Source organism: Pelobates fuscus, chromosome 12, assembly GCF_036172605.1.
Source record: "Pelobates fuscus isolate aPelFus1 chromosome 12, aPelFus1.pri, whole genome shotgun sequence".
NCBI classification, from domain to species: domain Eukaryota; kingdom Metazoa; phylum Chordata; class Amphibia; order Anura; family Pelobatidae; genus Pelobates; species Pelobates fuscus.
The window spans coordinates 8978130-9048863 of NC_086328.1; the positions used below are offsets into that span (position 1 = coordinate 8978130).

Genomic DNA, 70734 nt, shown 5'->3' on the forward strand with positions numbered 1-70734 from the left:
ATGTTTTTTTTGCTGTTGATCCAAAAGAAGGCAAAAAAAAAAAAAACAGTTTGAAGCACAATTTTGCAACAAGCTAGGAAAACAATTCCTTCTTGACCCCAGAATGGCAGTCAGATTGATCCTTGCCATTCTGGGGTCAAGAATAATTTTTTTTCCTAGCTTGTTATAGTTGCCACATATATTTAACAATCATTAGCTCCTGTATTTAGAGTTATTAATTTGCAGTAAGGTGACACAGAATGATCAGACCTATTCGAGGCAATAACTGTCTCGATTCAAAAGGCAATTTACTTAGAAACATAAAATCTGGAGAAATTCCTATAGAAATTAATGTTATTGTTGCTATTCCGGTACAGATGGTGTTCTATTTTGTAATTAAGAGGGGGGCACAATAATTTGAATAGTTAATTAAAAGACTTTACTTTGTAATATTTGACACAGCCCTTACACAACGGAGTATGTTTTAATATTAATATTAAGTTGAATAACAGATATTTCAGCACAGATCATAAACATAACACTTTCAATGACCTCTTTGAGGGCCCGGAATATAGCTCATTAGTAATAGTGAGCAGACTAGGAAAATCACAGTTGAATTATTTTGGGTAAGAATTAACCAACTTTAGACAGTAGAGAGTAGAAGTTTGCGTGGAGACAGAACAGCCAGACGTAGACTTTGGTAACAGACCCAGTAATATACGATGTAGAGAAAATATAGACCTGGAGCTTGGAATAATATGAGTCTTTGTGCTTTGAGGAGATAGAACCGACGTAATAAATGAGTGAGAGAAGTTACCGTAATAGCTGTTCCGAGGATATTTGGAGCGGAAATTGTAACATCTGAAATCGTAGTCAGGACTGGAGAATTGAGTCGAAAGTCAAGGATAAAGTAGGTTCAAAGGGTGATCGGTAAATATAGTCCAACAATAAGTGTCGAGGTCCGTTGTCACAATGATGAATTGGGATGAAGGGTCAATCGGTAGGTCAGGAAAACGAGAGCCGGGGTCAGAAGCCAATGATGGAGCACAAAGTTGAAAGGTTGATCTTAAAGTGTAGTCGGATAGCAAAAGCCAAGGTCAGAAGCCAATGATAAGGGAGAGTAACTGGTAACCTTGGGCCCAAATACACAGACGCTGCAAAAGAAGGATGCTACAGGAGGATGCAAGCACATAAGCGTCAAAGGTGGAAGTCTTATTTTATTGGTTTTTTTTTTTTTTTTTTTTTACATAGTTTTCTTGTTTGTTTTTTGTTGTTGCATAATTTAATGTATCATCTATATTATAAAGAAAAATAAAATACATAAGGTTAACTCCAGTCTGTTGTATCTCTTTAATCATGGCCCATAGTCACATACCTCTGACAGACATCCACACTTCCTAAGGGAATCACATGGATTTCACCTGGCAGTAACGTGTATACAAATAAAGAGAAAAAATCTTGTATTTGTAGACAAACTACTGTATCCTTTCTTGCTAGAAAATCTGCCTGCCATGGACAACGGCTCCTACGAGAGGTGTAGTCCTGAAAGGGCTCCGTTTCTTGTCCCTTAATGTTAAATTTGCTTGCAGTGCGTATATTTTTCTCAATACCACCCTCCATAAAACCTGAATATATTACTATTATACAACAAGAGAAATATGGCCAGCTTGTGTCAGCGATTACGTATTAATACTGTTGACTGAGAACGTTCGGCAGCAGAGGACATGGTGCGTCTCATGCTCTGTATATTTCAATATACCATTAATTTGTGGTTGCTGCTGATAAGTAATTATCGTGCACAAGGAAACTGCTGACAAATTGGGTTTTCTAACACATGTGTGTTTTGCATGGCGTAGGCAGACCTATTAATTAAAGGTGTAATATCACTTACTTTGGAGCCAATTATCCTGTGTATCATTAAGATTAGTCCCTAAGGAACATGCAGATACACTTTCTTTCTGTCTCAAAGTAAAGGGATGAATCTAGACCTCTAGCACCCATTCTATATATTTTTGGAACGTTGGATACGTGTTCTTACTCTCAGGTTTATTCGCTAGATGGTGAAATAAAATACAGTTAGTAAAAGTGTGGATCAAACGAGAATATTTGGATTATCAAGCTCGGCTATTTCTCCAGCTTGGATATTTTTCCTAAACGTTACAATACTGATTTTGACTTAAAGGGACAGTATAGGCAAGAAAGAAAGAAACTAACCTTTTCCAAGCCAGTCTTGTGAATGGGGAGTCACTGATTGGCTGAGAGCGTACTCTGCCCAGCAGCACTCCGCGCTTCCTGAACCTAAAAATTCAGAAGCCGGATGCCATGTGGGAGGAGTTGAGATCGGCATTGGAGGCAACTTTGGGGTTAAACCTTTTGAGGTTGGTTTAACCCCTGAAGGTAAGAGTGCCCAGGGAGCCTCCTGGTACCATAACAACTTCATTTAGATGAAGCTGTTTTGGGGCCTGGAGTTTCCCTTTTTTTTTTTTTTTATTGAATTTATTATTTTTCAATCACAAAAGAGAAAAGGGTGGGGGTACAGAAGAAAAAAAGGGTAGGGTAAGGAGTTCAGGGTTACAATACAGAGGATCTGATACATCACAATGACATTCACATTTCATGGTAATCACCACCTATCTATGTGCGCAGTTGTTTCGGCGTAAAGTAGTCGCTGCTCACCATGTCAAAACGGGTATTACCTATACCCCGCTTTGCAACCTCCAAGTGTATCTCGTCGTTAAGGCAGTGTAACTATCAGCCTCTTACGTGCATGCAGGGGCGATGCTCTGGCTATCTCACGTCTATTTGTTATGTGATTCGCTTATATGTTGCATACACTAACCTTGTTAGGCGTTCGGGGGGGTTCAAGGAGGCTCAAGGTTTGGTCACCTTGTTTTTAGAATCATACAGTCTATCTACTGGACGAGGCTCCCTGCATACACTGTTAATGCCTCCTATGTATCCCCATAAGTGTGGTACCCTGTGAAGTATTGCGCAAGTGTCAAGGCGTTGCTCAGCCTTAACATCCCTGAACAAAAAAGGAAAACAGAAAAAGAAAATAGAATACATTTAAAAACAATCGAGCATGAGGGAAAACAAAATCCGTTTGCTGTCCAGCATCTATCCGGGCTCCTATGGCTGTCGTCTGTTACAGGAATAAGGAATAAGGAGCTCCCTGCACTAAAATCTTTTTATTTTATTTTTTATTATTTATTGTAGTATTATTATTAACAGGTGCGTGTATGATCCGGGTCTTAGGCCGGTTGATGGTTTTATGGAGGCTGGAATTGGTAGTGCCGACACCAAGGTTCCCAGTTTTTAGATATTTTATGTTTTTGGTTGGCAGTTATCGCAGAAGAGATGTCATACACATAATTTAGTCGGATTTTGTCCATGAGGTTCTTTTCAGACGGGCAATTGGTTGATTTCCAATTGAGCGCTATAAGAGCTCTAGCTGCTAGTATCACCTGTGCGGCCAGTGCCTTCTCCTGCTTCGTACAGCTGGCATAGGCAGGGCCCAAACTCCAGCGGGAGAATGATATCTACTTTGCTAAGCAACCTAGTAACCTCCAACCACAATGGCTGAATAAGGTCGCATCCCCACCATATGTGGAGCATCATGCCTCTTTGGGCCCGACACCTCCAGCATCGGTCAGAAGTGTTTGGGTATATTTTGCTAAGTTTGTCCGGTGTCAGATACCATCGGTACATTAGCTTTCTGTGAGCTTCCATATGTGAGTAACACGCAGTATGACCAGTCAGTGCATTGACCAGTGCTAGCCATTTGTGGGGAAGAAGAGTTGTCCCACTTTCTTTTTCCCATTGGGACATAAATGATAGGCACGGGGACAGTGGGAAGTTCGATATTGCTTTGTAACACCTTGAGAGCAATTTAGGCCTAAGGGGGTGTTTCCAACATGTCATAAGGAGATCACATTGTTGATTAGGTTCCCCAGCCTTGCCCTCTGTGGTCCTATCTACATGCTCCAATAATGCACTTTTAATTAGGAGGTAAGGGAATACATATCTAGAGGCTTGGAGTTTCCCTTTTATAAGTATTGATTGTAAATACCCTCCTACTTTCTGTGGCTAAACGGGCATATTTACTTTTACTCTTGTTTATATGTAAATACTACCTCCTATTTCTGTAAATCAAACGTTTTATGTGGAATGTATTTGTGCACCTTGTGAACCCATTGATTAACGCTGCTTAAAATGGAACTTAATAATATTGGTGAATACCAGATTCTCACAGTTATGGTGAGAAGGCTAATGTGCTGATTCTCAAGTTCTCTCAGGTGCAAATGTAGATTCAAAAGGTATCTGGGTGATTGAGCAGATTCCCAAGGTGTATATAATTTATGTTTTTATTACTGGCATTTATAAAACGTTGTACATTTGCGGGGAAAAACCGCATAATATACACAGACCAATACAAAAAGGTAAAGAGGGCTCGGTCCGTGAGATCTAGCCATTGAAGCTCTTTTTATACAAAGTGTCTTGTTCGATAGTCCGTATATGGATGAATGTGCAGATTGCCAAGGTCTGTGGGTAATGAGCAGACTCCATATTGTGCAGTCTGTGGCTGATTTCTTAATATGTCACACATATTTCATTATACTTGAGCCAATTACAATGTTTCTTTCTTAGTAGAATGTCTTACATCAAACAATTCTTAAACTGAGTATTTTTAAACCCTGACGAAATAGTTATTCTAGGAGATCTGCTGTTAGAATCCTTATTTATACCACTATAGGTGAGAATCTCGCAATGTTCTTTTATGGAGTTTATACTTTTTCAATTCCCAGTAATCATGTTTAGAAAGTCTACTGTATAGAGAAAGTGCAGTAAGAACAGCTGGTAATTTTATTTATTTATTGCAACTTCCCTTACAGATCTTGAGATTAGGGATCGACCGATTATCGGTCTGGCCGATATTATCGGCCAATATTCAGTATTTTCAGCAATGTCGGTATCTGCCAATAAAGATATCGATATTGTCGATAATGCACACCAGGGCCGTCGTCCCAGCAGCTCCCTTCAGCTCCCCTGTTCAACTCTCACAAGTCCCGCGGCAGTCAGAGTCACACACTCTCATAATATACACATTACACAAACACACACACACTGTATTCACTATACAAACACTACACAAACACACACACTGCATCCACTACACAAACACACACACACTCTGCATTTCCTAATCAAATACTCTCACCGCATCCACTACACACACATATATTCTTGAAAACAAAAAATTCTGACTGGCATGCATATTTTGTGCATTTACCTTAATAAAAAAAATGTGCAAAAAATAAATAAATAAATAATAAACATGTTCAGTTAACAGTAGATTTGTGTAGAAATAGTTTATTTTTTCAAAATGGTAAATGTACAGAATGTTGGTATCAGTAAGTTATCGGCATAGGCGTGCGCAGCCTATTGCATTAGGGTGTGCACCCTCAAGCACAAGCACACGCGGCGTGTATATATATATATATATATATATTTGTATATGTATGTATATATATACACATATATACACACACACACACAAAGCTGTGAGGGTGCTGTGTGAGGGTGCTGTTAGTGTGATGTGTGTGTGCTGGTAGTGTACTATGTGGGTGAGGGTGTTTGTGTGTGCGTGCTTGTGAGGGTGCTGTGAATGTACTGTGTGTGTGTCATGGTGCTGTTTGTGTGTGTGTGTGTGTGTGTGTGCACTTGTGAGGGTGCTGTAAATGTACTGTGTGTCAGGGTGCTGTTTGTGTGTGAGGGTACTGGTAGTGTTTTGTGTGTGTGTGTTTGTTAGGGCCCTGTTTGTGTTTGTGAGGGTGCTGTGTGTGTGGGTGCTGTATGTGTGTGTGGGTGCTGTATGTGTGTGGGTGCTGTATGTGTGTGGGTGCTGTGTGTCCTGGATGTGTGTAGGTGCTGTATGTCTGTGGGTGCTGTATGTGTGTGGGTGCTGTGTATGTCTGTGGGTGCTGTGTATGTCTGTGGGTGCTGTGTATGTCTGTGGGTGCTGTGTATGTCTGTGGGTGTGCTGTGTATGTCTGTGGGTGTGCTGTGTATGTCTGTGGGTGCTGTGTATGTCTGTGGGTGTGCTGTGTATGTCTGTGGGTGTGCTGTGTATGTGTGTGGGTGCTGTGTATGTGTGTGGGTGCTGTGTATGTGTGTGGGTGCTGTGTATGTGTGTGGGTGCTGTGTATGTGTGTGGGTGCTGTGTATGTGTGTGTGTGTGTGGGTGATTGTGGGGGGTGGAGGTGGGGGTACATTACTTAATATCCCCCCTCCCTTCTTACTTTATGTGGGGAGGGGGGATTCTTGTTCCTTGTCCCTGGTGGTCCAGTGGAGGTGGGGGCAGATCAGTTATCCCCCCTCCTTTCTTACCTTATGCCTGGGAGGGGGGATCCTGCTGCCGCCATCCATCCCTGGTGGTCCAGAGGAGAGTGAACTCTAGCCCCGCAGGGCTAGAGTTCACTCACGCGAGATCTGAGCATTGCCGCGGCAACGCTCAGATCTCGCGAGAGGAACCCGGCGGAGCTGCTGGCAATAGCTCCGCTGGTCCTCTCCTGCCTCCCTCACTGCCTGTGAGCCGGTGAGGGGAGGCTGAGAGCAGAGCCGGCGCTCGGATAGCGCCGGCTCTGCATGAGCTGGCAGGGGAGATCCTGAGATCTCCCCTGCCGGTCTCAATGCATAGGCGTGCCGCGGGGATTAGGGCACACCCCGGCACACCCCGTGCGCACGCCTATGGCTATCGGCCTGAAAATTCACAGATTATTGGTATCGGCTCTAAAAAATCAATATCAGTCGATCCCAACTTGAGATGTGGATTTTGAACTTCTAATACCAGTTTTTAAAGGAGCACTATAATGCCAGGAAAACAAGCTTGTTTTCCTGGCACTATGTAGTCCTCAAATCCCCCCACCCTCTGGGCCCCCCTCCCGCTGGGCTGAAGGTGGTTAAAACCCTGTCAGCCACTTACCTTTCTCCAGCGCCGGGCTCCATCTGCGCTGGGGAACTCTCCTCCTCCTGCCGACGTCAGCGCTGCATGCGCGGCAAGAGCCGCGCGCGCATTCAAACCGCCCATAGGAAAGCATTACTCAATGATTTCCTATGGATGTCAGCGTCTTCTGACTGTGATTTTCACAGTGAGAATCGCGGAAGCGCCTCTAGCGGCTGTCAGTGAGACAGCCACTAGAGGCTGGATTAACCCTCAGTGAAACTGCTATGTTTACAGCTGCAGGGTTAAAACTAGAGGGACCTGGCACCCAGACCACTTCATTGAGCTGAAGTGGTCTGGGTGCCTATAGTGGTCATTTAATGTAGCAAAACAAGAACAAACTGTAAAGGACAGCTAGATGTTTGTAATGCCTTGTAAAAATAAGAATAAAGTGTTACTGCAACCAAAAACAGTGTTTTACTTGAACACCCATTTTGGTTGGAGTAACTCTTCCTTACCTGGTATCCCCCCAAACTTTATAAAAATAAAACAAAAATTTTCCTCCATAGCCATGCCGAGGTCAAGTTCTTCCAGCAGCTCAATACTCCCCCACTGACATCACTCCTCTTTGATACATGGGAAGAAGGGATGTGCATGGGCAAATAATTTGTCTGCTTCGGCAATTCGGACCAATGGCATTCAGTTTGGTACTACCGAACTTCGGACACTCGGAAGCATCTGAATGTCCGAATTGCATGAAATGAATTGCACATGTCTAGTAAGTGGTTGTGGTTGCAGTCCAGGCACTGGGAGCCTTACAGATGTGTAAGTGGTTGTGGTGGCAGTCCTGGCAATGGCAGCCCTATAGATGTGTAAGTGGCCGGGGGCTCCCAGTGCCAGCAATGCCACCACAACCACTTACACGTCTATTCATGTCCAGATAAACGACATGAATTCCCATCTTGACATCATATAACTTTCCAGAATATCACCCTCTTTTGTACTGTCACTGAGCCTTTTGCCTTTTACCGTCCCATCATGATCTCAGGACCTGAATATTGTCAGGATTCCGAGATCCTCCATGATCTTCAGGAAGTTTTGTTAGCAATGAAACCTGAACATAGAACTCCTCAACATGAGACATTGTGGTTCATTTATGGTGTCCTTGATCCATAGTGTTACAAATGTAACATTTAGCGAGGACCAGGGGAGGGCTGGCAGCCTTAGGCCTGGGGGGCAAAACCAGTCAAGTGGCCCATTGCGCCACCAAATCAGTTCACCATCCATGCCCACCTTTTTCTGGTTTTATAACGGATATTGATGTAATGCTAATCAGTAGCTCTTTGCCATACCCGCTCCTTCACGGCTCTGACTTTCAATGTTGTCAGAGCACAGGCTGAGAATCTCTGAGCCTGTGCTCTGACTCAGTAACTGAGCGCCGGAACCACGAGGGAGAGGATATGATCTGACTGCACCTACTGCTGGTGCGCACCAGTGGACCACCAGCGAATCGTTTAAATTAAATATGCTGGTGTACCCAACTTGTGAGCTGTGTTGGCCGCCGGGCGCCTCTGTGGTCATGGCACCCTGCGTGACCGCACAGCTTGCCCACCCCAACGGCTGGCCCTGCTGACACACACTGATGTTACTACTTAGACATCCCTCAATATTAATACAGAGATGAGAGTAAACACAAATAAACTGTGGAAACTAGAGCTGATCCCCCCCAAATTTATAAAGGTTTGCTTAGAGGATTTATTCAAGATTAAATCATGCCTCCTCCTCTCTCCCCCATGCGCTGCTCTGTAGGCTGGGAGGAAATGAAGAGTAATCACAGTCTCCCAGCAGAACGCCACCTGTGGCTGCATGGGGAACAGCTGTTTAATGTAATGCTTGCAGGACGGCCAGCTGCCGCAGAACCTCTTTGTTTCCGTCTCTGCAAAGGGCTCCAGGCACTGCTTGTTGTGAGTGTGAGCCACTGTAAATTAGGGGCAGAGGGCACTTGCACTGCGGTCAAGACGGGTCTGGGCAGGAGGAGAGTGCAGTGCAATCAGTGCACTCCCCTCCTGTGGGTCACCTGAAGACTGGTGCACCTGCCCAGGATCAGAGCCGGTGCAAGGATTTTTGCCGCCCTAGACAAAATATAAATTTGCCGCCCCCCCCCCATGTGACATCACAATGCCCCACCCGTATGATCTGCCATATGAACTAACGCCAGTGCTGCACACAGTGTGTGTTTACATTAAAAAGCCTGCAGGGACCAGCTATAGACACCAGAACCACTTCATTAAGCTATAGTGTCCCTTTAATGTGAGGTAAATTATAGATTAGTGTCACTAATAATATACTAGATTGCCTACTTACAATTAGATGAGGATGATGATGGGCTGCAGTTTGGCTCCACTGGTCTGGTGTAGAACAGGACCTCTGGAGGCTGTTTGCAACTGTGGTCACAAAATTCAACGTTCTGGGAGAATTGGAAGCAGCTCCATTTTTGGGGGGCCTCTTACACAGCTCAAGGTCTGGGCTCCAGTGCCTGACGGTGAGTATGCCCATAAGGCCCACTCATAAGTCCACTTGTATGTTCCACCCACCCATGAGCTCGCTCACAGGGAGTGGAGTGTGTAGGGGATGTGTTATGTGTTATCTAATATGTGTGCTTATGGTATGTAGTGTATAGGGATACCAGTTTGTGCAGGTGATGCAGTGTGTTTGTGTGTAGTGGAAGCAGTGTGTATTTGTGTATAAGGGATGTATTATGTGTTTCTGGTTGTGTGTGAGGGATGCATTGTGTGAATCTGTGTTTGTATGCATAAGGGATGCAAGGTGTGTGTCTGTATGTGTGTGCATTGAGTGTAAGAGATGCATTGTGTTTCTGTGTGTATGTAAGAAAAACAGTGTGTGTGTTTGCATGTGTGTGTAAGGGTTTGCATTGTATGTTTCTGTGTATGTGTGCAAATGATGCATTGTCTTTGTGTGTAAGGGTTGCATTGTGTGTGTGTGTAATGGATGCATTGTGTGTTTCTCTGTGTGTAAGGGAAGCATGTTCTGTTTCTGTGTATGTATAGGGATGCATTGTGTGTTTCTGTGTATGTATAGGGATGCATTGTGTTTCTGTGTATGTATAGGGATGCATTGTGTGTGTGTGTGTGTGTGTGTGTGTGCGCGTAGTGTTAAAGAGCTCCCTGTCTTGCCCCCTGTCCTATAGAGCTGTCCCTTCTGTCCCTTAGAGCTCTCCTCTGCCCCTTAGTGGTCTCTCCTCTCCCCCACCCTCCCCTAGCGGTCTCTTCTCACACTCACCCACCCTCCCTGTGCTCTTCTCATCCCCCCTCCACCCTCCCTGTGTTCTTCTCACTCCTCCCTCTGTGTGTTCTCACCCCCCCGTGTTCTTCTTACCCCCCCTCCTCCCTGTGTTCTTCTTACTCCCCCCCTTGTTCTTCTTACCCCCTTCTTCTTATTACTCCCCCTTCTTCTTACCCTCCTCCTTCTTCTTACCCCTTCCTTCTTCTTCTTACCCCCCTTCTTCTTCTTACCCCCTTCTTCTTCTTACCCCCTTCTTCTTCTTACCCCCTTCTTCTTCTTACCCCCTTCTTCTTTTTACCCCCCTCTTCTTCTTACTCCCCCCTCTTCTTCTTACTCCCCCCTTGTTCTTCTTACCCCCCCTTGTTCTTCTTACCCCCCCTTGTTCTTCTTACCCCTTCTTCTTATTACTCCCCCTTCTTCTTACCCTCTTTCTTCTTCTTACCCCTTCCTTCTTCTTCTTACCCCTTCCTTCTTCTTCTTACCCCCCCTTCTTCTTCTTACCCCCTTCTTCTTCTTACCCCCTTCTTCTTCTTACTCCCCCCTCTTCTTCTTACTCCCCCCTCTTCTTCTTACTCCCCCCTCTTCTTCTTACTCCCCCTTCTTCTTCTTCTTACCCCCCTCTTCTTCTTACTCCCCTTCTTCTTCTTACCCCCCTCTTCTTCTTACCCCCTTCTTCTAATTACTCCCCACTCTTGTTCTTACTCCCCCTTCTTCTTCTTACCCCCCTCTTTTTCTTATCTCCCCTCCCCTCTTCTTACTCCCTCTCTTCCCTCTTCTTACTCCCCCCTCTTCTTACTCCCCCCTCCCCTCTTCTTACTCCCCCTTCTTCTTACTCTCCCCCCTCCCCTTTTCTTACTCTCCCCCCCTCCCCTTTTCTTACTCTCCCCCCTCCCCTCTTTTTACTCTTCCCCCTCCCCTCTTTTTACTCTCCCCCTCCCCTCTTTTTACTCTCCTCCCCTCTTTTTACTCTTCCCCCCCTCCCCTCTTCTTACTCTCCCCCCTCCCCTCTTCTTACTCTCCCCCCTCCCCTTTTCTTACTCTCCCCCCTCCCCTCTTTTTACTCTCCCCCCATCCCCTCTTTTTACTCTCCCCCTCCTCCCCTCTTTTTACTCTCCCCCCTTCCCTCTTTTTACTCTCCCCCCTCCCCTCTTTTTACTCTCCCCCCTCCCCTCTTTATACTCTCCCCCCTCCCCTCTTTTTACTCTCCCCCCTCCCCTCTTTTTACACTTCCCCCCTCCCCTCTTCTTACTCTCCCCCCCTTCTTTTTACCCCCCTTCTTCTTACCCCCTCCCCTTCTTCTTACCACCCCCTCCCCTGTAGGTGGCCGAGCTGCACTCCGGTCCGCGGTCCCGGCCGGAGTGACAGGAAGGTGCTCAGTGTGCACCTTCCTGTCAGTCCGGCCGGGTACAGGAAACAGAAACTCCTGTTCCGCGCGGAACAAGGGTTTCTGTTTCCTGTACCCGGCCGGACTGACAGGAAGTGCACACTCAGTGCACTTTCCTATCACTCCGGCCGGGACCGCGGACCGGAGACCAGGTCGGCCACCTACAGGGGAGGGGAGGGAGGGGAGAATCTGTTCTGCAGCCGCCTGAGCGCTCTTTACAGAGCGCTCGGCGGCTGCAGCATTTAAAGGGCCGGCCCGCCGCGGCCGGTCCTAAAAGAATTTCGGGCGGCCTGGGGGGCAATTGCCTCCCTGCCCCCCGGCCCAGCCCGCCCCTGGCGAGGACATACTGTCTGGGGTCTCGCAGCAGCAAATACCTGAAACCCAACTGTCCTTGTGTCTGGATCTAACCTCTCACTTATTCCTTCTTTTTCCAGTATTTTTTTTTTTTTTTTTTTTTTTTAAGGTTTTCTGATTGCAATTGTAATATTGCTATTTCTATGAAACAATGTCAGTGTAAATACAAGCATCCTTTCATCTTCCCTGCAATGCTGGGATCTGTATTTTTATTTTTTTGCTGGTACTGTGAAAATCTGCAGTGCCCTCCTAATGTAACTTCAAAAACCATCTTCCCTTTAATATTTAACCTTGATGCAGCATTTTCTCATTATTTAATTATCCAGGGACTCATCTGTTTTTTAAGAGACATTATTAGTTTGAAAGTATGAGTTTGCTTTCATGTCGTTAAATTGTCTGATATCAGCACACTACCTTTAGTCTGGCTTGCTGCAGGCTCTGGATAAAAGACATTGAGGTGTGCGTCTGCAAATGCCTGTCTAGCATTGCTCTGGATTTTAAACAGGTGCTGCTATGCCCTTTTTGAGTTCAAGTTGACTTCCGTAATGAAATGGTTGTGACGCAACTCATTGTTTTGTCCCATTATTGTCAATGGGACACAGTGAAGGTTGAGTAGCAAGAATTCCATAAGAGAAGCTGTCCCTATGTCCCGAATTATGCCGAATCAGAGATTCTACAAGAGTACACAGGAGATATGGATATAAGACACAGAGAGGCAGGGATGTCACTTAGTGGTATAGACTACAGTTTAGGTCTCATAAACTTAAATCAGGCCATAGTCAGCATCTGTTGGGGTGGCCACCAAAATTACTCACCCTAGCAGATCTGACGTTGTGCAAAAGCTGTAACAATCACTTCACTCTTCCTTAACACTAACTTTTATCAAAAAAAGTGCAACAGTGTCTTAATAAATCAAATCAATAGTGTGTTGTGACAAAATATACATAAAAAAGAAAAAGGCTTTCATTATATATACATAAAAAGAAAAGGGCTATTCGCCAAGCAAAACAGGGGATAAAATAAAGAAAAATCCATACTGTCTAACACCAAATAGCCACTCACACTCAGGTATCCAATATAGAGCTTTTCATAAATCCTCCAACAGATAGATATATTGTAGGGCAGGATATGAGATGCACATTCCATCCAGTAAACAGACAATATTTTTCAATATAGCTAAAGAAACGACCCTCTGTGAATACACTAATTAAAGTATAAAATGACAAAATATTTATTCATCTCAGTATAAAAAGCAGCATATACAATTAAAAACATGTCCCCGTAAGCTGTCCAACGCGTTTTGTCAATTGACTTCGTAATATCCTGACCTATATTATTTCCGTCTGTTGGAGGATTATTGAAAAGCTCTGTATTGGATATCTAAGTGTGAGTGGTCATTTGGGAGTCCCTAGTGTTACACGGATGTGTTTATGTGTACTACTGTCTAGTAAATAAACTCCATAGTGAAATATAATGCATTCACAAAACAAAACAAAATTAGCTTTCTTCTAATTCTAGCTTTGCATTTCGGGTTCACTAGAATTCAGTGTTTTCTTAGCAACAGTTTCCTGAGGTTTGTCGAGCTGTTCTTTAAAAAGCTTATATTAAGATCGGGTACAGAAAACCAGAGATGTTTAGTACTCGCCAAGGACAATATACAGTGTAGCATTCTCCTCCGTACCTTACCCGATGACAGACATTGCACAGAATGAGGAAGGATTCATGTAATTATGATCTTATAGAAAATAATCAATCTTAAAAGCCTTTGATTGACTGAGAAGACGTTAATCTTTTGTTATAACCTCACTTTGTGTGGAAGCAATACACCTCTTCTTGGAATTTTTAAAGAACCCCTCAATCGGAACTCAATTGTATCAAACTAATTGAATTCTTTTAATGGATGTCATCAGTCTCATGTTCCTCCATTGATTGCGATACTACAAAACTAAAATATATTTCTGAGAAGGGAAAACTTTTGAAGTGGAAATTTAGACACTTCTAAAACTCTCAAATCCTGCGAAGAATCAACTTTAATTTTTGTTTAAAACCAACCAGTTCACCAATCACATGTTTTAAAGAAACCGTAAATGCTGCAAAACGGAGAGCTACAAAATTTAACTGACGTAGAGCGGAGTGAAATGGTTGACGAGCTTTGAAGTGTTTTTATTTTTTTGGTTCTCAGGTTTGTCGAATGCGATTTAGTTGTATTGTCTCTTGTCTTCTTCTTTAATTATATTAACCTCAGAGGTGCTATGCGCTGGTGCGGGATAAGTGATTGGCAGAGACTCTTCGAAGGTTGTGTGTTTCCTGGGGTTGCACAGGGAGGTCCTGTCTACAATGATTGGCCACCCAGCATCATCTGAAATAAAACATCTGGATATCGCTGGATACTGCGGTGAAATGACAGATTCTGCTGGGATCCATCAAGCTACGGTTGATCATCGACTTTCAGCAGGTAGCCCCGCTTCGTGGGAAGGCTACTGTCAATGTTACCGGTTCTGACTTATAAGGGCATCCATTTCACTCCAAACACATGGATCGAGAGGGTTTTGTTTCATTAATACATTCTTCAGTCATTAGAATTTAGGAGAAGTCAAACAACATTTTCACTAGAGACACACATAGACCTCAATGTAATATTGCTGGATAAGCTTTATAAAATGTATTATTTATAACTGGCATATGTAAAGTGCCAACATATTCTGCAGCCATGTACAAATGGGGAGGGGAAACAGTACAATATACACAGACCAATACTAAAGGTAAAGAGGGCCATGCCTGTGAACTGAGATCGAGCCATTGAAGCCAAATTATTAAAAATAGTTTTGATAAACTTTTTAAAAAAATCTTTCAAATTATAAATCATACTTTAAAAAAAAAAAATACAACATATGTTCCAGAATTTTAAGAGTTTATGAAAAATATATTTGTAAAGCTCATCCATAAATGTTAATTCCAGGCCCCAGTTAGCCATACTCACACACGTCTGCTATCTGAATTAGATATTCAACCTTTACTTGGGGAATAAAACATCTGCCAATCAACTATAAAGAGGGGCTGCCTCTGACAGCGAGCATCATTGAAGAGGAGTGCAATAAAGGTACGTGTAGCACTATGTCTGTGTCGTCGGATGTCATGTCATGCACACACATGTGAGCTCCGGAATTCTGTGCAATGTGCTACAGGCACACATGTGGCCACTCAGAGCAGGTAGGTGCACATGGGAACACACTCTCAATACACTCCTCTGGCACCTTGCTTCTGTAATGAAATCACTGCCCATTTAATCATACAACGAAGCCGGCAGCACATGTTCAGCCAAAAGCAGCACTCCATCTGCTTAACTACAAACCCCCATTATCCATATTCAGCATTGTGCGGACATGTTTGGAGTTGTTTTGCAATATCAGTCTAGATGGTTTTTCCTACAGCTCCCAGTAGGTAAGTTAAGTAAAATTCACTGTTCTTTTAAAAAGTCTATTTCAGTATAACAAACTCACCAACAGTCCTGGATATGTCAAGACAGTCATAATTTGATACCTCTGTCCTTGTGGACTTTAATGTTGTTGTCACTCTTTGGGGCACACAACTTAAAAATTACCCCAAAAAGCATATCGCAATCCCTTTATTGTTATTATTTATAAAACGCCAACAAGTTCAGTAGCGCTGTACAATGGATGGACTAGCAGACACGTATTTGTGACCAGACGAGTTGGACACACAGGAACAGAGGGAGTGGGGTATAGTGACACAAAAGGTAAGGGTAGGATAGAGAAGTAGGTGGCTAGGATAGTATTCATTGAAGGCTTAGTATTTTGTTTTGATGACAGTTTCAGGAGTGGAATCAGGGTGCGGGAGGGAAAGCTGCTCACAGTTTAATTGATATCCTTTCCTAAAGAAGTGAGTTTTCAAAGATTTTTTGAAGGAGTAGAGATTGGGTGAAAGTCTAACAGAGAGGGGAAGGGCATTCCATAGGAACGGTGCAGCCCTAGAGAAGTCTTTAAGGTGAGTATCAGAGGTAGGAGTACAAACAGAGGTTAGACGTAGGTCTCCGGCAGACCGTAGGGGCCAAGATGGACTATGAGCAAGGGTCTGAAGGACTCGCACAAAAGTGCATTTGCTGCTTCCAGCCCCCCGTAAGTTTACTTGTTCAATGTTCTTACCTGTTGAATTCATGAACTCCAGTGTCCCGAAAGAAAACATTGTTTAGGTGTTTATTATACCTTGTATGTGTCGTCAGTGTCTAGTCTACAAACAAACTTTACTATTTGCTGAATATGATTTAACCCAAGCTGGAACAGGCTGCATAAGGATGTATATACTCAGGATAAAGAAAAGAAAAAAAGATTCGATTTAAAATGATGATTTACGACTAACCACAAAAATTTCATCCGGATAAGTACAGGTTTTGCTATATTGTTTATTAATTAGAGGTCCCAGGCTAACCCCCTCAGTGATACACACTGTATCTCTTCACAGTTAGAGTGACATCCGTATTTGACCACCAGGCCATCCCTGGGAATTAGAGCATTGTACGGCACAATACCGACAGCAGGGATTCTTCAGCCTTGAAGGTTGAAGATTGCATTGATCTCCAAGATAAAGAAAGAGAAACAAATCCAAGTTCTAACATGTGTCACACGTGGCATATCTGTATTTGTGTCATCAAACACTTGGAAAATACAATCTTTGGGACGAATGCCACCAGTTGATAAAAATAACACCGTAGGAGACACAATAGTCGCTATCAGTCTTTCAATTTGGAGTCTTCTTTGAAGATGAGGATCATGTCCTTCAAGGCACGTGCTCTATGGCATTTTCTAAGATGTATTGTCAGCATTGTACGGCCAATAAAACCACCAGATATTCAACTGGAAAAGAACGGCAGTCACCCCAGACGAGGGAAGCAAGTTGAATAGCAGGGTTCTTGTCTCTGAAAATGTTTGCTGGCATGAAGATAATGTGGACACAATGACACCTTCACAATTATGGGCTGTAATAGTAAAAAAAAAAAAAAAAAATCTATCATTCTTCTACATTGTGGAAAAGAAGGAGGAAAACTGAGCTGTTCCTGTCTTCCTGTACAAAAAGCATAGCTGCAAAGCTAAGGCCCAATCACAGTGTGTTCTATCAATATGTACAACAAACCATCAAAGAATGATGGCATTCCATTTGAGATGTTACAGATGATTCTCAAAGGATGGAACTTCACTGTTGTGAACTCAAGTCTCTTCTGAAATACAGCAGCCGGGAAGCCTCAGCAAGGGGCTGAGTGTGCCAGCAAGACGCCAGAGTCCTACAGCGCTGTAATCTAGGTAACTGGCAGCTTCCATACCCTGTGCAAGCAGGCAAGGGGGAGACCGGGTTCCAGGAAGAGGAGAAAATCTGATGAAACGCATGGCTTCCCACAAAAGGTGCAAAGAAATCAGGCTAAATGGATAATTTAGTTGGACACATGGTAATATTAATAAAGAAATTACTGCTTTTAGATTTATAAAAGAAAAATTCACTGTGTAGCAAGTCAAAGGGAAAATAGCATTTGTTGCCAGGTCCAAAAAGGCAGCACACCTAATTGGGAACTAAAGCTTAATAGCTGCCTGGTAAAAGAATGGATTCAATACTCCATTGCACTATTTTTGGAGTGAAGACCGCAGATGCCCATATTTTGCCCATCATGGTTAATCAGTAGATATAGTATATTTTCCGTACCATTTACAGCCCTTTTCAGGTGCAATCTTGTGGTTTGTGTTTGAAGCAGCGTGACGCTGCATATGACGTTGACCTCAGTGATAGTGCTGTCAGAAGGCAGAATCTTACCATCGCTAAAACTCTCCCTTTTGGCCTCCATGTCTGGAAGATGGAACCTTAGTGATCACTAATATTCTACTGAGCTATTGGTCAATGAAGAATGTTAAACCATGACTGGGAAGCATTACCTTTCTGTAATATGACCATTAATAGGGTTTTCATGTTGTGTGCCTTGATTGCACTTTGCCAGACGGTAAACATGATATTCAGCTTTGTAACACATATTGTAATGATGCCAGTTTGCCAGAAATCCAACTGCATGTCAGTAGTGAATTAATCATGTCTCCCATGGAGGCAGCGGTAAAGGGGACAAGCTGGTTCCAAATCCTAGTGAAAATGATAGGATGCATTCTATGGAGAATGTTAAACACGCAGCTCTCCAGCCTTTTCAATCTTCATACCTCACCACTGTCTCAGCTTTCTTTTAAACATGGGAGGGCTAATAGCCAAGACATTGTAAAAATTGATGTGAGCTTGCTTTAGGGCACTAGACCTAAACCCCAGCTTACATCACCTCTATGTAGGAGTGACAGGGGAGGCAAGCTGGTAATGCCGAAATAGGGAGTGTGTGCATAATACTCCTGGGGGGGGGGGGGGGGGTGTATAAATAATGGACTGTTTGTTTCAATATATAAAAAGATAGATCTATGGCAATATATCTCTTCCCTATGTCCCATCCTTGAAACAGCCCCATAGTGGTTCCATTTTCTCTATTGTATATATGTCTATATAGTAAACTTTAAATTTCCACACGAAACCTGCAGTTGTTTTCGGACCTCCTGTATCCTGCGTTTTGTTAGTCTTGGCCTTATGACTGCATATCCTTGGATATTTCTATTCAGATTATGTTTTAACTAAGCCCCAATACTTGCTGTCAATCGTGGTGTCATTCCAGCTTCATGGGCCCCGGGGTCCCAGCTCCTCCAATTCGTAATGCGTGTGCCTGTGTTTGATGGATGTTTCCTCTCCAGACTCTTAACAAGAACAGAATGGCCCTTAATGTGTCGATGTCAGAGTGGAGTATTTACTAAACAGTGAAAAGTGGTGACTTAACAAATGCACAATTCAGGCCACACAGGAGTCCCTGCCTTCCCTCTCTCTGATCGGACTCGCTCTTGCACATGCAGCAGGATCAGTAAAGTTGATTTAGGAATGTGTTTAGAACATTGCTAGGCAAATCCTCAAATAACCCCGCGGCGAAGGGATGGATATCCCTGTTCAGCAATTTTACTGTGTCTATTGTGTCAATGCTAAAAGACTACCATTAATCAAATCCAGTTTCTTTCTATATATTTTTTTTCCCCCCGCTTTGACTGCAGGCACCTGTGTGATAGAAAAAAAGAAGTATTACATCTCAACACTGCAGATTAACCAGTTCCAGCGACTAGATGGATAATCTGGAATCACAGCTGCACGGCTGTACTCTGCATATTAATAGGATAAATAGAGAGAGATAATTAAACTAAATTAGTGCATAGATACATCTGATTACAAGACAGGGACAGGGGACCTCCTTACACCATAACCTTATAGCTGCAGTTATAATACACTGTGTGCTGGGAGACAGGGGACCTCCTTGTAGCGGTACATACCCTTTCCAGGGGCCGCCCAGGGTCCTCTGTTCAAGCCAAACGCGGCCCCGATGTGACAGGGACCAATCAAAATAGATGTTAAGATATATATACTCACCTCTTTCCCTTAGTTCCTTGCCCTATCGTGGTTTCTGTTTCAGTTCCCTTTAGCGCTTGTTGTGTTCTGTTGTGTTCCTTCGTACTTGACCTTGGCTTTGTTTTCTGACTACGTTATCTCTTTATCCTTATCTGTTCTGTTTGCCGGCTGTTTACTGTGTACCAGACCCCGGCTAGTCCTAGTTTACGCTGCCTCTTTGTGCCCTTGACCTCGGATCGCTCCTGACTCTGTACTTCTCCTATATACGTCGAGTCCGGCCACTCTAAGGTCCGGTAGACGTATCTCCCCTCTGTGTTGTCTTCTGTTTAGTTGAATCCTGCGTGTTGGTGTATATTTTTGTTACACTCCTTACACCATAACCTTATAGCTAGGAGATTGGGACAGTAGGGAAAGGTTACCTTCCTATACCAAAACCTGTACATTAATCAAAGTATAACAATCTCTATCCCACAACATGATTTAAAGCTGAGAAAAGCTCTGTTTAAGCTACACGATAGGACATTTCATTATGTGTAAAACAGCTGATGCAAGCTTTAATATCCACTTTCTATCCCAATCCCTATCCAAAAAGAGAACTGAACGCTTTAAATCTGAACAGTTAATTTATTTGATTTATAAACAAAACCATGTACATTTGATAAGCGAAGAGTATTCCGTACATTGTGTACATAAAACCCCCACACATGGCAGGGACTCTGTACTATAAATCACATGCCAGGGTTTTTTTTTTTACACATACCCCGGATGTACGTCGTTACAAAGAAACAAAACGATAAGAACACAGCGAAAGATGGCTGAAAACAGAGATAAATGAAAACATATCTACAAGTTTGAAATCTCTAAAACTATTAGAAACATTAAATGCACAAATATAACTGCTGGCACTCTCTGACCCCGACAAACTTGCTCTGTATGACAAAAAAAAAAAAAAACACATTCTCTTGATACAAGTAACTTTGTACATACAGGGTGAATCTTGCAGTATCAACAATTCCATAGTGAAGACAAAAGGGAATACATCAAACTTCTGTAGAACAACACAAACGTTTTAGCCGGTCTTTGATTGTAATGCAGGAGGCAGAAACAATAATTTATCGGCTTCCTTTCATCCTGGAGAAGTTTATCTACTGATTGGTGTTTGTGGATATATCACAAAGAACTGATGTACGTTTGATCATATGCTCAGAAGGCGCCATATTGATTCTGCTGTAATACAAAGCAGAGTATATCAGTCTCTTTATGTTTAGAGCTGACTGACTAGCAAGCGTGCTTTCACGATCAACTCTTCATATTCCGATCATTTGAACTTCAAATATACACAGTGTCGGCAATAAAAAAATAAAAAAAAAGGATAAAATGTCTACTGGCTTTTTCTCCAAACTAAATTAAAAAGTGAGAAGTAAATTTTAAAAAAAACAACAAAAAAAGAAATTTCGCACAAACCCCACACGAGTAGCTGATCTGAACGAGTTGATGTGAACTACCATACGATATTTATTGTGGCAGGTTTCAAAGTGATGGTTTACACACATCTGACGAGAGAACGTTTAATTTCAGGCTTCAAAGGTGTGTTGGCACTTAGACGGTTTCCTGAAATGCAACCCCAGGCTGTGTGGTTATTTGAAATTGTGTGTTTGTTTATAGTGACTAACGCAAGCCAAAACATGACAATATTGAACTGAAAATTCTGTGCTTAAAGGAAGTAGTGATTAAATACAAAGTGTGTTTCATACACCTTGCTGTATTACAATGAAGTTTAACGCAGATTTTAAAGTGTATTGAGATTATATTATATACACACACATTCAGATGAAATTAGTGAAATGCTTTAGACTTGAGAAGGGAGGTTCTCCAGAGATGGACGGATGGATATAGGTAAATTCTCATTGGACTGTAGCCCAGCAAGATAACCTTTAAAATGTAAACTATACAAAAATAAAATAGTGCTATTTACATACTTTGTGTGTGGCCAGTTCCGTAGACTATGGCAGGCAGAGGTAGTGATTAAAATGTGTTTAAAGAGATCACAACAAATAGTAGTTTATGTTCATTAGTCTGACAGTAAAGCAATGGAGATGGGGGCCGGTGTTAGTTACACATTTTAGAAGAGACAGACATTAAAGCAAAGCTGTCAGAGTTACAGAATTCTAAAAAAGTAAACGAAGAATCTATAGTTAGACATAATGAAGGCACAAGGCAGAATCAAGTGACACTATTATAAATTTTATTCCACTGAGGTATTGGTAGAATATGTGGTGTATGCAATGTGCCAAAGGGAAGTCATCTGATTCGTGGCCCAAGCTTCCTTCTGCTGTCTAACACCGAGTCCCACAGGGCCACAGACACCCCTGGATTGTTACAATATGGACAATACATGTTACAAACAAAGCAAACCCTCTGATGGTGCTACAGATCTGAGCACAGAGCACCTTTTCTTCATTACCTGCATTATCATTCCGTAGCATGGCATCCTTCCAGAGGAGGATTTGTCATACCTCAAATCTTCTCATTTATAGTCATCAAGTACAATCACAACAGCAGAGATATTTAGTGTCACTCTGTTAAGACAGGCGGCTCAGTCAGTGCCAGAAATTCTAAATGCATGCACCCAAAGAATACTTTGCACACATACCACTATACAGACAACATATATAAAAGTCTTTTGATTTCTCTCATTTGTACAGTGAGCTAGGCCTAGTTACAATTTGCTGTTCCTTTTGAACTGAGATACCAAATTCAGTACTTGATCAGAAGCCTCAATGTGTTTTGTTCTTAAGTACCGAACACTATTGGCACTTGTGTTTTCCAGGAAATAACGATAATTGACCATCATGCCGCAGGAGGTGGTTCCTCCACGTGGACTTGTGTCTGCCGCCCAGTTCAGACGCCACATTACAGCGCCGTTCTGCAGATGAAAGTTCGCTACTGGGTTTAAGGCGAAACCACGGTGCTTTTCTCCATACAGGTACCAAGAACATAGTCTCATTAATGGCGCCTCCAGGGCGTTGACCAATCTTTCCGATCTCATCCACTCACTGCTAGTGAAGAGGCGTTTTAGGGACTCTGACAGCGGCCCTCCGAGAATGGCCGAAATCTCTTTGCTTTCTGACTCCAAAAAAAGCTCATTCTTACCAGATTCCTTACTCTGGGAGCTCAGAACTCCCACCAACCATTTGGTAAAACCAGGAATTGGTGACAAGCTTGAAAACTCTGTGATTTGAGGAAATTCTGCCTGGAAAATGTAAAGAGAAAAAACAAAAAACAATCATTACTTTTCTTTTATCTCACTCAAAAGAAGATGTTCAGAAAGTACGATTTTGTAAAGTTATTTCTCCTTTCTTATTTCTACCTCACTTTTTTCTTCTACTCCCTCCTCCTGGTTTGTTATGCTCCGTACTCTGCGCCTCCCGTACCCCCAGTCATTATTTCTACCCCTGAACTATCACTTCTCTCCCTTTCATTAGGAGATCACCGTAGCTGTTTGTTTCTCGATTAGCGGTTTCTGTTTGTTACGGCCCCTGCTTTGTCTCAATGTTCTCTCCTAGTAAAATATCAATTATGAAAACTCCCCAAAAAAGTCACAAACACTCCATACCAAAGCTTATATCAATCACTTGGCACCTGGATGAGTCAACCACAATGAATGACTTCATCATAAGGACATGAAGGAGTAAAACAATAACTTTTTGAAGTTATTGTTAAAGCCAAAATGGATGCAGATCAGCCAATAGATTTAATAGAATATGTAGATAGCTATACAGCGTCTACGTATAATTTCTCTCCAAGACTATCTTCTTACATGGAATTTTATTTGCCGATATGACAGCCCAGCCATCGGTGGGAGAAGGTCTAAGGTCTACTACACCTACAGTAATAATGTGCAGTGCATTGTGGGTATGTGGGTATTTATCTATCTCTATATCATTGTCATCGTCTGCATGTGCTGATACAAAGCTGCAACATAAAGATGTAGGAAAAAGCAACAAATGTAAAACAAATAAAAACCTTGTTGATAAAAGCAACCAGTTTGTGCCGAAACGTTGGGCGGATTTGGTGACTTGTGTTTCTGCCTTGGGGATTGTAAGATTATTTGGTATAGTACTATTGGATTATTGTTTGCCTCTATTTTTGTGACTTTGTCTATTTGGGTTTTTGTTTGATATTGAGATTTTTTTTTCTACTTAATAAAGTCGTATTGCCAGAACAATCTCCCAGAACAAAAGATTGTTTAAAAGCCTTTGTATGAATATTTTCATGTAACTGTAAGAAGCCATACAAAGCACTCTTGTACTCCTGATAACTCATTGTTAAGTCCAAGCTTAAAGATTCTGCTTACATTCTCTGTTAAACTAACATGACATACTGATATAATAAATAGACAGGCGGACACAGAGATAATGGCGGTGTTCAAATGATTACATTGTTGATTTTGTGTGACACAAGCTTTGGTCCCCCTTAAAGGGACAGTACAACTACAGCTTATTGAATTTGTTCTGGTGTGTAGAATCATTACCTTCAGGCTTTTTGCTGTATACACTGTCTTTTCAGAGAAAATGCATTGTTTATATTATATCCTAGTGATAACTTCACTGGCCACTCCTCAGATGGCTGTTAAGAGATCCTTCCTGGGTCATGGCTGCCTAAAATGTATCAAAACATTCAGTATCTCCTCCCTCTGCATGCAGACACTGAACTTTCCTCATAGAGATTCACTGATTCAATTCATCTCTATGAGGAGATGCTGATTGGCCAGGGCTGTGTTTGAATCATGCTGGCTCTGCCCCTGATTGCCTCCTTGTCAGTCTCAGCCAATCCTATGGGGAAGCATTGTTATTGGATCAGGCTACCACTTCTGATGAGGTCAGCAGACTGCTGTTTTTGTTTAGGCAAACAGCATGCAGATCTACAGCTTCTGGCTTAAATACAGTAAGATTTTGCTATATTTATGGAGGCATGAGGGGCCGGGGGGCTAGATGGTGGTTTTAACACTATAGGGTCAGGAATACAAGTTTGTGTTCCTGACCCTATAATGATCCTTTAATGCTGTTTGACTGTATCTCCCATCAACCATAAAACCACGAACAGTGAGCTGTTGAGATTATTAAAAGTCATGATTAACTGTCACAAGTAAGCTGTCTAACATACAGTATATCCGAGACATTATGCTGTAATTCCAACCATTGTTTGTATTTGTTCATGCCATGTTACATGTACAATAAACATTTCTGCAAATCTTGCACCTCTGTTGACCCACATACCTTGCACACGTTGTTTGCTGCTGCGAGGTCAGGGTGTGTGAGTAAACAGACTTTTGGATAGTGCTTCTAAACAAGCAGTCTTCAGCCTGTATCCAAACAACAACTCTTAAGATTCCTAGCCAGCCAGTACGGGCTGATTGTGGTATAAACACAGCTGTAGAGCAACGTGTTAGATGTAAGTAGAAGCTGCCTCTTGGTTAATTGTTTTCCAAATAGACGATCTGCAGGCCTGTATGTTTCATCGACACACAAATCTCATGCAGAAGAACAGCAATTTACAAAACTGCTCAGGAAAATTATACCAGCTAGATAGAAAGATTAAAAGGTATAATAAATTAGTCTGTGTAATATCCTGGTTTCATCTGTGTCTTTTTCCGGTTGATTGGAATAAATTATTTCATGTTTATGTCTTGGGTTAAAGGCTCCCAACATTAACATACGTCTATATTACTGAAAAGTACTAATACACAATGTGACTTATGGTTTCTTCAGGTTTATTCTTAGTTACTGATACATAAAAGAATAACAAAGGATGTTACAGGATAATGGACGTTCAACAGCAGATGGTAATTGCTGGACTCCTGAAGGGATAGTTACATAGCTGTACAGGAAATAAAGCCAAGATAGAGAGAGGCCTCGTGTCCGTTTGTTCAGTTACTATATAGATATGACCATAGTGACCAGGGGCGTATTAGCCGCGAGGCAAACAAGGCATTTGCCTTGGGCGGCATTTTCCAGGGGGCGGCAAAAAGAGCTGCCCCCAAATGCCCAAGGCAAATGTCTTGTTAGCCTTGCGGCTAACAGACATGCCGGCGGGCTGCTGGGCGATCGGGCGGCACTGCCTGGCTGGCGGGCGGCCGGCGAGGGAGCACTTCCCCTGAGCTGTCTGCTCAGCTCCCTCGCCAGCCGCAGAGTGAGGCGCGCGAGGGAGCTGAGCAGACAGCTCAGGGGAAGTGCTCCCTCGCCGGCCGCCCGCCAGGCAGTGCCGCCCGATCGCCCAGCAGCCACTGGACCACCAGGGAGGAAGAGACACCCCCCTCCCCAGCATTCCCAAAGGTAAGGAGGCTGGGGGGGGGGGGGGTGTTAAATTAAAAAAAAAATGTGTTAAAAATAAATGTAAAAAAAATGTGTTACAAATAAATTTAAAAAAATTTTTAAAAAAATGTGTTAAAAATAAATTTTAAAAAGTGTTAAAAATTTTTTTAAAAAGTGTTACAAATAAATGTTAAAAAAATGTGTTAATGTGGGTGGGTGAGTGTGTCTGTGTCTGTTAGTGTGTGTCAGTGTGTGTGTCTGTTAATGTGTGTGTCTGTCTATTAGTGTGTGTGTGTCAGTGTGTGTGTCTGTTAGTGTCTGTGTGTGTCAGTGTCTGTGTCTGTTAGTGTCTGTGTGTGTCAGTGTCTGTGTCTGTGAGTGTGTGTGTCTGTGTCTGTTAGTGTGTGTGTGTCTGTTAGTGTGTGACTGTGTGTGTCTGTTAGTGTGTGTTTGCCTGTGAGTGTGTGTGTATGTCAGTGAGTGTGTGTGTCTGCTAGTTTGTGTCTGCTAGTGAGTGAGTGTGTGTCTGTTAGTGAGTGTGTTTGTTTGTCTGTTAGTGAGTGTGAGTGTGTCTGTTAGTGTTTGTGTGTTTCTGTTAGCGAGTGTGTGTGTGTGTGTATTTAGAATGCGGGGCGGGGGGAAAGGTTTGGTGGGGGTGGCGCGGGGGGACGGGGGGGCGCCTGAGTTTTGTCCTGCCTAGGGCAGCACAAAACCAGGATACACCACTGATAGTGACGTCAGAATATAAACCTAGCCGTATAAGGACAAGACCACCAATCCACATTCCAGAGTTCTCAGACAAAGAAAGCCTTGTGACTTATTGATACCATCTGTTACTTATGTCAATCCAGACACCCATACATAATCAATAGACACATAGACTATCAATATTCTACATTCTGCTTCCTGGTCTGCGTGAGATATATATAACAAAATACACAATCCAGCACACTCGCTTATTCACATACAAGTCTGCCACAAAGTCAGTGTACCCCATTCTTGGCAGGTCCTACTCAAGCAGCCTGATGCCTATAATGGCAGGCTTATGCAATATATGATCAAATAATGTAACTAAACCCCCATTATTTTTTGCCTAGGTGAGGTGTTTTTAAATAAAACGATTACAATTTGTGAGATTTGAAATCGTTGTTTAGTGAATAAGCAAGTGAGCTGGATTATGTATATTGTAATGTTATATAGATTGGCCCCAGCAGCTCCTTATCATGTATGCATGTTCAGCCGATTTCAGCCCTCCTGCTTTCATATAGATTCTCACCGACAATGCTCTGTTATACAAATGCCATTCTAACCATATGGTGTATATAATGATAAATTAAATAATGTAAAATATAACTACAAAAAAACAACATAAAAAGCACCAATAACCAAGAAGACACATGAATTACATAAACGATCACTTTACGGTGCAGGTGGGAGAGGGGAAGATATATTTAAACATGACAATACAGACAAATCTCTATGTGAAGACGAAACACAAATGATAATTTGTACAGTCAGCAAGGTTTGACTCACACAACTTTAACTAAACACTACGTCCCGAAATAGACAACGATTATATCAATTACATGTTTGGCAGCTGCAGAAACAGCAGTTTTAAATGAGTTTTTCATTAAAAATATATCTTAACGGTTTGGAAAAAAAAAGTTAATGCTTCCTCCTTTAGAAGTGATAATTGAATTTCCATTTTTATGAAGAAAATAAAAAAAAAGTTTCAAAATGTTTTGCACCTTCTGTTTCCTTGGTACAAAGCAAAAGAGGGAGGCTGCCAACACACAGTCTACCACGCACACAACACCGGCTTGGAACACGCATAGGAGAATAGACCGTTCCAGAGACAATGTATGGACCAACGATAGAACACGTCCTGAACGTGCACATTTGTTTTCAGAAACCATTAGAGAAAAATGGGGATTGAACAATAGCTTATCACACTCTTCATAAAAAAAAAAACATACAACAAATATCTACAGATTAATAAAAGGATTTTAAATGTCAACTCTACATCCACTGTGTATCAGAGAACATCTAGACGCAGAAATGTTTATATAAATGAATTCTAGAATCAGCATCATGGAAGGAGATATCCAACAGTGACTTCATTTTGAATTGATCTGACTCATTTATTTAGAAGTACATAAAGCATAGAATTGGTTAGCAGAAATGCAGCTCTTATTCTGAGAAAGTTTAAACAGTTAACCCCCCCCCCCTCCCCCCAATAGGGAAGAATTCACCCTCTCTGTTCCAACATAAAATCAGATAAATAATTGACGTGCCTAAGGACATAGGAAATTAATTTGCTATACCATTTTCTTCTTTATAAATCCAAACACTAAACTCGGTGTACATCCAACTCAGAGCTCCACTGATTCTTTCCTCGACAAGCCAAATGTTTCCTTAAATCAACACACAGCTCCATATACGGAAAAGAGAATCGTTTTCATGTCTCCAGTAAATCTTTGGACAACCCTTAGCCCGCAGGCTGCCATACCCAAACAGGCAGGGGAGATCATTGGAAATTCCCACAGCTGGTCCAACATGAGTCCAAGTGAAACCAAATGACTGCCTTTTGCTCTAGATTCCACAAATTTGCATTAATTTTCTGCTAGTGCTAACTCAGTGGCAGTAATACAGATTATTGCAGCACGCAGTGAGGGATAGAGCTGGGAGGAAGTGATGTTAGAGCAAAGGGGATCCGCGCAGCCCGCACAAGTACCACTGTGTCTAGCCAACCTGGTTCCCAGGAAAGCCACCCTCCTGCTGTGTAGTAGTGTGTGTATAGCAGTATATGTCTTTAGAAGTGTGTTTTGTGTGTAGCGTTGTGAGTGGCAGTGTCTGTACACCTGGCACTATGCATTGGTGTCTGTGTGTGTGTGAGAGACATTTATGCACACAGTTCCACATAAAGCCTCTCCAACACACAGATATACTACAACCTTCCCCCTCCCCTGACCCCAACACACACACACAACAAAAACAAACTGCATAAAGTAAACTACAATGTTAACTGGGACAGATTTCCCAATCAGCTGTAACAGACCCTGGCTGAGTTCAAAGCGGGGTTCAGCTGAAACAATCTATGCTCACTGAAGTAAATGGGAACTCTAATCAGACTCTAGAAATGATTCCTCCTGCCTATCACTGATTTGGGGAATTTGTAAGCCCCCACAAACAGGAGTGTTAATTAGAAATACATTGAAAGTGGAACATATACTAAGCAGAATAGAACTCAGTGCTAGTTACACCCACCGCTCTCTATGACTATATTTGTAGACAATGATGACGACTCCCTTTCCAAAATAAAAGCGAGCACTTTTTATTATTAGAGACTCTCCAGTCGTATTTTTCTAACAATGCAACCTCGGCTCTGCAGCAATTAGTGATCTCGAAGGATTATCTATGCAGTCACCTTTCTCCCTATCTTGATGGAGGATGCAAATTAATTAGGCTGATACAAACTAGGGAGAGGATGTAATTACACAAATTAACAGCCGAACAGAGTGCACAAAGTTTAGCTGAGTGATGACACGTCTCATTACAGAGTGGAGTAAAGATACCGTTTAGGATTTTAAAGAGACTCCACACACCTTGTCACAGAAGACATGGATCAAAACACATTGTGCTCAGACTTTACTGGGGGAAAAAAAAAACATTACACCTTTACGAAATGGGATTTAAAAACAGCCAAATACTGCCGTTTTTCCCTCAGTCAGATTTAAATAAATGTGAGGATAATCCATACTAATTTCATAGGGTTTGTAATCTTTTCATTACATAAGGGTCCTGCTTGCCTTCCCCTTGTATTTACATTTTGTACACAGATTACCAGGCCTGGCCAGAAGGTAGATTTTCCAGCTGTTTTAGATCAACAACTTACCTGGATCCTGAAGCATCATGGGTATTGGAGTTATACTAAAACAGACCCAGTTACTACCTACCATATAAACCCCCGCTGCAGATGAAACTGGTAACTGTATTGGTGATGGTTGCTTTATATAGCAAGCAGTGACTATTTACCAAGTTCTGTTAAATTTCATTTAAAAAAAAAACATTAAACAGAAAGAATCCAACATATAAAACGTAAGAACATACAAACCGGAAAGGATTATTGGATGCTAGAGTACAGATCTCACCACCATGCAATCTGCTTACAAGAGATTCTATTAAAAGAGGTGTTGATGGAAACACAGAGTAGAAAGATTCTCCTGGAGGGATTGAAAGTACATTGTAAGAATTGTTGACAGCTAGCCGAAAAGGTGAGATAGTTGTCAGTCAGCCAAGCATTAATGATTAGCCATGAAATGTATATTATTGTACGGCAGACAGACTTTCCTCTTTTTGCCAGGAAAAAAACTTGGCAAGTAACGAAGAAGCGTCATCTTTGGAAGCTCTGAAGGAGTCTAAACACAGAGACCAACAAAGTGTTTTTTATACACTGTTTGCAATGGACTGTTTGAACAGTATATACTTTGAATGCATACCAATGTTGCAAGTCACACATTATAACAAGACAGAATTGGCTGGATTTGAAACACCTTTATGGCCAATAACAGTCTATGCTTTATGCCAGTCAGAAAAATCTGTTTCAAAATGGCATGATCAATCCAATTAAAGGACCACTATAGGCACCCAGACCACTTCAGCTCAATTAAGTGGTCTGGGTACCCGGTCCATCTAGGGTTAACCCTGCCTGCTGTAAACATAGCAGTTTCAGAGAAACTGCTATGTTTACATATGGGTTAATCCAGCCTCTAGTGGCTGTCTCAATGACAGCCGCTAGAGGCGCTTCTCACTGTGATTTTCACAGTGAGACAACACCAGCATCCATAGGAAAGCATTGAGAAAATGACTGACTCTTGCCGGGCATGCGCATTCAGCCGATGAGGTCGGAAGGAGGAGGAGAGTCCCTAGCGCCGAGGAAGCCCGGCGCCGGAGAAAGGTAATTATTTAACCCCTTCCTACTCCTAGAGCCCAGCGGGAGTGGGACCCTGAGGGTGGGGGGGACCTATTAACACTATAGTGGTCCATTAATGAATAAGACGATGTATAGAGATAACAGTGTGGACAGGTCTTCTAAAACTTCTGATCGACGGTAGGAAAAATTAATTTAACACTCTATATGAGTCACTAAGAATGAAACTTGTTCTATATTTTCAATATATTCTAGATGTGGATTTTCTGGTTGATTTCATAGAAAAGGTAAATTTCATTGTTAAGGTCTACGGTGGCCATAACATTATCTCTTTGGAAGATGTGAGTGAAATACACCTGTTGACCTCTTTTAGACTGGACAAAAAGTTTGGACAAAAAAAAACATTTGGTTCATCTGTAACGAACAGACGAGAGGTAGTCTATTTAAGATGTGAGACTGGATCTTCTACAGGCTGATACTTGAAAAACACTCTTGCATCTGCTGTATTATCCATAGGATCCTGAGGCTAGTGTTTTTTTTCAATGGGCATCGTCATTTTCCTGTCAGCTCAGCAATAGAGACATACACATTGGTGAAATGTTCCAAAGTCAAACTCCTCTCCTGTAGATAAAACAAGACTTTGAAATGTGCGTAAGAAATGCATGTTCTCACGCTCTCTTCATCAGATTACGTAGAGTGTACTGTAAACCCCTCTTTTATTTTTGTATCTTCGATCTTCCATCAGCTTTACTACATCTTTCATGGATTTGGGGCTAACTTACTTCTTCTGGGAAGTCTCTGGATTCATGTCCTGAACATCTTCCAGTGGATGATGACCCCAAGAAAGTATAAGAACACTCTCCTGAGGATACAATAAATTCTAATGAACATTTTTTTCACTTAACTATAAGGGAAGCTGACTGAGTAGGAGCTATAGATTGAATCATTTTTGCTGTAACGTCTCAGAACATCTACTGCAAGTTACTCTGAAACGTTTTTTGTCTCCTGCTGGTTTGTTTTCTCTAGAGCTTGCTTGGAACACAGGTTACAGTATTTAATTCTACAGCCTTCTCCTGGGTGGATATCACATTCAGAGCAACCAAATGCTTAGTATTCATCATGTCTTTTGGAGTGAAGGATGATGTCTGTAGCATCTCAACTTTCGCCATATATTTTTTAGGCAATGCAGGACTGGACACTAGAAATAATACTGTCAGATTATGAACCATAATTTTAAAAACTTACAAAAAAGGTATTTTCTAGCAAAAATAAGCTTTATCTCACCTTAGTAGGCCTCTGTCTGCGTGGCTCAAACACTTCCATTTGAAAGCAGAATTTATATTAATGATTAGGATTTGAAATGTATCCCGAAACAAATGATCTGACAGTAGTTGTAGTGCTGTAGGATCAGTGTGGAATGCATTCACAACCGGCTTATGGAACCTAGCACTATGGTGCAAACAGTTTTAATTGATTCAACTAAAAAAAATTACAATTCCTGGTAACTGATCAAATATGATACCAATAATATTAATATATATATATTAATATATATTTTTTATGTGCATTGTATAGTCAAAATAACATCTTGTACATTGCTAATTCAATAGTAAGAGGTAATAGCTAGTAAACAAACATAGTGAAACCGAGTAGAAACCACTGGATTCCTGCATGGAATGCTGCAAAGCCTTTGGGCTCAGCTCCAGGAGACTGGTGGCGATGGCGTGCAGGTAAGTCCACTGGATCCTCTGGGCTCAGCCTATTCCCTCCTCCTGCTTGGGTACGTTAACATCAGAGTCCCGGCATGAAGGTGAGTATGTTGGGTGCCACTCCGCCAGCCTCAGGCACAACATGAGCCTTCAACCTGTGTTCTCTGTTCCAGCACCATTTGGGGCCAACAACGGGGGTCCTGGATATGGTGTTCCGCCAAGGCTTAGGGCAGTGGTTCGAGGGATAACCTCTGGGGGCTCAAAGCCCAGGAAGGCAGGCGTGGGGACCATTCTCAATCACCTGGTACAAAGGCTCGGCTTGCGAGACAGAAGTCCGGTAATAGGAGCTGTAGCCAGCAGACCCCATAGCTCAAAAATGCATCCGTGAACAGGCAGCGTGGCTTTGCCCATTGTAGGCCATATAGTCGCCATTTTGTTGGTCTGTTGCGGGTGTCCGACTGCTAGGTGGGCTTGCAGGTAATATGTACTGGTGTTGGCACCCTCCAGGGGGGAATGAGGTAACCCCCACCAGTCCATGCGGGGAGGGAAGGAATCGGGGCCTGTGAGGTGTGTCAAAGAGCTATTGAATGGCAGCCAGGCTAATGAGCAGGGCATCGGCCGTCTGCCCTGCTCCTCTCCAGGGTAGGCTGCAGGCTCCAAAAATTCAGAACACCCATTAGGGCTTCAAAACTCCAGGTCTCAGAGTCCACAGTAGCACCAACAACTACTCTAACACTTAGAGAGAGTTCACACAGCATAGATGGTAGCGGTAATACCTGAATTTCTGCATAAAAATTGGAGATTCTGCAGGAGTCTCTCAAGCATGCAACCGATCAGCATGGCAGACAGGCAGGCATCTCACCACGGAGACAACACTTAAAGGAGTACATAGGGGCCAACAAAACAATTACAACGTTTAGACAACATAAAGCTGGGGAGTGGGGTGGGCATAAAAACGAGTTTTACTTAATTTTTCCCCTTACTATTGAGTGCTCTTTAATGCACTGTTTAGTAAATAAAGCCCGCAATTTCTGCTCTCTAATCACATACACCGACACCGTGTGATAAACTAATGTCACGTTTGATACTATCTCTTTTTAAAAAATATTTTTTTCATGTCTCTGTATCTTAATTAAGACAACAAAATAATGAGGTAATAAATATTTATATAAAATCCTACCTACATATGTACAGTGTATACAGATATAGAATTTGCACTAAATACCTGCAGCACATTCAGTCAGAATTTCAAGTTCGTTCAAACAGATCAGCCATGCGATGTGTCTGTATAATTTTAAAGGGTTTTAGGCGTAATATGAGATTTGTTTGCCTTTACTAGAACACAGTGTTCATTGTCGAATTCAGCACCACGGACAGCAACAGAAAGGATTTACTGCCTAACCTATATGTATAAACACACCATATGCAAAACGCTGATAAACTAATTTAGAATTCAAAAGGAACAAGCGTAATAGTTTTTTTGCCCTATAAGCTTGCACTCACTCTACTGTATATAACGCTGTGACCTGGGTTTCTGGGATTTGTGGTTCACAATGCATGAGGGAAACAATACATAAAACAATGCATGGGGAAAAAAAATCCCAGCAGTGGAAATAAACTAGGCATCAACCACTTCCTGGTTTAGAGGAAGCTCATGATAGCACATCCTGTGAAGCCTGGCATTTTCCTAGAAAGGCAGGGCTTTCAAATGAAAAAAATATATATTTTTTTATAATTTGTCATTTTTTTCTGCTTTTACATATATTTTCTCAACATATCTATACAATGATAATAAAGAATAATAAAGAATATAATAAATAATAATTAGTCCAACCCAGCTTGCGTTCCCACTTTAATAAACCTACAAACTAATAACCTAAAAATGAACATCTACGTAGAAAAGCAGAGAGCTTTGTGCTTTACAGACGTGGATCACAGTTTGTGGTTATGAAAAGAGGGGTTTATGAGATCAGGTTTAGGTCACAAACACAGCAGGAAGAAAAATTACATTTGACAACTTTCCTATTCATTGTAGAGGTACAGGATAGACAGGTTGAAGGGGGCTTGACGCCAATATGAAGGAAACATTTAAAGTGTTAGCTCAGCACTGCAAAAACTAGATTCAAAAGGGAAAAAAATCATTTGTTACTGCAAAGAATCAAAATCTATTTCTATAGCTTCTAGACAGAAATTATCTCTCCTGTTCCCAACAGATAAGCATTGGGTAGATAGATTGTCTCGCACAGTGAAAGAATCTTATCAACACTTACATTCATTTGGGAAGAAATCATCCATCCGATAACACTGGCCAACGTACATCAAATCTTTTACTGTATATGAATGCTAGAGAGGCAAATCCTCAAATCAAAAGATTCCTGCTTAAAATGAAACTCTTCTGAAGCACTGACCCTGTCCCCCCATTTTCCTACCCCTGGTTGGAGAAGGCACAGTGGACATTTGCTGAATTTCTTACTCGTCAAAGATTTAAAGTCAGGGCTAAAGAATCTAGAACATAATGCTGTACCATCTATCCATATAACCAACAGAGAAATACTCCAATAATAAACAGCTGTATGGTAATATCAGCTAAGGACACAGTGACAGCGGAGTCTTGATTGGGGCTGTATCACCCTGTAGGCAGTGGTAATGTGCAGGGAAAATGGAGTTTGGAAATCCTTATGGCCACCAGGGGATCACTGATTGTAATGAGAGAAAATAACCAATTGGATCATTATCTCAAGACTAGATTTACGGATAGTCTGGAGAAGAGAGAGATTACTGTTTTATCTTTAAGTGCACTATGTTGGACTGAGATTATACCAGCAAAGAGGAAGTAAAGAACTAAAATTGTGTCTTACATGAATTACCTTCCAGGTAGTGAGAGTCTACGAGTTGTGATATATGGGAATAGGCTCCCCTAAATAGGAGGCGGTAGAAATACCCATAATGCATCCCTTCAGAATGCTCCTCCTTCTGAAGATATCCCTCTAGAATCTTTGATTCTAGGTATAGCCAAGCAGAAGTACAAGCCGAAGCACAAGCACACATGGGTGCTCGTCACCCCCCAAACGTTGTTTTCCTTGGGTGATGAGACATACGTTATTTTAAAACACAGGCAGTACAGGGCATACAGGCCACCTCAAAACATAGTGCGGATAGAGGCGATGACTGAATGTAACCTCGCTGCCAAGAACGGCATCAATGGATACAAACATTTTAAAAAATATATATAAAAGGACAGTCTAGTGGCTGCCCTATAGAATTTTTATTTACAGAAGCTATAAAGTGAAATGGCTCATAAGGTAGCCATCGCCCGAGTGCAATAAGCAGTGATCCTGTCCGTGGGAGACATGGAAGAAGACTTAAGCCAGTTGGTGGGAGTGACAGCAGATGAGGTCCAAACAAAATATACAAAACAGGAAAGATTTTATTCCTAAAGGGTCTAGTAGCCTTAAGGACAAAGGTGGAAGGAGGGGTGACAGCCTCCTGATTAACATTAGTGAAGGAGTATTACACAGTCCCAGGAAAGACACAAAGCCAACATTCTGTCTGGCAAAATACAAGCAAGCCCACAAAGGGAAACTGCCAACCCAATGCACTCCTTGACCCTCAATAGCAAACACATCCTCAACTTCAGACTTGTAGAAAATAAAAGAAAATTGTCCAAGACTGGACCAATTGTGTTTCGCTCTAAATTTAAATAGATGCTTCTACAGTGGAGATGATAGTCAAGTGCAGTGTATACGGCAACGCACTCCACACAGCACAGCATTATTAGCGAGAGGAAGTGCTCTCCACAGGCAGATTCCAGGAAACGTCTAGATAAACAAACCTTAAACAAAATGAATTCGGATTGATTTCCTTTAAATTACAATTCCCTTAATTACTTCCAGGAATATGTATGTAATTAATCTATGCGGCAGAGTGCAGGCCGCTTGGTGTGAAGTTCTATGGATTGTCTGTCGCTCGAGTGAAGTTATTTGCTACATTGACTGAGGTTCCAAATAAGAGCTGTCCGGTTCCCTGGGAACCATATGACGGACAGGGTTTTAGAATGTTTCCAATGAAATTAACGGTTTTACACCGATCATTAAATAGACACTCCACACTGATGTGGACTCATAGTTTTTTGTTAATGCATTATGAAGATAACGCATGAAATAGTAAATGAAAAAAATATTAGTTAGAAAGACATTCACTGTTAAGTTTAAACAGTTAGTTCTCATCAAACCAAGAAATGCCTCAGCCAATCTGCTCGCTCTGTTGAATTTCTGAATTACTATTGGGCTTACTGCATTGGCGTGGCTTTATAGGCACAGCAAGGGATTCTGGGAGTTATAGAAAGCTAAACTACGCAATGAAATGTAACTTTGTGAACCCTTTGAAAAGTATCTAGATTTCTTCTGTAACTTGATATAAAAATGGAACCGATCTTTGTTGAAGTCATATTACTAAAGAGAATGAGATGAAACTAATATCAAAATAATGTACTTTTCATGACATTGTTGGGGGATTTTTTTTTTTTTTATTATTATTTTTTTTATAACTGGGTATTTTCTTTTTTTGTTGTTTTGTTTCGATTTTTTATATCTGTTATAGAACTACCTACATATTTATTTTTTATTTTTTTTAAGCACTCAAATGTATGTACCGGTATATCGGATTCAGCTTCCTGTGTATGTCTGCTGGTACTTTTGTGAATATTCAACATAGTACAACCTGTAATAATAAGAAAACGTTAAACAAAGCTAAAAAAAAAAAAATAATAATTCACAACAATTAGTCTGTTTGAGCTTATTAAAAGCCAGCAGGTGAACGGTTGTCTTTAAAGAAGAAATCTAGCGAAGGAGGTAGAATAGAATAGGATTGTGAGAATAGCAGAGAATGAACAATGAATATGCCATAGTCAACAAAACTCTCAAAAGCACTTAACAATTCAGATAAGCTCCATAGAAAATCTACATTGAAGTGGAGGACATAGAAGGAGAGGGAGCAGTAATTATGTCACAATTAAAGGACTTCCTGAGACTGAACGACCTTAGGACATCACACAAGCTCTTACTGGGATTTTTAATGATCACGGCAAAAGAAGAGTGTGGCCACAATTGAATTTGAAAATTCTGATTTTCTTTATCACCAAGAGACACTGCATGCTGCTTACATGAATTTCAGGTAAAATATGAAATAATGAGAAGTCCCCGGCAGAACATCAGCTATCAGGATCAGCAAGAGCGGCTCATTTTCTACCCTGCATGTTGGTATATAAAGCAGGATCGCAAACGGCCCTCTCCCCTTTTACAGTAATCTTGTCGAAAGAGAAGTATTTCTAGTTAGTAGCTTTAAAAATAAAAAAATAAAAGTGTGCTCCACATTTCTGAGCGGTATACAAAGCAGAGTGCCTCGATGCTATTTACATCCCAATTATTTCAGATTCAGGGCAGAAATTAATGGTTCAAACTTACTGCCGCAGAGGGACTAGCACAGAAATGTATCACATATTATTTGTTGCTAGCTAGTGCTGATTACACTATTTTTGGAGGACGCACCATCTACAGCAATCACACTTATTACCCACTCCATTATTTAGAAGTCTATTATCCTTTAGGCTGCTGTGGTTTTGACGGTTTAGTATTCTGTTAATCGGTTGTGTGTTTCATTACTTGGACACACTCTTCGTTTTTACCTACGGTATATTTGGTTTGTTTTTAGCAGCCTGCCGCCTTTTGGTTTTTGGGGTCCGTCATTTCACTGCGAGATGTTATCAGCTGGAAGAACTTGCAGTAGAATATAGAACAACACTGACAGTTCAGACAACACAACCATAATGCTCTGACGCACAGGGCTTAGGGCAAATTATCACAAGAAATTAACTTTTCATATGTTCTAGCATATATTAAAATATCTACTAAGCAGCAGAAGTCTAATCCCCCCTCCAGGCTCTCTACTGTCAGTGAGCGATTACATTGATTTAAAAAAATAACCGGTGTTACTAAAAACTGAAAACCCTTTTGTTATATTAAATATAAAACTGTTAATATTTACTTCTTCAATTTAGTCATGATACATTAATCAGATAAATTCAAAAACGAGATAACTGAATTACTTTTTTGTTCCAGAGAGTTCTTAATAATTATATCGGTCATCAGCATATACAATAACGTTAGTCCGATACGTGGGTGACCGTAAATTAATACCAAGCACGGTTACAACGGAATATTTAATAATTCGAAGAAACATTGTGAACTACCAGAATATGTAGACATTACGAAGGGGGGAAAAAAGCAAACATTTTATAAATCAATACATACAGTGTTAAAAAATATCTACACTAAAGAAACACTGTCGTATCTGAAATATTTATGTGGCAAGTTTGGATATTTTAGAAAATTCTCAAATACCTTTTTTCTAACTTAACAGCACACTGAACACTTTCCCCTGGGACTGCTGCAGGTCCTGCAGGACTGTGAGCCACCCTTCTCCTTGGTACACAATCAGAACCCTTTAGCCCAAATCCTACCCACATTCACCAGCAGGGGATCTCTAAGCAAGAACATTAACTATTTTTTGCATATATGAAAAAAAACAAAAAAACAAAATAAAACTAATTATTGTCCATTGTGATTTTGACTTTAAAATCCATTACATCCCGATGTATGTGGGATGAATTGAGTATTTCATGAAAAAAGCCTTTTAAAAAGATTTTTCATTTTTTCTGACATTGCTTGGTGAAATGACAGCACAAACACTTATTTCGAATGTTTCTGACAAATAGCAACTTCTCTTTTTATTTCAGCATGTCTCAGTTCTCGGATACAAAGAGCCGGAGCTGAAAAACACATGGCTTGCCTTGCCGCAGCTCACTAAGTGTAACGCTGAATTGTAAGAGCCACTAATGCACAGAGTCTAACTTAATACATTAAAGACTTGGACTAAACAATAATGTGGAAAATTGGCTTTTCATTGTTTTTTTTTTTTTTTGTAAACAGAAAACTACAAATGTAATAAAAAAAATATGTTCTGCAGACACAACAATGGTGCTTTGTTAAATAATGGGGTAAAAAAAAAATGTTACAAATGCATTTATCAAATGATGTAATAGGCTAAATTGAGCATGGGAAGGATTGCTATTATTTCTTGCGAATTCCTGTGGCCATGTTAAGAGCCCATACGGCAGTTCTATTCAGCAGTAAGCACACAGCATCGTGAATATAAAGCATTAGGAGTTCAAAGCAAATACAAAACGTTAACATGTCAGGATGGCTGAATAATTATTGTGCATCGCCAGGAGAGCTTTCATAAACATACTGAAATATCGCACCCTGCCTGTTTAGTCGAATTACATGAAAGTGGGCTTACTGTACCCCAAAATATTCTGTGCACATAAAACACAGAGAAATAGTCACACTGTATAGAAATGCCTATGAAAAATGATTTTTTTGTTACCAAAACATAAGTCTACCAGCAAAAGACAGTGTGCGTTAGCAACCTAAGGATCATAGGTTCTGCATATACTGGGCGCGAGAGCCAAGGTTCTACGCACACCAGACTAGAGTGTCAAGGTTCCACTCCCTCCCCCGGGCGAGAGAGTCAAGGTCAGTACCTACCAGGCTCAAACCCCATAGTTGCGTGCATACCACCCACAAACGCCAACGTTAATTGCATACCACCCGCGAGCGCCGAGCTTCCGCGGATACCGTCTGCGAGCGCCAAGGTGCCGCGGATACCGTCTGCGAGCGCCAAGGTGCCGCGGATACCGTCTGCGAGCGCCAAGGTGCCGCGGATACCGTCTGCGAGCGCCAAGGTGCCGCGGATACCGTCTGCGAGCGCCAAGGTGCCGCGGATACCGTCTGCGAGCGCCAAGGTGCCGCGGATACCGTCTGCGAGCGCCAAGGTGCCGCGGATACCGTCTGCGAGCGCCAAGGTTTTGTGCATACCGGTTGAAAGCACCTAGGTTCCCCGCATACCGCCTATGAGCGCCGTCATGAGCATTCCGCGCGCGTGTGCCAAGGTTCCCTGCATACCGGTTGCGAGCGCCAAGGCTCTACGCATACCAAGCGGGAGCGTCTAGGTTCAGGCACGTGATGGGTAATAAAATAAATCTTTGCATTAAATTAAAGGATGTTACAATTCTGTCATAAGATTGGGGTTACACAGGACAAATCTCCTGAGAGTTACACATCTATACATTACACGCTTTTTCTGCCACACAGACCTGTAGCTCCTTCACAACACGTTTGATGAGGTACGTGCCGAGTTCCACCCCCTGCAGTCCCTGCTGAGTTAGACTTATGGAATAAAAGATGGCTGACTTGATCCTGTTTCCATCTTCAAGCTCAGATGGCGGGATTTCCTTAACTATTGCCTGTAAACCAAAAACACAAAATTAAAAAAACGGCAAAAAAAAATCTAAATTTTTTTTTAAAAAGACAGTCACTAGAACAGTGCCAACATTTTTTAAATAGCCGTGCATGTTAGACACTTCTCATGCCAGATACACGCACTTGCTTATTTAATAAATCTATTATATTTCACTTTAAGTGGAGTCTACAGAGTACAGGAGCTGGTAATATGCAGGTCACAGTCACAAATATCAGTATTTGGAAGGGGAATATTTCAGCACCCTTTGTCTGTACATTATATTTCCCACAATGCCCTGCAGGCATTTAGAGATGTTCCAGTTTACTGAACTTCCTCTGGAGTTTAGGATGGTAGAGGATCATGGGAAAGGTAGTTCCCAACCACTTGGGTGTGCCCACATTAGACATCCCGGGCTCTGTCATTATCTCTGCATTGTTATATGAGGATAACTTGCAAACATACTCTGAGAGATTAACGAGGCTCCCTGCCGCCACGCCTTGTGAATTACCGCAGCCATCATTCTTTGTAACTAATTTGATATTCAAAATTAACATACGGCTAGGCGAGATCCTCCATTCTTTCATTCTCTGAAGAAGCGAGACCTCTATAATAATGAAATGCGTGTCCCTTTTTATCTGTTGTGCAGATCTTGGTTGTGCTCAGCAGGGCTCCGCGGTGGGGCCGACTCCTGACTCACTGACACTTTGAGTGAGAGAAAAACTCTGAACAGCAAATTAAGAGCACTTTTCTTTCATGACTTTAAAAGGCCCGGCTTTCTTATTAAGTCAGAGGCTTCGGCAACGCTCTGTATTCATGGACTCCCCGCAGATATGATTGCAATACTTATTGACGGCTTCTTTTCAATCTCTACAGCTTAACTTTTACATTGCCGAGCGAGCTTGCAATACCTTAGTATTCGGCAATAAAGAAATGCCTTATATCCCACCGCATCATTAATGTTCTCCAGTTTTTTAATTGTAGAAAAAAATAAAATAAAGAACTTATTTGTATAACAATTTGTGAAACAAAGATCAATCTCTACCAATCACCCAAAGAATCAGGTCTCAAATCCAGCCTGTTTAAAAGAACACGCTATATACAGCTTACTGAAATGCTTTATGTCTGAGGATATGCTTATTTTAATTGCAGTTTATAAAAGTAATCCTTTTTATTTGAAAATCAGCACTCTTATAAATAAAGAATTGCAGAAACAGGGGGCAGGACCTGATGCTCAAGATGTCCCGACGCGTTTTCACCTAGCTCCGGCTCTGAGCATCTATAATTACGGCTGAATTGCCATTCAGTGATGTGGGAAACCACAAGGTAAAGCCACAAACTGGCCTTATCAACGCCTGTGCCGGTATCGGTCCTCGGCGTACCCTGAAGGGAGACCGCTGTAACCGCGGGCGGAAACACGGTAGGGGACCTACAGGTAAGTGCGGTCATGACACCTTGTTTGGATCCTTGAGGTTTTCCAATGACTAGACCTACGTAGTGCCTAGTTACTGGCCCTTAGTGGATCAGTAGTGGATCAGTAGTTGCCAAAAAGACAAAAGACCCTGTCTTGTCCAAATAAAGACCAAACACCGGCACTGTGAAAATCTATAGAAAAGATTACAATTATATATATAGAGCATCAACATGTGACATTGGCCATTATTTAGTCTGTTAGCATGTTCCATGTGCATGGGTACATACGCCTGGTAATCGGTTAGCAGATTTATATAGCAGTATGAGCTCTGTCACTCTGCTTTTGAATTAATCTATTATTCCCCCCTCCCCCTATATTTCCTTGATTTTAGTTTTTTGAAATACATCTTGGGTTTTTAGTTATACATAAGTAAAAGTAAGAAAAAGATAATACATATATAAATAATGGTCAGTGACAATGGGGGAGTGCAATCTTTAAAACACTATGGCCACAAGCAAAAGAAAATTAAAATAAGAAAAGGCACAACAGAGCTGGTCTAACCCCCGTTACAAATTACCTGAATACTGGCGGAAATATGCTGCATCAAAGCAACATGTAAGACGATGAGGGGCTCCCCCGGCATTGAGCTGTGAGCAAACACATAGCATCTTCTGTAAGGGCCCACCCTGCGCTTCATGTCCGTCCAGTTCCGTACAGGATGCACGGCTTCGTACCTGTCAAGGCAGAATTCATTATGTTCTATAGCCACACTAACACCTCAATAACCGTTACAAGGTTTCAAACTTCAATGCAGCCCTATGGGATTGTATACAGAGCAGCTGCAGATTCCAGGTAGAAAAAAATAAAATAAAAACATACACGGGCATAATGACATAGTTACATAGGCTGAATAGAGACATGTCAAAAAATATCTCCTTTTGGAAGGGATGTGTGTACCAAAAAGTGTTAAAGTAAATAAACAGCAGTAGCTCTAAACACTTGTGTGGAATACCCTCTCATCCAAAACCAAAATCCAAAATTTGGGGTGTGGATGAGAGGGTATATAATATGTTTTATCTTTTATATGTACCACAAGTCAAAGATTGTAACAAGGTTACGTGGGGTAAGTTTAGCCCATTTTGCACATATATTTTAGCACTCCACTTAGGTGTAGGTTTTACTTATACCACTTTACAGATTTTGAAAAGAGACATATGTCCTTCAAGTTAAACCTGTCTCACATTTAATTTTTGCTGTTGATCCAAAAGAAGGTAAACAAAAAAACAAAACAAAAAAAACACAGTGTGAAGCAGCTTCTCTGAAACAGCTATGTTTGCAGCAGGCAGGGTTAACCCTAGATGGACCTGGCACCCAGACCACTTCATTGAGCTGAAGTGGCCTGTGTGCCTATAGTGGTCCTTTAAGTCCTACCACAATGCCAATGGCATAAACTACAATTCAACATGGAATGCCACCACAATAGCCAAATGTGAGGGGTGGCTCCTATATCTATTCTAGGGAGCGTGGGATGCTGCTCGCATCATATTGTATAGGTTAGACTTGAAAGAGTAAGTCTCAAGGTAGGTGTGTCTCTTAATCTATACACGTGCCAGTGATTGCAACAGCACACTGTAATAGAATAAACAAACACCTACCTACCTAGCTGTGAACTTGCCATCGGCCCCATTTGTGGATGACGGGCCCACTTTTATGAAATCCATTTGCTGGAACATTAACTCTACGAGGGTCGAAGGATGAGCTGCATCTACCATCTGGCACACACATAGTTACAGGTTTTAAGTAGTAAAGATTGTTAAAACATGCATGGACACATCAGACAGGGCGCCATTGCAATTTAAGCTCTAAGAAAAGACTGTTAGACAGGACAGTCTTAGAACGCTCATCAATTTGATGCACTTACTCACTAATCTTCTGTAGAAGCTCACAGGGGGACTGCCACGTAATGCGCTCCAGGTTTAGAAATCCCACGGAGAACCACTCAGACAGCATGCTTTTCAGCACTCCATTCATTTCCTGCCTCGATAACAAAAAACAGTAAATTTCACTACGGTAGGAGAAAGGACTTCACACAAAATGTATTTTATGACAAACAGCTGAACATCCTGCAGCTATCCATCCGCACTACAACTACAAATCCCATCATGCTCTGTATTAATCCTAAATAAATGGGGTTTCTCTGTGGCTGGCTAAGCATCACAGATTTGTAGTTCCACAACTAGAGAATTACACTTTGGCTACTTCTAATCTAAAGAATAGGTCGATTTTATTCAGTGGCCCCAGAATCATTTGGTAGTTCCCAGGGACAAAAGGAATGACCAACATGTATCGGTTATTAATACAAATGTAATTCTTATTGGAAAACTGACCCAAGAAATCTTATAGCGGGACACAGACAACAAACATCCTTTGTCACTAAACATATCTTTGTAATAAAATATACAAAACTAAGCCCCAAAATGAGTCCCATCCAGCTGTAATATCTTACGGTATTCATTTGAACTCTAGATCCTTTTTATTAGCAAACATCCCATAGCCAAAAGTAGAAGTGTGAGTGCTGTAGCAAAATAACTGAAAAGTAAAAAAAAAAAAAAAAAATACACACACATATATATATATATATATATATAAAAAAAATCTCAAAATGTGACAAGTGTCTCCAAACCTCAGAATCAGTCTAAAAAGCTTTCAACCTTTTAGTCTGCAGTTTATACATTATGAACAGTTCAGAAGGTTGGCAAATGTAAAGTAATAATAGGTCAGGAACCCCAACAGGCGTCTAAGGCTCCCACAAATGCTGTCATTTTAGTTTTTATAGCACCGATATAGCACAGAGCTTTAGAAGCAGAAGAGTTATAGAGGTAAAAAGATTTAAAAGTTAATTTATTGAAATAGTACAGTCACTAAAGGGAACATAGAACGCCTTACTGCTGGAAATATATATTTTTACACAAATATTTTTATAGACTTTCCACAAGTTGACAGATTTTAGGAAATCTGGGGAAGGGAACTATTAGCCATATGAAGATTTCTCTACTGCTTGAATCTCAATCAGGCACAGCGCCTAATAGGGAACAATAAGAGCCCCCTCCACCCCTCTGAAATAAACGCAATCTAGTTCCACTTGTTTTTTTTTCCTATTAAGGCTTTGATTTAATTTCTGTGGATAAGCATTTCACATTACTATAAAAAACAAAATAGGTTAACATATATAAAAAAAAAAAAATGATTGGGCGACTAAGTGGCTTCACCTCCATGCTTGCAAGACGTGTTCTATGACAGCTCAGAGCAAAATAAAAGTTGTTGGGTCCCTACTAGAACCTAATACACCCTAAATCGACACTGAAGCAGTCATAGCCTGGCTTTGACCCACCTGCCACCAGGGTAACCTTCTATGTGGTTTATTCTCTAAATGAGTACAATATCCATGCTATTTCGATGCACGTCAAAATTTAAAGAGAAACTCCAGTGCCAGGAAAACAATCAGTTTCCCTCTCCCTCCCACCCCCCAATCCCCGGTTACTGAAGGGGTGAAATCCCCTTCAGTAACTTACCAGAGGCAGCGACAATGTCCCACGTCGCTGCTTCTTCCTCTGCCACCACTCCTCCCTGTGATTGTGTCGGCCGGTGGGAGAGACTGATCCCGCCCACCAGCCGGGGAGACCTAATGCGCATTAGAGCTCCCCATAGGAAAGCATTAGAAATGCTTTATCAATGCTTTCCTTTGGGGAAATAAGCGACGCAGGAGGTCCTCATCCAGCGATGCTCTAGCACAGGTTTCATGTGCTATAATCCAGGAAGTGCCCTCTAGTGGCTGTATCTCCTTCCCCTTCAACGTCAGCTTCCGAGTGCAGCCGCGCGCACATTCAAACCGCCCTTAGAAAAGCATTACTCAATGCTTTCCTATGGACGTTCTGAGTGGTCAATGTGATTTTCGCATTGAGCGTTGCGGTAGCGCCTCTAGCGGCTGTCAGGAAGACTTTCTCTGAAACTGCAATGTTTACAGCTGCAGGGTTAAAACCTGGGGGACCTGGTTGAGCTGAAATGGTCTGGGTGACTATAGTGGTCCTTTAACGTTAGACAGAGAAAAGCGTAGTCGAAATACGAGCCGAGGTCAGGGTAACGGAGAGACAGCAAAAACGAGAACTAGCCAGAGTCAGGTACACGGTAATAATCAGAAGGGCAAACAAGACAGGCAAGGGTAAAAGAGAAACTCAGAGTCAGGAAACAAAGCCAAGGTCAATACCAGAATACAATACTATATCACAAGCAAAACTCTGAAGGGTACTGGAAACAGAAACCACAATAGGGCACAGAATCTAGAGCCAGGTAAGTTTAAATACCTTTATTTTTATTTGATTGGTCCACGTCATGCCTGCGCCCTAAAACGTGCGTGAATGGGGGCGTCGGAATGACGTGGGCCAATGGGAGCTGACCGCAAGGTTAGGCTCCCTTTTCCCCTTTAAGAATGTGCTCGCGATGCTAGCAGCGTTCCAAATACTGTACGGGCCGCACACCCGATCAGGCTGTGCGGCGTGCGTGGTCCTCCAGGAGCAAGGAGTGGCTCGCCTGGAGGCAGGAGTGCTCAAACCGCATGCAGCTGGCGGACCAGGTAAGTACTATTACAGTGGGTGAAACTGGAAAATGCTAATTTATCTAGACTAACTGTGGACCCGGTTGTGTGTGTTGACCTTCCCTTGCGCCCCCTCACTCCAATAGGTCAATCACCAAACATTCTTTACAGATATGGTACACTTGGAGCCAGAAACTCAAACTCCCACCAAGTTGATATTTGTCCCAACATACTTCTAACAGTTGCTGACTCCTGAATTACCGTCCCATCATTGTTCCTCAGCAGATTTCACAAGTTCTCCTCAAAAGACTCATTAGATTTACTCCAAGCACCATGACCAGTTCAGTGATTTGAAGTTGTCGTGGTGCCGGGAGTCTGTATGAGCAGCATTTCCCTGTGAAACACTGCACATATGGAGTTTAACCTCTTTGTTGCTTAAGGTGAAAGTTAACCTTCGGCAGCAACATTGGGGTTTCACCAGCCAGGAGTGGGGTTTTTACTAGCCTTTCTGATGCTCCACTGAGGATTTTCACTGTCCGCCCATGCGGACTCGAGTGGCAGCAGATTCCCTTGCACAGTACCCACTCTAAACAGAGACCATCATGCCGCCCTGCAGACCTTCCCCCCCCCCACCCCAATCCCAGTCCCCACTGGGGAAAGTTAATCTACACACCCTGAATATCCTACCGAAAGCAGCTGCATGCGGCAAGCCTAGGATGGCCGCCGCGCCACAATGAGGAGATGCTATTTATCGCATGTATTATAGCCATCCAATGCATTTTTATGGGAAAGCATTAGCTTGGCTGAGATCATCTAGATTATCACAGCCATGGAGGCACTGTTTAGTGATGCTGGGGACAGAGTTACTTCATACTGGCATCACTGCAGGGAGTGTGAGGGAGCAGAGCAAGGAGAGTAGTAAGATAACAGCTTCCTCCCTCACCGCCCGCACTCACCCTCAGTGGGCCGCCTCCATGCTCCCTTGCTGGGATGTCCGCACTCACCCTCAGTGGGCCGCCTCCATGCTCCCTTGCTGGGATGTCCGCACTCGCCCTCAGTGGGCCGTCTCCATGCTCCCTCGCTGGGCTGTCCACACTCACGCTTCCACTGGACGGGCTGACAAATCCCAGGCACCAGGACAAAATTCCTAGTCACCATGGTGACCTGGCAGCTACGATTTGTCGAGCCCTGATCTAATGTAACAAAATATTCAACTGACAAAAATAAAAGGAACATTTTAGCGTTGGGTATACAAACATGTATAATGTCCGTTTCCCACAGTGAAGCATTGGGAGTCTAGTGCACAGGTGCAGCTAAAAGCTATGCTGAGCCAATCAAATTATCTCAATGAGACCATCTGATTAGAATGGCAAAGTTTAACTCTGCTATTGCGGGGGAAGCACCTCAATTGGCTGTTAGTATGACAGTCACTGGAGGCATTTTAACCCTGCAACGTAAGCATTGCCCTTCCTACAGAGTGCAGGGTTAAAACAAGGGGGACATGGCACCCAGGCCACTTAATTTAGATAAAATGGTCTGGGTGCCTGTAGTGTCCCTTTAATTCACACTGGTTTGACAGGAGAAAACGGTACTTCCTTATGAGGTCCTAAAGACAAGCATCAATGTGGGTAGAGAGAATCCAAACGAAGATTTTTTTTCCCTTCCCTTCACACTGACAGAAATGATTTAATATATCTTTAAATATTAATTTTGTAAAACGGAGGAAGATGTTTGCCAGCTGTTTAGCTTGGGTCCTATTAAAGCAGAGAAAGATTTAATTGTATTTACCTTGGGGTGCTTTCAAATGAAACAGCAGTGTTTGGCTTAGTGATAAGGGCTATTAAAGCAACTGGCGAATGCAAGGGTACACAGAACAATATACAACCATGATTAGGAGGGTTCCGTTATGGAAATAGAAAAATCACATGCACAGTCCATTCAGCCAAATACGCTCTGCTATTGTGTAAAAAATTGATTTATAAAATACAGAATATGACAATACAACAAAACGGAATATTGTTTGTTTTCATGGAATTTAATTTAGATTTAGAATAAAAATAACAACACATTCATAGCTGAAGGTAGTAATTAAATGGAAAAATAAAAACCGCTTTGAAAAATGGAATTATAGCAAGGCCGAATACATAAATAAAAATCGTTCCTAAAATACTTTTTAAAAGAGGATCGTCATTACTACCATTAGGGAGATAAAGAAACATTTCTTACTTGCTTGTATGTTTTGTTTGAATACATTGTCATTTTTTTTTTTTATACAGGGTTTATAGAAATATGCACTGCATGTTGGGAGTAAGACCAAACATTGGTCAAAGGGAACAAGCAAATTGAGACCAACATTTGATAACTTGTGTTAGTATGTATGTATGTATGTATGTATGTGTGCGGGCTGTGCATCATGGTATGTTTACGAATATTGGAAGTGTATATGGGGACTACATGTGGGATTGTGTGTGTTGGCCATGTGTCAGTGTATAGGTGTGGTTGTATATGGGTTACCAAGGACGTTTTGTTTGTAGGGGATGTTTTTGAGGCTGTATGTTTGCATGTGGGCTGTTGGATGTAGGCTTCTTGAGATGTTAGCGACTTCATACTTATTTGAACTAAGATTGCATCCTGACATGGTCTAATGTTTTTCAAGAGTTTACGTTACATGTTGTGAAGAATCTGAACAAGAATTACTTGGTAACATATCTCACCCTTCCAATGTCAGAGATAAGCCTAAAGGGAACAGCTAATGATTCAAAACAACATGCAAATAATAGCAAGGAGACAGGGCATCTGTGCCTAGTCCCATTAAGAACAGGATGGGAGAAAGAGTCCATAGCCAAGTCAACAACAACTATAGCAATGTGAGATGGGTACCAAGAGGAAGACCTTGACCAACGACCACAGGTTAACCATGATAAGCCTCTCTGATACATTTCCAGTGTTAAAAGGAAGGACTATGAGAGGGACGGAAAGGAGCAAGCTATGTCAGACTGAGGGAACATCACACGATGCCTACCTGTCTCACATCATCAAAACCCATGAGTTCAAAAAGTATAAGAACAGAAAGACAACAATTTTTTATACAGAGCAGAAGTGTTCAGTTTCACACCTTTAGATAAACCTGTTTACTGCCTATTATTTTTCCTCCAGATGCGGAAAACTTTTGTAGCTGGCACCACACTGAGGAATCAAGAGGATACCCAGAAACAGAAACAACAATTATCTATTACCAACCGAACAACTCGGCTGGCTGCCAAAACAAAGAACTATATGATGTGAATTAATGTTGTATCCCTGGTATTGTGATCCTAGCTCTGTGTAGAGGTTTTATCCCAAGCTGCCCTCTATGGGCTGATTCATTTAAGCAAACTGTGGATCACAAAACTATTTAGCGATTGTCCGTCAGTAGCTATACCCACAAATACCATGTTAATTCTTCTATTAGCCAAATTCCAAGTAACAAAGAATAAGCTGTATAGATAGTTCCCTTCGCTATTTTCAGAGTTGTTAAGAAAGCCAATTATTTTACTCACCTGCCACTCCGTTCTATATTTCTTTCTAACGTTCCACCATTCTTTAGACTTTACGCTTGCCATCTTCTGCTATGCCCTGTGAACATTCATAGAAATCCTACAGCAGTCCTCAAAATTACCACTTCTTTTGTATTACTCATGGAAATAAGGAGACTTAAATGGCACAAGGGAGCTTATAATAAAAAGATTAAAATAGAGGGGCGGGGCCTGACTATAATGAAGCAAGGTCGCATCTCTACAGAGCTCCTCCATTGGCCTGTTTTACATAGCTTACTTTGACCATCACGGTTCCTACAACGATGACCCTTGGAGAGATTTATACTCCCCGATCTTCTCGGCACTCCAGGAGACAGTATGTGGCTCATTGGGGGCTCACACAACCCTCCAGAACGCATGAGGCCTACTGCACACCAATCGGGAGAGGCGGCCGCTCTCCCGGCTTGGAGGTGCAAAGACGGAGCAATCACAGAGCACACGTCCCGTTGTTTGTTTGTTTTTCTTAGACCCACTATATTGTCAGTCAGTTTAACCTGTTCCAATTGCCACTCATGATGCCTCATCCCCTGACATTTACTGCTTATGTCTTGTAACTAAAACTGTGCAGTCTAATCATATACCATGCTATTGTTTCCTTGGAAATGTTTGCCTAAGCTTGTTCTTGATGTTGTGGCATCGCAAGCATGTTTGTAACCCTAAGCACAGACCAAAAATAAAGAAAAAAACTTTAAAAAAACACACACACACACACACACACACAATTGTCTGGTGTGCCCCTGAATGGTCCCGTCTCACAGGTCAAAATTACTATCCTTCCCATCCTTGCTTCAGTGTCTCACACATTGCTTTTTTTGCTCACATTATGGAAGAAAATGGATGGGAGGCCACAAAAATTTACGGAAAGTCTAATGTGAAGACCAAGCCACAATGTGTTGACCCATCATACAAAGAGTCCAAGTCAATCACCAAACATCAGGTACAGAGTATGAGAACATGCCACCTTTATCAGGCACCATTCATTACCGAGACACTGTATAGATTGGCCAGTGTCAGGCCGGCTCATAACTCCAGTTGTTTGGGATGTGCAGACAACTTTATCATGGATATTCTCCCTTCGTAGCAAATATGCTTAAACACCACCATAAGCCTTTCTCAGAATATGACTTTTAAAAAAACGAATAGCAGAATGTGGCTGTGATAATGTCCTATTATCCCTACCAAAACACCAGGGGCCTTAATTACTGGTTGTTGACGGATTTTTGTCTTACTCTGAAATACACTTACAAGCTTAGTGACTTTATGACCAGGCAAAAGGTTTATAGAGCAATCTTTGGAATACACATTCCGTGATTAACATAACGGGTAAAAATCTTGGCAAGTATAAAATGAAGAATTTAGTCTGTGCTACTTGACTGAAATATTAATCTGCCAAAGTTTAATGAACACCTCTTTTCTGCTCAATAGTTCGAACTCAGATGTTCTCTCTTTTTTTTAGAGCAGTAATTAAATAAATGAAAGTATTTGCTTAATCCTGCCACCACTCAAAGCTACAGTTTAATTGCTTGAACAAGACGTCATGAACTCATTATCCTACACACGGCGAGCAATGCCCTTTAAAATAGTCTATACCTGCTAAAGGGACGGAGTTTCTGGTGACAGTCTTTGTTAGGAATCTCTGCTGCATTTCACATTACCACCAACGTTCCTGAATTTGCTGTAATAGATTTTGTAACTTCTACAATGACCTCTCACCAGTCATTCCCTATCTTTCTACTGAATGGGGACGGAGGTGAAAAGTAATGCAGGATAGGTGTGTTAGTTAAAGAGTGAGTGACACAGTTTTAGATCAGCGGTTTACCTTGACACTCAATACGGACTAATTACATGATGAACAGAATTCACAGGTTTGAATGTTCTATAGAACTGGGTCACCCATTAAACAACAAGAACTGCTGATAGAAATCAATGGAAAACTTGGGCTCAGCGTGACATGGGTTTAACACATTCCTAAACTGAGAAACTATTTATTGGACGATCTCCCAGGAGAGGATGAAGTCAAGCTGTTTTGATATACATACTTCCGTGGTGGCCATTGCTGGTAGATATTCTTAACTGCACAACAGAGTGCGACACATCATGGTTCGTAAATAAAAATATATGGGAAAATAATCTTCATATTCATGTATTCATCATTTACTTCCCATTGGTTAAATGTATACACACATTTTGTTTTAATCTAGGTACCATCTCCTGGTATACTGTATTGTATTTACTTTGTGTATATTGTTGACATCATGTTACTGTGATATGACAGCTGTGTAAAAGTGAACATGCGTGAAGCAATAGTGTTTCACCATCATCCTTGCTATACCACATGTGCTCATTTACATGACCAAGACCTAATCCGTCTTTCAAGCAAACTTACTCAACAGCGAACCCAGCATTTTTATCCAATCCATTGGGAGAGCGTTCATTCACACATTCATATAATGAACATGCATAGGGATCACTTATCCTTGAAGGAACACGCCAACGGAATTATTGGGGTTTGTTTTTTTCTTGTTTGTTTTTTTGTAGATGTACCCCACTGAAATCATGAACGCATTTAGTCATGTTTTGTTTTTGGGTATATCTAAAATGGCAAGTAAAAGCTGCAGTTCTCGTCTTGCCTTTGCAAGCCTTCAACAACGAACGTGTCCAGACTTTCTGTGTCTGTCCAATCACAGACTTCCCAATGCAGCTCAATGAGAAGTCTTTGTAAGGCAGATTTGCTCTGGGTAATTGCTGCCTCGAGTTCATCTTCACGGAGCTAAATAAACAAGGAAATAACAGGACTGGTTGTCTGATTAAAAGCCAGGGAGGTGTAAAAAGTTTAAAGGGTTACTCCAACCATAGTTGTGCCTTTAGTCTGTTTGTGAAGTATTGCTAGCTAATGTCAATTCTGTGCAACTTTGATTGTTCAGAATGTCAGTCATTGGCTGAGACCAGTCAGCTGATGCTCTTAGCCAATGAATGTGGATTGCCACAGATTCTCGCTTCCGCAGCATCGAAAGTACATCAGTGGACCACTAAGGAGAGGGGATCCAGCTAAAGGAACAAAAAAACTTTGCTAGATTGTTTGCCCCATTACCAGGGTGCTTGTGGTACCATAACCACTACTCCAAGTTACAGTGGTTATGATGCTTGGAGTAACCCTTCAAATTCATAAAAGTGCTAATTTCTATTAAAATCTGCACTTTTTGTTAAATTAAACACATACAGCATTTATACCGAAGCTGAACTGCTTCGGTGTTTGGAATGTTCTTTATAGCCTGTGTTCATCTACTAAGCCGGAGAGGTTAGGAGGGAGGGATGCACGTAACTCAATAAAGGCAATCTGCTTCCAAGAAATAACAAACATGTTTTATTTCACTTTAAATTATTGCAGGAACCAACACATAATTATGGAAATTAATGTATTTTTTTCCATCACAGCTGGCTGCAAATTTTCACCACTGTTATGTTATTAAAAAATTTAATTTGGTGTTTTAGTGAAATGTATTTACATAGAAACAGTATAAAGTCATTTATGGTATTTGTTAAACCAGACTTATGTTGCAGAAGAAAAGAATGCTTGCTGTGTTTTGCATCTTGATGGGACAATGCAGACCTCTAAAGCGGTTTATCTTGCTGAAGTGCTTTATCTGTAAAGAGTGTAATTTTACAAAAAAAAGTGTAGATTTCAATAGAAAGGAAGTAAACTTGCAACACCCCCCTGGCTGTCAATCAAACACCTGGTCCTGTTACTTCCTGGTGGTTTAGCTTCCTAAAGGAAAGCTTGGTTTGGTTTATGTTTGTATTTTTGATTCTGCAGAGTTTTACAAGCCTGGATGCAAAATATATTTCATAATTCTTTTTAGATAGATTTTTCATTTTTATTCTTTATGTACACGATTTTTGCACACTTAACATAAAAAAAATAAAATAAATAAAAATAAAAATCACATTCACCAAATGATATATTATCGCCATTAAATTGTACACCATTTCTTGTTTTAATCTTTCAACCACCATAACACAGACCATTAATCTACATGGAAGTTCTCCCCATGATATCCATTTTGTAAAGATTAAATACCAATTTTAAAAATCAGCATAGAGTTTCCAAAAGTGAGGCTCCTATTAAATTGTACATTAACAAAGAGTGTCACAACGGGAAACACAGGTTAAAAAGCCTTGTAATCGTCCATTTACTTCAAAGCTCATACAATGTGTGTGTGTAAAAAAAAAAAAAAAAAAAGACAGCTTGAATACAACGTACAATTAATTCATGATGCAGAACTGGCAAGCACATAGATTTGACTGACAGCCAATCACTCATGAATTAGGTCACCATAATCTCCAACACTAACAAGAAGAGTGGATCCACACTGAACCTGCTACTGTGTCTGTCCACTCTCCATGTCACCAGGACCTTGAGGAGCTATCGCAGAAACTGGTTACCTAATGGCTATTCCTATAGCAGCCTGAGCTTCTTCATTGATCTCGGCCAACCGTAAATAAATCAGATGCTGGATAAAATGATGACATCTTCCCATCTTGCACCCAAACACTAGACGAGACGGAGTGCAGGGACAAGACAATACTGGTTTATTGATCAAGGTGCCAGGTGTTCCATAATGGCGTTACAAAACATCTAAAACTATGAGAGGACCTGTTGGGGGACTGCAGTTACACGATGGGAATCCGAGTGCTGGTTACATATACACTCCTGGTGCGTCTACCTTTCCCCATAAAGATGCATTAATTCAGTGCATCTCTATGAGGAGATGCTGATTAGCTAGGGAGGCATCTGGCCCCACCCTCAACCCCACCCCATCTCATTGGCAGAGATGATCAGAACTGACAATCTCAACCAATCCAATGCTTTCCTATGGGTTTTTTCTGGTTACAAAAAAATAAAAATAAAGAATATGATCAGATAGGTTGTAAGGTCTTGAATGATTAAATAATAAAAACAAAACAACGTGGAGTCGATTTATCACCCATTTTAATTTATCACCTGGGTTTATAGATGATACATAAACAATGCAATAAATGAATCTCTGTCTACAGAAAGCAAGGAATGGCTAAGGTGTCGGAGCCAATCTCGGCCCTCCTATACCTTGTACTGGCAGAGCTGTGCAGTGATGTACAGCAAAGATACAGGGAGCTGCTTCAGGGCAAACAGATCATTATAACAATGTCAGTATGGAGAAAGAATGTAAATGTACTCATACAAGTTAATAGAAATAACTGGGATCTCTCTTCCATACAATGTTAGGAAGGAGAACACACTACATGTAGATAGACAATGGGAAATCACAGTCAAACACACAGCGTATACCAGGAGAATCCACCAGCACCTGTGGCCTTACACACAAATATACTGAAAGACAAGTCAATGGTTGTGTTTAGACCATCTGCAAAACCATTAAAGGACTGAACTCATTCAGCCATCCCTGGTCCTTCAAGAACTTTTTGGGGATAATTTATGCATATTCCATAAACTATTCCTGTGCAAATGTTTATGGCACAAATATACCAAGTTGACCACGCACGAACAGAACCAACTGGTGCTGGTCTGGATGGAAAAACGGTACTGAAATATTTACACAAGAGAATGAAAGACCATGAAAGCTAACAGGGAACAGTACGTCCCATAAACCCTCAAATATCTATACAGACAGCTGTGTTATCTAATAGAATTAGTGATGGAGATTTCTGGGAGGTGTAAGGCAACATGTTCAATGCCCGCTTAGGTCTCCCTTCTAGCTGGAAGTGACAGAAAAATACCTACCTGGCATCACACACAAAATAAACCCAATTTACACAACCTACTGGTGGTTATCATCTCGGGCAAATTACTGTCACTATCTGGTAACCATGTTTAAATAATGTAATTATTTTATATTAGATTGTAATATTTTGGTATGTATTAGATCCTTAATTCTTACATCAAATTTACGCCAATATAAAGAATAACTCTACAACATATACAAGGGGATAAAAAGACTTACTGAGATTTGATAAATGTTTGTAAAATATATTAGTAGCAAGGCGTTATTTCGAGTTAATTTCGCTTTGTTAGTTTAGAAAGGTTATGTGATAGTAATAATATTGCCAATATTACCATATTTTATGGAGTTTATTTATTAGACCAGAAATCGTAAAGAAAAGACAGGAGAATTGCACATTTTAGACCCAAACAGGTAAGCTACAAAATAAGAGACGTTGGAGAATTTTCCAGCTGAACTATTTTGTCCAACAACTTGAAATTCCCTTATCGATTCTTCACAATTTCCAGTTCATTGAATAATGTGTGTATGGGTTCTGTATGAGGGACAGTAAAAATAGCAAAGAGGTCCAAGCCCTTTTTTTTTTTTTTAATTTGAGCGTGTGATCCTCACCAGTGGCAATGTTTTTTTTTGTTTGTTTGTTTTTAAGCCACTGCATGTGATGGTTGGTCTAGTTCTTTTGGAAGGCTTCTTGCTAATTTTATAGGAAAGCAGCACAAGGTGGGCACTGGCTAATATTTACATACAGCGATTACATGAGGAACTGACTTTACAGCAAATAAGACATTGGGGTTTATTCTCTAAACAGTTCACTGTGGAGAGAGAAAAAATGAACTTCTTCCAAAAATCAGAAATTGCTAAATTCTTCATTTTACTTCCTTCCCTCAACGTGTAGGCTGTTTGAACCTAGTTTTTCCACAACTTCTAAATTAAAAAATAGTGTTATCAAATGAAATCCAGATGAGACTAAGAAGCTTTATTGCACACAGCAAATAATAAGAAAGACAATGAAAGCACATTATGATAGATCTTACCCTAATATGAGGACCATCTGCCATTTTTGATGAAAGACTTTCTACAAGGTCAGCTCTCAGGTCCACCAAAAATTTCATACCACCTTCTAGTTTACTGATATGACAGAGGAGCACTTTGTACTGAGGGGTGAGGTAGTATCTCAGCCTGTCCTCCACCTGAAGCACAGTGCCCATGTCCCTCTTCTGCTGGGCCTGTACCACTTTACTGCTGAGTTCTGCTACCTGGGCATGGTCCACCCCAAATTCAGTAGCCAGCTTGCCCAGAAAGGTTGCCCTCTCCTCTTTCTCTAGGGCCCTGTAATACTGCATGAAGTGGAGGCTCTGTCTCTCAGAGGGTGGGGGGTATTTCTCCTTGGTCTCATAGGGAGCCAGAGGGGGCACAGCCTTACTGAGCAGGTCATCCATGGTGACTGGGGGGGAGCTGCTCTGCCTGAGACCTGTTTTTGGAGGGTTTGGGGGGATTTGGGGGTAGGGTGTCCTGTTTATCCCAGAGCTCAGGCAGGAAGCCAGGGGCTGAGCCAGGGCTGCCACATACTGCAGACGTTGTGGTTTTAGGAAGTACAGCAATCTCATGATACAACCAACCAGGGAGGGGGAGCTGGAGCTCTGCCCTCACTGTCACCCAGGGTTAGCTCAGCTCTTCCGGGTTCCCAGCTCTGACGTCAGCGCGCTGATCCAGCAGCCAACCAGCTGGCAGGAACCGCGTGCGTCACCGGGGGAATAGATCCGCCATGTTGTGTGTGGCAGGCTCAGTCAGAAATAGTCAAATAATAACATAATCTGGTTTATAAGTTGAAAAAAAAAATAGTAGTGAATTACTATTGTCTCTTCAACACCTAGAAGCGGACAGAGTTTGAGTTAACAGATATAATTAATTTTCTAAACAAATCCCTGTGCCACAAAATTAATATAAAATAATAATAATAATAAATTCAGTGATTCAGGCATTCAGTGGTCCTGTTTTAGAGATTAAAATATATATCTTTTTCAAACACACTAATTGTGAAAAGGGTGCTAGATAAATAAACTACATGTCTCTGCCAGAAAAGGTGAAAAATAAAAAGTCACAATGGGACATTAAATGTATTTTTATATTATTATTTTTTTATAGTTTGTGATGAGGCTGTTGTTCGAACCTTCTGATACGGTGTGCACTTATTTTCTATTTAAAGGGTACAGCTCTTGTTTCTAATGACCTCAACCTACTTGGCAGGACACAGCACTAGAGGAAAGGTTGTGGAGCATATGATCTGAAAGGAATAAATATTCCGCCCAACTCACAACAAGATATTTTAAGAAGAGGAATCTGGAGAGCAGTTTGAATACATTGGTTTGGATTTGATCTGAATTTCGAACAAAGGACGAGAATGCATGTTTTTTTTAAGGCTAAAGGGGTCATCTAACTGAAGTGTGGTATGGTAGTATATGCCAGATACAATACCATTGTATCCAGCTAAGGTATCTGTCATGATACCAGTCCCTAACAACGCCATGTGATCCCCACTCATCATAGCTTCCTGGTGCCTCATTCTGACATCATTGATGACATGGAACCCTTACGTTGGTCTACTTTTGTAATGACAGTTTATGTGGCCCTTTAATTGACCTTGATTCTCGCTATATTCATACGTTAAGTCCGGTCAAGCTAAGCCTTGGTAATACGTCATTCGGATCCACCTTTTGTGAGTTTCCTCTTTTCCTGCATGTTGGGGTACGACTCCTGTGACACCTTTACTTTTTATTTCCTAGCAAATATTAAATTTATCTGTCTCAGGTACTAGCCCGGCCACTATAAGTACTGGTACGTGTTCCTTTACAGTTTCCTTTAGTTTTGCGTATCTCCATTACTGACAGTTTGATCCTAGTTTGATGCCAGACTCTTCAATCCCATATCATCCATTCACACTGATACCAGAGCACACTGCGTGCCATACCGCATCTAAATAAATGGTAATAATAAAAATGTAACTGAGAAAATGAATGCTCTCAATAAAATAACCTTGGAATGTAATTGCTTGCTACTTTTATAAACAATGAATTTATAGCACTACGTCAACACTTTAATTGTGTTTCTTAATTGTAGTCAAGCAACACATTAATCTGCGTGATTAAGAATGTTTAGTCACCTCCACCTGTTAAAGTCACCGTGTCCTTCCAGTGCGTGAAGATAGCTCAGTTATTTACAGTTCAAAATGGACAATACGTCAAAATTCACAGCGATAAATCATTAACGTTTGTTGCTTTTATTAAATGACGCAAGTGAAATATAGTTGGAAGTTTATTTTCCTTTAGGCATGATGGCATCTTTTAAGAAACATCTGGCACTCTGAATTAATTAACGCATTTACAGAAATAAATTTCTTCGTATAAATAGAATGCTTTATTGATTAGATCATATTTCACATACCTGTCTTCCTTTGTTATTTTACGTTAGGAACAACTAGATTACTTTTATTTACTACCATTTTTAAACTATCCAATCAGCAATCCACTGTGCTAAATCGAACAAAAATGTGATTGTTTCCTAATTAATATTCCTGATTATTATGTTAAATGTTAAAAGATGTCCAGATAACGCTTTTAACATTTCCCGCTGGTATTTCCACAGTAAGTTGTCTTTTTTATAATTATAGCAACACAATAAATCATAATATTTACTGGTTTGTTATATTTTATGCAATTCTGTATATAATATGGGGAAATCACAGCGACGTAGGCGTTCTGCGCTGTGTGCGAGAGATTAATAGTGTTTTTTTCGTGTTAATAAATTAAACACAGACATTTGTGAGATGCAGATTTTGCTTGTCTGTGTATTTTTGGTTAAACATGTGTTGTGTGCTTGTTATTGTCTCTTTTCTACATTGCTGCCGACAAAGCACCAATTTTCAAAAAAAAAAGTTTTGTATAAATGACCCATTTCCATTCCAAATGGCAAACCTTGGACCAAGACAAACAATTTTTAACATATTCATAATTCAGTATGTTGTTCCGTATTCAGTATGTGGTTACTACAAAATAAATGGACGCCCCCTGCAGTTTGTAAAACGGGTCCCCGTTGAGAAAGTTGTCAGGAGTATGACTGAATTGTACTGGTGGTAAACATAAAGCAAAACCTTACATGCATTTTAAATATTTGGAACTATGCAACAGAGGTTTTTATTTTCTCATAAAGTTGTTTTTTGTTATGTTTGACTAAGGTCCAATATGCAGGAAAGATATAGACAGTATGGCCAATACTAGCCTTTTTATCAATACAGACAGTGATAGGACTGTTTTTGAGACCAGAACTCTGTGAAAGCCAGGAGGGCAAATCCCAAGGTCAAGGCTACTATAAAAACCAAAATAGAGCAATCCTTTAATATAAAGGACAACTGTCATAAAACTCTCACTAGGGGCTACTTTGTCTCAGTATTTGTCTTCTGCTTGCCAAAACCTGACGAATGGCGGAGTTACCTTTTGTATAGCCCCTCTAGCATGTAAGCTCATTGAGCAGGGCCCTCCACCTCTCTGTTCCTGTACGTCCAGTTGTCCGGTTACAGTTACATGTCTGTTAGTCCACCCATTGTACAGCGCTACGGAATCTGATGGCGCTATATAAATAATAAAATAATAATAATAATATAGCATGTAATTTCCTCCAACTATCACCAGTGACGGCAGTAGGGGGAAAAAGCTCCTTAACCGCAGGATCCTCCACAGACCTCAATGCGGTACTCTCATGCATGCGCGACAGTGCAGCGCTGATTTTGGCTCTTGGCAGCTAAAGGACGGGACAGAAGAGGAAGGCAGCTGCTGTGCGGGGCAAGCTCAGGTAAGTAAAACCTACCTTCCCCTCCCCCTATGGCCACGGGACCCCAGGGGTGATTTCGCTGTTGGGGATCTTTGCAAATTAGACAAAGACCCAGACGGTGACAGAGCCACTTCATTTATATTTTACTAAAATTCTGTATATTTAATTTTTTATTCTCAAAATCAGCTCGGCGGCCCAGCCCAGCCTCCGAATTCTCATTCTTATATTACTTTTTTTTTCTATTTATCAGCTCCTGGTCTGGTGATCAGTTTTTTACTGATTTATTTCTTTGTTTACTTCTTAGGTCTTGTATGGTGACCTTGTGACCAGTTTTTAGAGCAATATTTAGTTGACTAACCCCTTATATCTCCCTCTCGGCAGTTAGGATTTCTTCTCCTCTTCTTTGCTTTTCTTCCTTCCTTCTTTCTAACTGTTTGTTACATACAGATATACACGCTAACACGTACACACGGAAAACATGCACACGTGTAAGCAGATCCATGAGAATAAGGTGTTTCAGGACAAACGTTATGCTTCCAGGCAGGTCTTTGGTCAAAAAAGAATAATATTAAGATTAAAACGGGTCTGTTTTATTTATTGTTATTTTGTACGCAGATTGGCTGACGCATTCACACATGACAGCTAACTGTAACACCATTTGTGATGTTCACACTTACCTTATCGCATGCTCACTAAGTAAAATAAATAAAATAATTTGAAGATAAAACATCAGCCATGTAATCACCTAAAAGTATAATCAAATTAATTAGCTGCCATGAGGAGGCAAACAATTATAGAGCATTTACAGTATTCTAATCCACTCTCAACTTTATACTGTACATTTTTTAAACATAAAAACAATACATTGTGGGGTTTATTTACCCAGCACTCAATTATGGTGAATTGAAAACAGAAGAGGAAAAAAAATAAACAAAATAATAATAAAAAAAAAAAAATGGTTATGTTGGGTTTAATAAACGGCAAGTCATGTTTCATAAATAACATGATAATTGCTTTAGGTTTTAATAATGTAATATTAGTATTCAGCAAAAAAGTTTGTATTAACAGATCTACGGAACTATTAGTAAAAGATTACTATGTAACTGCCGGTTTAGAACTCTGAGTGTTGCTATTAAAGCCTGTGTGGCTGTGGCTGTGGCTGTGTCTGAACTCTATTTAGAGAACAGGAAGGTGTCTGTATTCTGATCATTAGTATATTCTGCTCATTGTTCATTCACTATCATTACCGTTTCTTCTTTCTGTTCAAGGCAATTTGATAAATAGAAAGGCGTTCATTAAAGGCATTCAGATGCAGGGACAATAGTCTCCGAATCCCAAATGTATTGCACGTTTTCTTTTAGACAGTTAGATGTAAATTGACAATTGTAAACTTTTCATTTTTTCTTTAACACTATCACTACCAACCGGTTTGCAAATAAACCCAGCACCAGACTCGGAGCATTTTGGGAGTCCTGGGAAGTAATGCTTAAAGGGACACTGTAGGCACCCATACCATTTCAATGAGCTATAGTTCTCACCTGAACAACCTCATTAAGCTGAAGTTGTTCAGGTGACTATATGACCAAGCGATATTGGAAACTTCGCGCATCAACGCGGAAATAAAAATGAACAGCATGGAGAAACCCTCTATGCACTTTTACAAAGACGTGAACAGTCAAAACGTGTTGGACTTTATGCACTTTATTAATTTTTTATCAGTTAGAAGTTTTTATCTTGCACTGGTTTATTAATTTCATACACCCGAGAGGAGTCTTTTAAAGATACCAGTGGGATCCTAACTGAAGAAAGCATCTATAACCTTTAATCGGAGCCCTGAAAGTCTAAACCAACAATATATGGCTCAGCAATATGTGAGTGTGTATTGTACTATACATACTACACCATAGTCTGTGTATTTATTATCAGTTGCACACACATTGAAAGATACAGTGTGTATCGATACATGTCTGGCATTGTGTACCTGTATATGTACCTGAGAGTGTATGTCTGGCAGTTAGTATCCTTGTGTGATGCATAATTAAAAGCATGCATGTTGTTATTTGGGGTATATTTACTGAACAGTGTTTTTTCTTTTGTGTTTGGGCAGGGGAGTGTCGCTTTAAATTTGGGACTTAGAAAGAGGTTTGTGTATGTTTTGGGAGGGGTTAAATTAAAGGTTATGAAAATGGGGTATTTAGAGCATGGGGTGTGAATCAGGGCCAGATTAAGAGCCCAGTGGGCCTGGTGCTGATAATTATGATGGGCCTAATTACAAAATCTTATCGACCAAAAACACAAAAACAGTCCTACCTCCCAAGCGTCATGTATCTGATGGAGATGGTGCTGGAGGGAAACTCATAGGTTGTAGCTATGAGAAAACACATACCCTGTGCTAATCTCACGCTTTCATCTTTTAAGTAAATCCATACCCAATAACAGCAGTGTCTAGTAAAGCAAGAAGTCTATGGACAGGGTAAAACGGTGGGCCACTGATGCAAAACACATAACCAGATCTGCCAAAGGGGAAAACATACCCAAAAAGGGGGCATGTATGTGTCCCCATGTTTCCCAGTCCCTTAGTATCTGTGTCCCCATGTCTTCCAGTGTCCCCATGTCACTAGGACACTAGGGGACATTGAGAGACATTGGGACACTGGGAGACATGGGGACACTGAGACACTTGGGGGACACTAGGAGACATGGAGACATGGGGACACTGGGTGACTTTGAGACACGAGGGGACACTGGGAGACATGGGTCACTGAGACACTGTGATACATAGGGGGAACTGTGATATATAGGGGACACTGGAGACTTGATAAAGACCTGGGCACAGGTCAAAATATTGTGGTGTCCAATAAACCTGCTTAAATCTATCACAGTGAGTGCCCACTGAGACACTTGGCAGGACTGCAAGACATGGGGACTCTGGGGGACTAGGGGACTCTACAAGACTAGGGGACACTGAGACACTAAGGATACAGACACTATGGACACTGAGGGACACTGGGAGACATGGGGCACTGAGACACTGTGATACTTAGGGGACACTGGAGACTTGATAAAGACCTGGGTACTAGTCGAAACGTTGCGGTGTCCAATAAATTTATCTTAAATTTATCACAGCAAGTTCTTTCATACTAGGGGACACTGAGACACTGGGAGACATGGGGACACTGGGAGACTAGGAAACACTGAGACAGTAGAGACACTGGCGCACTACGGACACTGAGAGACAACAGGGACACTGGGAGACATGGTGACACTAAGATACTAGGGACACTGGCTGGGAGACATGGGGACACTGGGAGTGCCCCATGTTTCCCAGGTCTCAAAGTCGCCCAGTATCCTCATGTCTCCCTGTGTCCCCCAGTGTCCCCATGTATCTCAGTGTCCCCGTGTCTTAGTGTCTGTGTCTCCATTTCTCCCAGGGTCCCCATGTCACAAAGACACTAGGGGCCATTTAGAGACATTGAGACAATGTGAGACATGGGGACACTGAGACACTAGGGGACAATGGGAGAGACATGGATACACTGGGACACTGAGACACTAGGGGATTCTGGAAGACTAGGGGACTCTGGTGTAACGAGTATATACCCCTACACGCAGGATCCAGCCTAACAGAAGACAGTACAGAGGAGAGATACGTCTACCGGACCTTAGAGTGGCCGGACTCGACGTAATAGGATAAGACAGAGTCAGGAACGATCCGAGGTCAAGGGCACAAAGAGACAGCGTAAACGAAAACTAGCCGGGGACTGGTACACAGGAATCAGCAAGCCGGCAAACAGTACAGAAAAGGATAAAGCGAAAACGAAGTCAGAATACAAAGCCAAGGTCAAATACGGAGAAACACAACTGAACACAACAAGCACTAAAGGGAACTGTAGCAGAAACCACGATAGGGCAAGGAACTAAGGGAAAAGGGTAAGTATAAGTAGCCTTCAAACTAATGTGATTGGCTCCTGTCACTTCCACTCCCCCAACAGGTAAGTGTATGGGGTGATTGGCATGACAGGAGCCAATGGGAGCCTTTTTGCAATTTAGGCTCCCACTGTCTCTTTAAGAGCGCGCCCGAGATTCGCGGCGCGCTCTTAGCTGCAGGCGGGACACGTGACCGCTTCTCGCGGTCACTGCCCGCCTTCCTGTCAGAACAGTCGGACGAGCCGCGCGCGGCTCGTGCAGCCGCAGGACCGCGCGCGGCTTGAAGAGAGGACCGCGTCCGGCCCCCGGATAAGGTAAGTACCGCTACAGTACCCCCCCCTGAGGACACGCCCTCCGGGCGGGCAGGACCAGGCCTGGCAGGAAAACGCGAATGGAAAGAACGTACAAGGCGGGGAGCATGAACAGCATCCGCAGAAATCCAACTGCGCTCCTCAGGCCCATAACCCTTCCAATGTACCAAGTACTGAAGCCGACCCCGAAGAAAACGAGAGTCAATAACAGCAGATACTTCGAACTCCTCATGACCCTCCACAGAGACAGGAGGGGGAGGGGGAGTATGCCGGGTATAGCGGTTGTGTACGTAAGGCTTCAACAAAGAGGTGTGAAATACATTGGGTATACGCAGATTCTTAGGCAGACCCAAGGCATAAGAAACGGGATTAACCTTATGTATAATGCGATAAGGACCAATGAAGCGGGGAGCCAATTTCATAGAAGGCACCCGGAGGCGAATATTCCGTGTGGAAAGCAAAACCCTGTCCCCCACAACATAGGAAGGAGCCGCTCTGCGATGCTTGTCAGCCTGAGCCTTCTGGCGGGCAGCAGAGTCCACCAAAGAACGCTGAACCTGCTCCCAAGTATTACGCAAACCAGCCAAATGCTCATCCAGAACTGGCATGCCCTGAGAGGAGAATGCAGCCGGAAGAACAACGGGATGCTGGCCATAGACAACGTAAAAAGGGCTTTTGCCGGAAGAATCATGAGTGGCATTATTCCGAGCAAATTCAGCCCAAGGAAGCAGGTCAGACCAATTGTCCTGATGGTGAGACACAAAACAACGGAGGTACTGCTCTAGAGACTGGTTGGCACGTTCAGCAGCTCCATTAGACTGGGGGTGGTAAGCGGAAGAAAATGAGAGGGAAATACCCATCTCCGAACAAAAGGCTTTCCAGAACCTGGAAATAAATTGGCTACCCCTATCGGATACAATAGATAAGGGAATACCATGTAATCGAAACACTTCTCTAGCGAAGATAAGAGCCAATTCCTTGGAAGTGGGCAACTTGCGAAGAGACACAAAGTGAGCCATTTTGGAAAACCGATCTACTATCATTAGGATGACTGTGTTACCATTCGAAGGGGGTAATTCAACAATAAAATCCATTGATAGATTAGACCAAGGTCTCTCGGGAACGGGCAACGGATGCAACAGCCCACAAGGAACTCTACGAGAGGTTTTCATACATGCACAAGTAGTACAAGCACTTATATAGTCAGTAACATCCTTACGTAAGGTATCCCACCAGAAATACCGAGAAACGGCTGACACTGTTTTGGAAATACCAGGATGTCCAGCAGTCTTAGTATCGTGATAAAGTGACAGAATATCCCGTCTCTCGGGAATGTCAACGAACAATTTATCATTAGGCCTCTCGCTGGGTGCCATGCCTTGTTTCGCTTGTATGGCCTGCAAGAGGGACGAGGAAATAGACAATATAGTAGTTGCTATTATCCTGTCTGGGGGAATGACAGGAGTGACATCAATCTCCTGTTTGTCAATAGTCTCGAATTGTCTGGACAGGGCGTCCGCTTTAGTGTTCCGGTCACCTGGCCTATAGGTGATTATATAATTAAAATGAGACAAGAACAGTGACCACCTAGCCTGCCTTGAAGACAATCTTTTAGCTTCGCTAAGGTAGGATAGGTTCTTATGATCTGTAAATATGAGAATAGGATCCTTAGTTCCTTCTAGCAAATGTCTCCATTCTTTGAGTGCTAAAATGATAGCAAGGAGTTCGCGATTACCCACATCATAATTCCTCTCTGCCTTGGACATTTGTTTAGAAAAGAAGCCACAAGGATGCAATGGCTTGTCAGGAGACTCTCTTTGGGATAAGACAGCACCTACCCCTATATCGGAAGCATCAACCTCAAGTATATATGGCAATGAGGGGACAGGATGCTGTAAAATAGGGGCAGAGGCGAACGTAGTCTTAAGAAAGTCAAAAGCCTGAAGTGCCTCAGTAGACCAGACACGTGTATTGCCATCCTTTTTAGTCATACGAGTTATAGGCGCTACTATAGACGAAAAACCTTTGATAAAACGTCTATAATAATTAGAGAACCCCAGAAAACGCTGGATGGCTTTCAGACCTTGCGGCAGAGGCCATTCTATGACTGCAGCGAGCTTCTGGGGATCCATCCGAAAACCCTCGGCGGAAATCAAATACCCTAAAAACTGGACCTCGGACTGGTCGAATAGACATTTTTCTAATTTGCAATAAAGACCATTAGCAAGAAGGGTCTTCAGAACTGTTGTAACATGTCTGTGATGAGCGTGAATGTCTGTAGAATATATTAAAATGTCATCCAAGTACACAATAACAAATGAGTGAATAAAATCCCTTAAGACATCATTAATAAATTCTTGGAACACTGCTGGGGCATTGCAAAGCCCAAATGGCATGACGGTATACTCATAATGACCTGACCGAGTGTTAAAGGCTGTCTTCCATTCGTGGTCCTTTTTAATACGTATCAAATTGTATGCTCCTCTAAGATCTAATTTGGTGAATACCGTAGCATGTTTGAGCCTGTCAAACAATTCTGTTATTAGAGGTATAGGGTAAGCATTTTTGATGGTGATCTTGTTAAGACCTCTATAATCAATGCAAGGTCTTAAATCACCTTCTTTCTTTGATACAAAGAAGAACCCCGCTCCAGCCGGAGAAGAGGATCTTCTAATAAATCCCTTGTCTAATGACTCTTTAATGTACTCCTCCATGACACGGTTTTCTTGAACCGATAGGGGGTACACCCTGCCCTTAGGAGGTATAGTACCAGGCAACAAATCAATAGCACAATCGTAGGGTCTGTGAGGCGGTAATTTGTCAGCCTCTCTTTTATCAAAGACAGTCTTTAAAGTTAAATACTGAGAGGGTATAGTCGTAGATAAAGGAGGAACAGTAGGAACGTTAATAGAATTCACAGGCGTGACTTCAATAGTACATGACTCATGGCAGGCTTCACTCCATGATTTTATCTGCCCTATCGTAATGTAACGAGTATATACCCCTACACGCAGGATCCAGCCTAACAGAAGACAGTACAGAGGAGAGATACGTCTACCGGACCTTAGAGTGGCCGGACTCGACGTAATAGGATAAGACAGAGTCAGGAACGATCCGAGGTCAAGGGCACAAAGAGACAGCGTAAACGAAAACTAGCCGGGGACTGGTACACAGGAATCAGCAAGCCGGCAAACAGTACAGAAAAGGATAAAGCGAAAACGAAGTCAGAATACAAAGCCAAGGTCAAATACGGAGAAACACAACTGAACACAACAAGCACTAAAGGGAACTGTAGCAGAAACCACGATAGGGCAAGGAACTAAGGGAAAAGGGTAAGTATAAGTAGCCTTCAAACTAATGTGATTGGCTCCTGTCACTTCCACTCCCCCAACAGGTAAGTGTATGGGGTGATTGGCATGACAGGAGCCAATGGGAGCCTTTTTGCAATTTAGGCTCCCACTGTCTCTTTAAGAGCGCGCCCGAGATTCGCGGCGCGCTCTTAGCTGCAGGCGGGACACGTGACCGCTTCTCGCGGTCACTGCCCGCCTTCCTGTCAGAACAGTCGGACGAGCCGCGCGCGGCTCGTGCAGCCGCAGGACCGCGCGCGGCTTGAAGAGAGGACCGCGTCCGGCCCCCGGATAAGGTAAGTACCGCTACATCTGGGAGACTAGGGACACAGACACTAGAGACACTAGGTACACTGAGAGACACCAGGGACACTGGGAGACATGGGGACACTGAGAGACATGGGGACACTGAGACACTAGGGACACTCGGGAGACATGGGGACACTGAGAGACTAGGGGCCACTGTGTCCCAAGTGTCTCAGGGTCCCCATGCTCCCCAGTGTCTCAGTGTCCCCATGTCTCCCAGTGTCCCAATGTCTCAGTGTCTCCAAGTCTTTCACCGTCCCCATGTCTCACAGTTTCCCCTAGTGCCTCAGTGTCCCCAGGTCTCCAAGTGCCCCCTAGTGTCTCAGTGTCACCAAGTGTCCCTATGTCTCCACGTGTCCCCATGTCTCTCACCGTCCCCATCTCTCCCAGTTATCCCTAGTGTCTGTGTCCACAGGTCTCCCAGTGCCCCCTCGTGTCTCAGTGTTCCCAAGTATCCCTATGTCTCTCAGTGTCCCCTAGTGTCTCAGTGCCCCCTAGTGTCTCCTAGTTTCCCCTAGTGTCTGTGTCCCCATGTCTCCCTGCAACCTTTCCCCCATCCCTTACCTGAGCTTTGGCTGTCTTTGCAGGCTCGGAGCTGCTGTCTGGACTCTCTGGGCAAAGCTGCTCCCCTGTGGATCAGTGGGTAGAGAGAGGCAGGGAGGGAGATGCTGTAACTTCTTATCCCTGCCTCTCTCCACACACACAGCGACCCCTAGTGGCCAGCGCTGGTATTGCAGAATAATCTCTGGTTAAACTGAGACTTACATTTGTATTGTCTGTATTACTGCAATACCGGCACCGGCTAGGTAGCCTCAAATACCTGAGAAATACTTATGAGAAATACCTGGCAACCCTAAGAAATACCTGAGAAATTCCTGGCAACCCTAGGAATAGTGATTAAAAAATAAATATATATATATATATTTTTATTTTTATTTTTTTTAAATCAATGGGCCTATTCCATTGACTTGGGCCTGGAGCTGCAGCTCCATCAGCCCCTATGTTAATCTAGCCCTGGTGTGAATAATTATTGAATAGTTATTTGCAAAGCACTCATCTCCCTATGTCTTCTGCAGGTCAGTCAGTCTCCTATGATTGATATTAGAGTTGCAAGAGCTTTTATAGAGTGTGCATCACTCAGTGCTGTCCCTGCTCCTCCTGCAATGCTCACACACAACACTGAGTTTTTTTCACCCTCTACTTTCACCTTGCAGGTCTAATATCAAACACAGGAGGCTGACTGGACTACAGGGGACACTGACCAAGGCAATTGAAACTTATCTCTCCTTATCAGCCCACTTGAGCACCAAAAATACACATTATAAGTGCTGAAAACATGCACCCCCTGCAGGACAGACGACTGCTACAGGATAGGCGCTCCCTACAGGACAGCTATAATGGGAAATTGGGCCCTGAACAGGCCCCACATGGGTCGATATTTGTAGACCTTCAGAGAGTAGAGTTTGTGGTTAGTCGGTTAGTGCCTAGAAGGATGGATATCAAAGTGAGACGGGCGCAGAAGCTCCATCAACTAATCAAGATCTGTGTCAAAATGAGACCTGCGAAAATGGGCAAAATAAAAGTTCTAACGCTATCAAATAAAACAGAGTTCTCCTTGGACATCCAAATAATATTTCCCCAGAGAAGATCATTTATCAGCCACCGCGTTACGAAACTCAGCAGGATGGCGATGTTATGTTTCTATCCAGCTGAGACACCAGACGTCTTATTGCAAATAAAGTTCACATCAAATGAATTACCCACTGTGATTTACAATAGGGAATTATTTATTTTATTTTATTTTTTTTAACTGCAGAGTTAAATTATATACAGGGGAAAATGCTACTTTTTAATATTCATATTGCAGATCTGAAAAATTAAATTATTTTTTTTTGGTCTGCAGTCTAAGAAGGGAAGA

General features: G+C 41.8%; 1 protein-coding gene across 1 annotated transcript; it reads right to left on the reverse strand.

Moving 5' to 3' along the window:
* Window positions 1–20186: 20186 nt before the first annotated feature.
* On the reverse strand, window positions 20187–57776 carry MLYCD (malonyl-CoA decarboxylase). The gene is made up of 5 exons (XM_063437252.1): window positions 57136–57776; window positions 44080–44192; window positions 42736–42892; window positions 40602–40751; window positions 20187–22689 (listed from the first exon to the last, which is right to left on the reverse strand). The coding sequence occupies exons 1-5, from the start codon at window positions 57706–57708 to the stop codon at window positions 22156–22158; spliced, it is 1527 nt and encodes a 508-aa protein (XP_063293322.1). The 5' UTR covers window positions 57709–57776; the 3' UTR covers window positions 20187–22155.
* Between the last annotated feature and the right edge of the window lie 12958 nt (window positions 57777–70734).

Coding starts and splice junctions, on each gene's coding strand:
- MLYCD (XM_063437252.1), bottom strand. CDS start 57,708: ATGAGATTGCTGTACTTCCTAAAACCACAACGTCTGCAGTATGTGGCA. Junction 44,193..57,135: donor CAGATGGTCCTCATATTAGG/GTAAGATCTATC, acceptor TTATCGAGGCAG/GAAATGAATGGAGTGCTGAA. Junction 42,893..44,079: donor CTTCTACAGAAGATTAGTGA/GTAAGTGCATCA, acceptor CTGCCTTGACAG/GTACGAAGCCGTGCATCCTG.